This window comes from Aristolochia californica, unplaced genomic scaffold (assembly GCF_029961685.1).
Source record: "Aristolochia californica isolate CCGP_79_NKW_82.1479 unplaced genomic scaffold, dmAriCali1.0.hap1 SCAF_5, whole genome shotgun sequence".
NCBI lineage: Eukaryota > Viridiplantae > Streptophyta > Magnoliopsida > Piperales > Aristolochiaceae > Aristolochia > Aristolochia californica.
Genome location: NW_027182214.1, coordinates 1114643 through 1178541, shown reverse-complemented (window position 1 = coordinate 1178541; position 63899 = coordinate 1114643). Strand labels below are relative to the sequence as shown.

General features: G+C 38.0%; 7 protein-coding genes across 7 annotated transcripts; 2 read left to right on the top strand and 5 right to left on the bottom strand.

Moving 5' to 3' along the window:
- The first annotated feature begins 27977 nt into the window (after positions 1 to 27977).
- On the top strand, positions 27978 to 35839 carry LOC137966179 (uncharacterized). The gene is made up of 6 exons (XM_068812724.1): positions 27978 to 28290; positions 28674 to 28856; positions 30674 to 30799; positions 33782 to 33976; positions 34873 to 35037; positions 35222 to 35839. The coding sequence occupies exons 1-6, from the start codon at positions 28072 to 28074 to the stop codon at positions 35648 to 35650; spliced, it is 1317 nt and encodes a 438-aa protein (XP_068668825.1). The 5' UTR covers positions 27978 to 28071; the 3' UTR covers positions 35651 to 35839.
- A 581-nt stretch (positions 35840 to 36420) lies between these two features.
- LOC137966289 (UPF0481 protein At3g47200-like) lies at positions 36421 to 37833 on the bottom strand. Its single transcript, XM_068812871.1, has 2 exons — positions 37219 to 37833; positions 36421 to 37137 (listed from the first exon to the last, which is right to left on the bottom strand). The coding sequence occupies exons 1-2, from the start codon at positions 37831 to 37833 to the stop codon at positions 36421 to 36423; spliced, it is 1332 nt and encodes a 443-aa protein (XP_068668972.1).
- Positions 37834 to 39602: 1769 nt separating this feature from the next.
- LOC137966288 (UPF0481 protein At3g47200-like) lies at positions 39603 to 41019 on the bottom strand. The gene is made up of 2 exons (XM_068812870.1): positions 40405 to 41019; positions 39603 to 40319 (listed from the first exon to the last, which is right to left on the bottom strand). The coding sequence occupies exons 1-2, from the start codon at positions 41017 to 41019 to the stop codon at positions 39603 to 39605; spliced, it is 1332 nt and encodes a 443-aa protein (XP_068668971.1).
- A 7660-nt stretch (positions 41020 to 48679) lies between these two features.
- On the bottom strand, positions 48680 to 50096 carry LOC137966284 (UPF0481 protein At3g47200-like). The gene is made up of 2 exons (XM_068812864.1): positions 49482 to 50096; positions 48680 to 49396 (listed from the first exon to the last, which is right to left on the bottom strand). The coding sequence occupies exons 1-2, from the start codon at positions 50094 to 50096 to the stop codon at positions 48680 to 48682; spliced, it is 1332 nt and encodes a 443-aa protein (XP_068668965.1).
- An 850-nt stretch (positions 50097 to 50946) lies between these two features.
- On the bottom strand, positions 50947 to 51900 carry LOC137966283 (beta-cubebene synthase-like). Its single transcript, XM_068812863.1, has 3 exons — positions 51788 to 51900; positions 51578 to 51719; positions 50947 to 51471 (listed from the first exon to the last, which is right to left on the bottom strand). Exons 1-3 carry the CDS (start codon positions 51898 to 51900, stop codon positions 50947 to 50949), a joined length of 780 nt encoding a protein of 259 aa, XP_068668964.1.
- A 1002-nt stretch (positions 51901 to 52902) lies between these two features.
- Positions 52903 to 59649, bottom strand: LOC137966282 (UPF0481 protein At3g47200-like). The gene is made up of 3 exons (XM_068812862.1): positions 59565 to 59649; positions 53711 to 54399; positions 52903 to 53625 (listed from the first exon to the last, which is right to left on the bottom strand). The coding sequence occupies exons 1-3, from the start codon at positions 59647 to 59649 to the stop codon at positions 52903 to 52905; spliced, it is 1497 nt and encodes a 498-aa protein (XP_068668963.1).
- A 1211-nt stretch (positions 59650 to 60860) lies between these two features.
- On the top strand, positions 60861 to 63149 carry LOC137966281 (probable LRR receptor-like serine/threonine-protein kinase At1g06840). The gene is made up of 5 exons (XM_068812860.1): positions 60861 to 60876; positions 61435 to 61682; positions 62016 to 62087; positions 62768 to 62839; positions 63018 to 63149. Exons 1-5 carry the CDS (start codon positions 60861 to 60863, stop codon positions 63147 to 63149), a joined length of 540 nt encoding a protein of 179 aa, XP_068668961.1.
- Positions 63150 to 63899: the final 750 nt, after the last annotated feature.

The window sequence follows — 63899 nt, the reverse complement described above, 5'->3', positions numbered from 1 at the left end:
TAGATAACATCGATCACACTGAATGGGGCAAACTATTGAAATTGGTCAAAGTCCATTGTTATGTTTTTGAAGGCTAGAAGGATGGATAGATACATCAGAGATGATCGCCCTATAATAGTTACTGAGGACTTGAAAACTCAAGATAATCAAGTTATGACTTGGTTGGTAAACAATATGAAACCACAATTTAGTAACCAGATTTGGAGTTGTGGGATAGCCAAAGAGATGTGGACAACACTGGTTTCCATTTTGTCTTAAGAGAGTTATTTGTCTTAGATTTATGAGCTATATGTCCAATATTTTAATATAAAGTGAGGGTACAAATTGATTCATTTAAATGAGAGGGCTACTACAGGAAATTCACACCTTTCATCATTTTATTACAAACATCGAGGACTTCCGTAAGAAAAAGAATCAAATTTAGGTTGCTGATTTTTTAGATGGTTTGGGATCTGAATATGATGCCATTCAGGTTTAGTTGTTGGCCAATAAAGATGTAATTACTCTCAAGCAAACCTTTAATAGAGTCATTCAGGCATAAGGTACGGTAGGGAGTAAACTTGAAAAAGATGGTACATTATTAGATGTTGCAGTAAACTATCAAACCGTGCAACACACGGAGATTTCTTCAAAGTGTGATGTGGGATAGCGGTTTCATCTACGGATGATTACCTACGGGTACGGCTGATACGAGTAAACCTTCATCGAGGGAGACTATGTATCATTCCTGGGGGCCTTTATTGACTTTTTGGTATTATTGTTGATGACCAAACACATATGGTCCCACCTATGGATTTAGGAGCCCTGAGGGAGCTTAACCCTCACCCTGTTGGAGTATAACTAGCTAAGCTGTTATTTATTTTATTTTATTTTTTTATTTTTATTTTTGTAGTCATTATAATGTTTTAACTTTTCCCCATTGAGGACAATGTCAGGTTTAGGTTTGGGGGGGGGGGGGGGGGGGGAAACGACTCTTTTATGTCTTAGCAATAATTTTCTTTTGATTTCTGTTACCGGTTTTCAAATTACTCCTCTTAGTATGTGGTTAACATTAGTAGAGTTAAAATACGTTGTTCAAATGTGTTTCAAAATTTTTGGTAAATTTGTGTAGAATATGCCTATTAGAAATCTGATATCATTTGTTGTGATTCATGAGAATTCAGTGGGATAACTTACTATTGCATTAGACTTGGAACTTAGTTGCAAAAGAGAACATGTAAATCTAGTGTTGATCTATATTAGTCTGAATAGTCTTGTATGCCTGTTTGAACTCAATCTTTTTTATACCTCAGTGAAATTCCTTGTTGTAACATATGAATGCAAATGGAAATGCTCTTGCTTGCAAAAGACAAATAACTTCAGAAACAGCCTGGGCAAACCCAGGGACATGCACCGGAATAGTCGGTTACTTAAAAATAAGTGTATGTGCAGTGAAGACGAATACAAAATGGTGGTAATACCAAAAGTATTCAGTGAAACAAAAATTACGCTGGTAATAGCAAAAGTGCGCTGGTAATAGCGTAAAATGGTTTTAAATCTGGAAGCAATGAGTTTCCTTAACTTTGATGATGAATTGTAATTTGAAAGAAGTTGCAAGTCAAGATTGAAATTGGTATATTTCTTTTGTGAGATTGTTAGACAACATGCTTACTCTGCTATTTTCTCTTAATTGTGATGTGACCAGGATTTTATTGTTATTTGTTGCCTCTTTGTTCTATTGAAGTAATAGCTTATGGGTCACATTGGTCAGGTGGAGTAACAATGAGTGTATTTGGATTGATAATAGGCTATATTTTACACAGGTTTTCAAATTTCGTAAGATCTCATATGATTTTCAGATATTTTACTATACTAAGTGTTAGTCATATGCTAATGAGGAGTAAATTTTGTTCAATTTTCCTTTTTATATTATTGATTTATATGAATTTTGTGGGTAAATTCCATGCAAACCCTCACGAGACATAACTCGTCCACTACTGTAGAGTAGGGGTTTAACGGCTTGTTGCATGCGCTAAATGCAATCGTGCTCCCTACGAAAGTGGCATTTTGTTTTCCTAGGCTTAATTTTGGTTCGATTGTTGTTTTGCTAGGGACTAGCAAAGATTTAGGTTTGGGGGTGTGATAGATGCTATATTCTGACATGAGAACTAAGTTAATTATAATAGAATAACCTTTATAATTGTGTTATAGGTGGTTATTTATCGGTTTTCAAATGAAATGAGCATTTATTGAATTTGGCATTAATCACAATCGATATTGCATATTTTTCTCTCCTGAATTATATTTCATTGTTTTTAAGGTTTATTTCTTCCTGAAATGCTTTTTATAGATTTAATTATGGAATTTCAGGAGAATTATGGTGGAGAAGGAGATATTTACCAAAATGCCCTTAGTGAAATGGAGATGATTTTTAGGTCAAATCGTTTTAAAATAAATAAGATGGTATTTAAAGGAAGAAGGGGGCGTCGAAAGAGGAGGTCGAAAGGGGACCCGAGAGGGGGGACCCGGGAGGGAAAACCTGAGAGGGGAGACCCGAGAGGGGGAAGCGTGAAGAGAAAACAGAGGACTTCGACCGGAAACAGGGGAGGACCCGAGAGGAGTTCCCCACCGTCGTTCGCCGGGCCAATACCTTCCGCCGCGCCACCGTCGTCCACCGCCGTCCACTGCCGTCTAGCAACCGAGAACAAACCCGATGAGAGCTCGAGAGAGTCTCCATCGAGGTGAGTTCGACAGTCGTCGCTCGCCAGGCCGAGAAGTGATCCGAGAGGGCTTCTCCGGTGCCAATCCCGCTTTTCGACCATCCTCCGGCGTCTATCACATATTCCGACCAGTCCCGGAGCCATTCCGACTCCAACCGAGACTCGAGAGAGCTGGTTAGAGAACGTCAGCTCTGTTTCGCTCTTCGCCGGACGTTACCTCCGTCCGTCGGCTTCTAACCATCGTCGCCGGCGTCGTCTCTACCTCCGACCACTCACTCTTGCCAACCCGAAGCCATTGATTTCGGGAAATTGCAGCACCCGTGAGAACGAGTTGCTGCCCGAGCGAGAGGAGGAAGAAGGGGAGTAATTCATCATTATTGAATTTAGTTTTTATATGGTTTGAACTTAGGTTTTGAATGTTTATTAAATGGGATTTGATAATTAATATTTATTAAATATTTATTTTCCGGATATTTGATTAAATTGGCTAGGTAGGGTAGGATTATAATTTAGGTTGGATTTTGGTATTTTAATCCGATTTCTATCTTTCACTCTATGCGCCCGAGAGGGGCTAGACGCAAGGATTGAGAAATCGGATTCGTGATTATGTGGCGCTCAAGAGAGGCACGAATCACGGTAAAATCCAGAGTTGATAATTTTAGCATAATCACAATAGGAAATTGATTCTCTGCATTCTATTGTAATCCGATCTTTGTCATTAACTCTAGGCGCCCGAGAGGGGCTAGACGCAAGGATTGAGAAATCGGATTCGTGATTATGTGGCGCTCGAGAGAGGCACAAATCAAGGTAAAATCCAGAGTTGACGTTTCTTGTTGTGCAAGTAGTTAATTAGATTATTGCTTGATAATTTAGGATAGCATCATCACAATAGGAAATTGATTCTCTGTATTCTATTGTAATCCGATCTTTGTCATTAACTCTAGGCGCCCGAGAGGGGCTAGACGCAAGGATTGAGAAATCGGATTCGTGATTATGTGGCGCTCGAGAGAGGCACAAATCACGGTAAAATCCAGAGTTGACGTTTCTTGTTGTGCAAGTAGTTAATTAGATTATTGCTTGATAATTTAGGATAGCATCATCACAATAGGAAATTGATTCTCTGCATTCTATTGTAATCCAATCTTTGTCATTAACTCTAGGCGCCCGAGAGGGGCTAGACGCAAGGATTGAGAAATCGGATTTATGATTATGTGGCGCTCGAGAGAGGCACAAATCACGGTAAAATCCAGAGTTGACGTTTCCTGTTGTGCAAGTAGTTAATTAGATTATTGTTTGATAATTTAGGATATAATTAGTGTTTAGTTCAGATTAATTCATCATATTTGGTTAGGCTAGTTGACTGAAGAATACACAAAAATCAATCCTCCCTGTGGATATGATCCTCGCTTACTGCTAAATTACATGAACGATTCGTACGTTTGCGAGGTATTAAAACCGATGTAACTAAATTTTACATCAAGTTTTTGGCGCCGTTGCCGGGGATCGAACCCGGGTCACCCGCGTGACAGGCGGGAATACTTACCACTATACTAAACCGTGCAGTAAACTGGTGCAATGTATGCTCTTCACAGAACTATCAAATGTCTATGCCAGCCATGTTGCATCGAAGGAAACATAGTTCAATGAGGAAAAGTTAATGCCAAGCTACAAAGACATAGGCAAACCGATACCCAGCAGCCTTGACAACAAGGAGAACTCTCCTAAAAGTACCACACGATCACATGAATACCAAAGTCCTTGTGACAAATTGCACCATTGTGAGGGGACCCCAAGTAGTACACAACAATGACATGTTGGAAGAGTGACTTCCTAGAAAGGAAGTTGACAAATGTTTGAGGCTTGTCAATTCTTTGGGAATTTTTATATTTTTATCATAGTAAACTGTATTTATTTACTCTATTGGTCATCCAGGTGTTATACTTAAATTTAATAACCTTTTAAAGGAAACAAGGAAAATGTTCTCAAGGTGAATGTTTCATGATTCACTTTCCCCAAATCCAGAATCACCCATGAAAAAAAGTTACTCTTGACTTTTGCATGGGTGCATTAGTGTGCCACTATTTTGATATTATTTCTTTTTACATAATTAAATGTTACATTGGTCTATAGATTGTGTCTCTCAACATGCAAGAGGATATCCCAATGTTGAGTTTCTAAACATTGATTAAGAATACACACACACACACACACACAAATGTGTTTGTGCTTAAAGAAAACTGTGAAATAAATAGTTCACTAGAATTTTTTTTGGTTTAACTAAACATTTTTTTATGTTTTTTATTTTTTTAGACTCTTAGTGGAGGGGAAATGTCACCTCAAATCCTTTGTATGATCTACAGCTCATGTATCAAGCACATGGGTGTCAGATTAAAAGTCCAACTACCACATATATTCAACATAGACTTAAGATAAACTAGTAGACTTTCACAAATCTTTAGCTTACAAATCAAGATCAAAATCTCCTCAAGACAACTATGCATCATTATCTCCAAGAAGTCAACTTCTCTCCTCATCCAAAAGTCAGTTCATAACAAACAAATAAAAAAGAGGATCCTCCAAGCAATGTTCATTATCAAAGGATCCTCTAAATCAGCCCACACAAAAGGGTGAAAAGACCAATAAATTCATAAGCTTATCGTAGGTCGCAACCTCCAAACAAGCAAAAAAACTAAGGTTTAGAAATTGTAACATTGGCAAATTTTGTATTTATGTAACAATTGTAGATAACTAATCAATCAAGTACGACACCTTCATTCTCCTCTTGCCATATTTTATAACAACTGAATTCTTCTCATGGCATCAAAACACATGATTTAAGGATATTACACTAATAGAAATCATTGAGTTCGTAGTCCATTTTGATTATCATAACTCTCCTTGTTTAAACTCTTATGTTATTCACTCCCTATAAAATTCTCTCATACATGTTTTTATCTCCCTTACTGAACTTTGTCCTACAATGTGCCACTTTCTCCTTGTAATCATATCCATCTTCTAACTCCTTAGAATGTGTTCCACAACCCCTATTCCCTCTCTATCAACACTAGCAAAGTCCAACACCTCCATAATTGCCTTGATATAGTGAAACTATAATCCAACACATGTGTAGTGACAAAGCCAATGGCTTCATGTACTCAAATCCCAAAACCGAATAGGATTGATTGAAAACTCCCTTTTACCTTCATCACAGTTTATTTCTTAAGCCATCTAAGATGTTCCACCAATCATCTAAGATCTGAGAGATGAGCTTCTTGTTAGTTGGTTAAGTGATAGAAAAAACAAAGGTTTAGAAATAGTAACATTGGCAAATTTTGTATTTATGTAACAATTGTAGATAACTAATCAATCAAGCAAGACACCTTCATTCTCCTCTTGCCATGTTTTACAACAACTGAATTCTTCTCATGGCATCAAAGCACATGATTTAAAGATATTACATAAAATAGAAATCACTGAGTTCGTAGTCCATTTTGATTATCGTAACTCTCCTTGTTTAAACTCTTATGTTATTCACTCCCTATAAAATTCTCTCATACATGTTTTTATCTCCCTTACTGAACTTTGTCCTACAATGCACCTCTTTTTCCTTGTAATCACATCCATCTTCTAACTCCTTAGAATGTGTTTCACAACCCCTATTCCTATCAACACTAGTGAAACTATAATCCAACACATGTGTTGTGACAAAGCCAATAGCTTCCTGTACTCAAATACCAAAACCTCATTAGATTGACTAACAACTCCCCTTCACCTTTATCACAATTTATTTCTTAAGCCATCTAAGATGCTCCACCAATCATCAACTTGGCGTTCAAAGTAAGAGATCCGAGAGATGAACTTCATGTTAGTTGGCCTAGTGATAGAAGAAACACTTTGTCATGTAGTTGGCCTTAAGACGTCCACAAATATTTTGAAAAGTGTGAGTCCATTTATGCATCGTAGTCCAATGTAGATGGGCAACTTAGGTGCCATTGATTTTTTTTTTAAATATGATGAATTTTCTATTGAATCGTACATTAGAAAATCCAAAGGCGAATGCCATAACATCCATCTAGAAACCATTCAAACACTGAGACAAAGTTCTCTAACTCTTGAAAGTGCTAGGTCCTCAATTTGAATCATTTGATACAATAATACTCACTTATACTCCTCTCCCTAAATATCAAGAACTCAAACGCATACTCCAAATCCATGAGATGCAACTAAAGAAGTTTGTTGCAATCCACTCTTACACAACTATGCATGAAGATGCGAAGGGATCCAAGAAGTTTGACCCAACCATGATCAAGCTTTACTTTAACAATTCCAAGCAATAAGGTGAAAGAAATCAACCCTTTCATCTCCCTCCAACCAAAAGGGCGACATTGGTGAATCAAGGAGGGTCTAGATCTGTCATAGACCCAATCAATCTGCTGACATATAATGGCATTGATTCAACTATAACTATCAATCAGTTTAAGTGTTGGCTGCCCTTACTACTTTTTCTTTTTCTCAAGAGGACATTGGTTTCAGGACATCGAGAAATGACACACATGATGAGTGATCCAATTATTTTATATCCATCTCTTATTATAAAGGCCCAAAGAAGAATCTAGCAGGTTACTTCGTTAAATATAAAAGGATAACTGTTTTTTATGACTCAAAATTTCAAATGTTTTAGTATGTATTTAAGAATCAAGGTCTTCCATGAAATTGGTAGGCATCTTGTTATGAGATGGAATCAAGGCATTCCAACCATGTGGCCCAAAATGAATAATGAATGAGCAACCCTAAGTCATCTAAGAATTATTGATGCCAAGATGACCACAAAAATCCTCAGAACTTTTTGACATTGCAAAGATGCGTAGAAAATTATACATTAATGTGCTACAAGTTTGCACTAATAAAGTCATTGATCTAAGATCAAAATAATTTTACGGTCCATCATTTTTTTGACAAGTGTATGGTACAAGAAATTCGCTTTTGTAAAAAGTTAGTTTTCAAGGTTGGCCTAAAATAGCTTTTGTAAAATGTTAGTTTTTATGGATGTGCCCTAGTTAGTTTTCACCTTTGAATCAATTTCTAACACCATTAAAAACCAGACAAACCATTTTTTTCTTTCTTGAGCACCAACTCAAACAACCAAATTCTATTTTTTTCCATCTTCTAATGTTAGTTCCACTACATGAGTTTCCTATAAATTGTAAGAACCTCCTAAAGCCAAATCACAAGCTTCAACATATTGTTGTATATCCGGCCACAACCAAAGCTTGGTCCATTTTAGCTTCTGAATTTTAATGGCAAGAATTCAATTCAAGTTCTTCCTGGTGTTGGTACTATTGCAATGTGTTCTCCTAATGGAAGTATCAAATGTTAATGCCAGCCATGTTGCGTCGAAGGAAATAGAGTTCAATGAAGAAAAGTTAACGACAAGCTACAAAGCCGAAGGCAAATCGGTACCCTGCAGCCTTGCCAATAACAAGAACTGTCCTAAAAGCTCCATGCCAGCAAACAAATACCAAAGACCTTGTGGCAAATTTCACCGCTGTGAGAGGATTCCAGGTAGAGTCAACAGTGACATGTTGGAGGGGTGACTTCCTAGAGAGGAAGTTGACAAATGTTTGAGGCTTGTCAAATCTCTGGGAATTTTTATTTTTTCATCACAATAAACTTTATTTATTTGCTCTATTGGTCATCTAGGTGTTGTCTTTAAATGTAATAACCTTTTAAATAAAACAAGGAAAATGTTCTAACGGTGAATGTTACATGATTCGCTTTTCACAAATGCATAATCCCCCATGAAAAAAAATTACTCTTGACTTTTACATGGGTGCTTTAGTGTGCCACTACTTTGATATTAAATATTTTTCCTTAATTAAATGTTACTTTGGTTGAGAAGATAACTATAGTTATAGAACGTGTCTCTCAATATGCAAGAGGACAACCAAATGTTGAGATTCAAAACATTGATTAAGAATATATATAAATATACATATGCAGGAATGTGTTTGTGCTTAAAGGAAAAAGAATAAGTCAATTGAAATTTTTTTGGGTTTACTAAATATTTTTATGTTTTTTATGGTTTTAGCCTCTTAGAGGAGGGGAAATGTCACCTCAAATTTTACATACAATAACCGATCTCTATCATCACACAATTAATTTTGATAGATTTGGAGCACTAATATATACACCATTCAATCCATTCGACAGACCCCTATTAGAAGAGATTAGTAAGCTTAGGTGGCATTGATGTAAATACTCGATGATTTTTTGAGCTTTTACCCTCACCTATTAGGGTGAAGGGCATGAATGTAATTATCACTCTTTAACATCTATAAATAATAGTTAAGGGCGAGGATTAGTGAATGGGCTCTACATCGTAATCCTCACTCCATCCTTTCCTCACATGGTCTCTCTCCCTTCTCTGGTCGTCCTCTTGCCTCCTCTCTCTTTCTTTCCTTCTCTCCTTCTCTCTTTCACAACTTCTCTCTTCTCTTCTTCCTTACGTAACCTTGTAAATCATTACTATTACTACCATAAAATCCTAAAAATCAATATGGTATCAGAGTAGTGATTTCAGGACTCCATGATTTGTTCCTTTTTTGCTCGGTTGATCAAAGGATGCATGAACATGAAACTGAAGTGTAATAGGTTTCTCTCAAAGCATATAAGTCCTTTCTCTTTTATTTTTATGGTTCTTTTACTGAATGATTGAAGCCTTGAGAACATGTATGGAGCTAAGAATGTGCGAGTAAGAATACAAGTGTTTTCATGCATACATTAAATTACTACACAAGTTGTTTGCACATCATAGAATGTTGGCTTTCTTGAGTTAAGTCATTTAGTTAGTAAGATTACTGATGTTGAACTAGAGACTGATATACTACCTGGTTCAAGTGCAATCCTTGACAAATTTATTGTTTTGAGTTAATGAAATACTCTCTTATTTTGTTACAATGTGGGACCCACCATGGTGCACAAGCTGATGGGACCCACCATGAGGACATGGGATGCAAAGAAGAGTCCTCACCCAAGGTAGCACGAGTTAAGAGATAAGAAGCATAAACTAGAATAAGTTAGAAGACTTGAAGATCAAGTAGGACCCACAAAGATACCACAAGCTAGTAATCTTATCAATATGAGCTGGAAGATCATGTGAGATCCACAAAGATAAGACCACAAGTCAGCCTCCTCTCTTATGCCCACGTGATTGAAGAAGAGTTAGTGTTTAAGTTATATTAGACCTCTAGTAGATTGTGTTATCTTTTCATGATAGACTTATCGTAAAGAGTTAGAGTTGGAATGTAATTAGGAGACTTAAAGGTTAATTGTATAAGGACTCTATCACTTCCTCTACTACAAATAGAGGTGTTGTAATTTGGAATGAATCAAATTCTACAATTCTTTCTTGAGTAAATCTCTCTCTTTTTTCTTGGTGTACATCTTTTTTCTCTTCTTCTCTTTTCTCTCTCCGAGAGCTTTCTTCCCCTTTTATTCTTCTTCTTTCTCTCTTCTCTTGATCAAAATATTGGAAAAGGGATTCTAAATTCAACATATTTTAAGAACAACAACAACAACAATCAGTTTCGATCTCTTCATGTTTCAATATGCTGCTTACATTAGGACTTGTTTAAGTTGTTTGCCGTAAGAATCCTTCTCAAAACTTGATCTTCTTGGGCTTCTTTTTGCAAGAGGAAGAACAACACAAAGTTCTTGAATTTACAAAGGTTCCAAATTCGTGGAACTCAATCTGGTAAGAATTCTAAATTTGGAAAGTTGCCTAGTGTGAATTTCAGCAAGTTGTTATTTTTGTCTTTTTTGAGGAAATGACCTTTATTTAAGTTGGAGATGGTCTATTTTAGGATCCCAGATCTAGAGGTTTAATTAGGAAAGTAAAGGGACGTCACTCCTTCCCTCCTTGTTTTCAAAAGTACTTTCTTAAGTAAGTTACATATGCACTTACCTCATTATGAACCACCTTATCTCAACACACTTTTCACTTTCCCTCCCAGTTGAGCACCTAAACCTTGGAGTTTATTTTGAGGAGAACTAAATTTGTGGTATTTTAGATTATAAAGAAAAAATGACACATAATCGTATGGCCTACTATTGCTTTTGTATAGAGAGTTACTTCATAGAAAATCTCCACACTAGTGACTCTATTTAGAAAAATAACTTTTACTCGTATGGCCTACAATCGCTGTTGTATAAAGCTAGCTTTCAAGGTTGTGCTCTAGTTAGTTTTCACCTTTGAATTTATTTTTAACACCTTTCAAACCTGGACAAACTGTTTTTTTCTTTCTTGGCCACCAATTCAAATAACCAAATTCTATTTTTTCCATCTTCAAATGTTGGTTCCACTGTAGGAGTTTCCTATAAACTGTAGAAACCTTTTACAACCAAATCACAACCTTCATCATATCGTTGTATATTCGGCCACAACCAAAGCTTGATCCGATTTAGCTTTTGAATTTTAATGGCAAAAATTCAATTCAAGTTCTTCTTGGTGTTGGCACTATTGCAATGTGTGCTCCTAATAGAACTATCAAATGTCAACGCCAACCATGCTGCATCGAAGGAAATAGAGTTCAATGAAGGAAAGTTAACGACAAGCTACAAAGCCGAGGGAAACCGGTACCCTACAGCCTTGCTAACAACGAGAACTGTCCTAAAAACCCCATGCCAATAAACAAATACCAAATACCTTGTGACAAATTGCATCGCTGTGAGAGGATCCCAGGTAAACACAATGGTGGCATGTTGGAGGGGTGACTTCCTAGAGAGGAAGTTCACAAATGTTTGAGGCTTGTCAAATATTTGGGAATTTTTATTTTTTTATCACAATAAACTTTATTTATTTACGCTATTGGTCATCCAGGTGTTATCCTTAAATGTAATAACCTTTTAAAAGAAACAAGAAAATGTTCTCAAGGTGAATGTTGCATGATTCGCTTTTCGCAAGTGTAGAATCCCCCCATGAAAAAAAAAAGTTACTCTTGACTTTGACATGGGTGCATTTGTGTGCCACTATTTTGATATTAATTTTTTTTCATAATTAAATGTTACATTGGTCTATAGATTGTGTCTCTCAACATGCAAGAGGATATCCCAATGTTGAGTTTCTAAACATTGATTAATAATACGCGCACACAAATGTGTTTGTGCTTAAAGAAAACCAAGAAAAAAATAGTTCACTAGAAATTATTTATGGTTTAACTAAACATTTTTATGTTTTTTTATTGTTTTAGACTCTTAGTGGAGGGGAAATGTCACCTCAAATCCTACGTATGACCTGCAACTCATGCATCAAGCACATGGGTGTCAGATCAAAAGTCCAACTACCACATATACTCAACATAGACTTAAGACAAACTAGTATACTTGCACAAATCTTTAGCTTACAAATCAAGATCAAAATCTCCTCTAGACAACTATGCATCATTATCGCCAAGAAGTCAACTTCTCTCCTCATCCAAAAGTCAGTTCATAACAAACAAATAAAAAAGAGGATCCTCCAAGCAATGTTCATTTTCAAATGATCCTCTAAATCAGCCCACACAAAGGGTGACAAGACCAATAAATTCATAAGCTTACCATAGGTCGCAACCTCCAAACAAGCAAAAAACAAAGGTTTAGAAATTGTAACATTGGAAAATTTTGTATTCATGTAACAATTGTAGATAGCTAATCAATCAAGTAAGACACCTTCATTCTCCTCTTGCCATGTTTTATAACAATTGAATTCTTCTCATGACATCAAAGCTCATGATTTAAGGATATTACACTAATAGAAATCAATGAGCTCTTAGTCGATTTTTATTATCGCAACTCTCCTTGTTTAAACTCTTATGTTCTTCGCTCCCTAAAAATTTCTCTCATACAAGTCTTTCTCTTCCTTACTGAACTTTGTGTCCTACAATGTGCCACTTTCTTCTTGTAATCATATCCATCTTCTAACTCCTTATAATGTATTCCACAACCCCTATTCCCTCTATATCAACACTACCAAAGCCCAACACCTCCATAATTTCCTTGATATTAGTGAAACTATAATCCAACAAATGTGTTGTGACAAAGTCAATGGCTTCCTGTACTCAGATCCCAAAATCTCATAGGATTGATTGACAACTCCGTTTTACCTTCATCACAATTTCTTTCTTAAGCCATCTAAGATGCTCCACCAATCATTAAGTTGGTGTTCAAAGAAAGAGATCCCAGAGATGAGCTTCTTGTTAGTTGGCTCAGTGATAGAAGAAACACTTTGTCATGTAGTTGGCCTTAAGACATCCACAAATATTTTGAAAAGTGTGAGGCCATTTATGGGTCATAGTCCAACGTAGGTGCCATTGATTTTTTTTTTAAAATTTGATGATCTTTCTATTGATTCGTACATTAGAAAATCCAAAGGCTAATGCCTTTATTTCCATCTAGAAACCAATCAAAGACTAAGACAAAGTCTTCTAAGTCTTGAAAGTGTTAGGTCCTCAATATGAATCATTTGATACAACAATACTCGTTTATACTCCTCTCCCTAATTATCAAGAACTCAAGCCCATGCTCCAAATCCATGACATGCAGCTGATGGAGTCTGTTGCAATCTACTCTTACACAACTATGCAAGAAGATGTGAAGGGATCCAACAAGTTTGACCCAACCAGAATCAAGCTTTACTCTAACGATTCCAAGCAACAAGGTGAGAGAAACGGTTGCCCTTCTAATTAGACCCCTTCATCTCCCTCCAACCAAAGGATGCCATTGGTTAATCAAGGAGGGTCTAGATCTGTCATAGACCCAATCATTCTGATGACATATAATGGCATTGATTCAACTATAACTATTAGTCAGCTTAAGTGTCGGCTACCCTTACAAATTTTTCTATTTCTCAAGCGAACATCGGTTTCAGGACATCGAGAAATTACACATATGATGAGTGATCCAGTTATTTTATATCCATCTTTTATTATAAAGGCCCAAGGTAGACTCTAGCAGGTGACTTCAATAAAGATAAAAAGATAATTGTTTTTATGACTCAGATTTTTAAATGTTTTAGTATATATTTAAGAATCATGGTCTTCCATACAATTGGTAGGCATCTTGTTATGAGATGGAATCAGGGCATTCCAATGTTGTGGCCCAAAATGAATGATGAATGAACAACCCTAAGTCATCTAAGAAAGATTGATGCTAAGATGACCACAAAAATCCTCAGAGCTTTTTGACATTGCAAAGATGCAGAGAAAATTATACATTAATGTGCTACAAATTAGTACAAATAAAGTCATTGATCTAAGATCAAAATAATGTTACGGTCCATCATTTTGTTGACAAGTGTATGGTACAAGAAATTCACAACAATATTTTTATTTTACTAAAAAATAAAAAATAAAATTCCTCTCCAAAATATTTTTTACACTAATTATTATATTTGGTAAAATGATACATAATCGTATGGCCTACAATTTCTTTTGAATAGAGAGTTATTTCATAAAAAAATCTCGACACTAATGACTATATTTAAAAAAATGTCTTTAAGTCGTATGGCCCACAATCGCTTTTGTAGAAAGTTAGTTTTCAAGGTTGCACCCTAGTTAGTTTTCACTTTTAAATCAATTTCTAATACCTTACAAACCCAGAAAAACAATTTTTTTCTTTCTTGACAACCAACTCAAATAACCAAATTCTAATTTTTTCCATATTCAAATGTTGGTTCCACTAAATGAGTTTCCTATAAATTGTAGAAACCTTCTAAAGCCAAATCGCAAGCTTCAACATATCATTGTATACCCGGCCACAACCAAAGCTTGATCTGATTTAGCTTTTGAATTTTAATGGCCATAATTCAACTCAAGTTCTTCCTGGTGTTGGCACTATTGCAATGTGTACTCCTAATGGAACTATCAAATTCAATGCAAGTCGTGCCGCATCGAAGGAAACAAAGTTCAATGAAGAAAAGTTAACGACCAGCTACAAAGCTGAAGTCAAACTGATACCTTGCAGCCTTGCCAACAATGAGAACGGTCCTAAAATCCCCATGCCATCAAACAAATACCAAAGACCTTGTGATAAATTGCACCACTACGAGAAGATACCAGGTAGTATGCAATAATGACATGTTGGAGGAGTGACTTCCTAGAGAGGAAGTTTACAAATGTTTGAAGCTTGTCAAATCTTTGGAAAATTTTATTTGTTTTATCATAATAAACTTTATTTATTTACCCTATTGGTCATCCAGCTGTTGTCCTTAAATGTAATAACCTTTTAAAAGAAACAAGGAAAATGTTCTAAAGGTGAATGTTGCATGATTTTCTTTCCCCAAATCTAGAATTACCCCATGAAAACAAAAGTTACTCTTTACTTTTACGTGGGCGCTTTAGTGTGCCACTGTTTTGATATTAAATATTTGTTTTAATTAAATGTTACATTGGTCTAGAAGATAACTATAGTTATAGATTGTGTCTCTCAAAATTGTGTCTCTCAACACGCAAGTGGATAGCCAAATGTTGAGTTTCTAAACGTTGATTAACAACACACACACACCCAAAGAAAATCGTGCAAAAAATAGTTAGTAAAAAAAATTTGGTTTATCTATACATTTTTATGTTTTGCACTGTTTTAGGCTCTTAGTGGAGGCTAAATGTCACCTCAAATCCTACGTACGACTGCAGCTCATGCATCAAGCACATGGGTATCAGATCAACAGTCCAACTACCACATATACTCAACATAGGCTTAAGACAAACTACTAGACTTGCATAAATCTTTAGGTTACAAATCAAGATCAAAATATCTTCAACACAACTATGCATAATTATTTCCAAGAAGTCAACTTCTTTCCTGATCCAAAAGTCAACTCATAACAAACAAATCAAAGAGGGCATATAATGGCATTGATTCAACTATAACTATCAATCAGTTTAAGTGTCAGTTGCCCTTACTAATTTTTCTTTTTCTCAAGCGGACATTGGATTCAGGACATCGAGAAACGACACACATGATGAGCGATCCAATTATTTTATATCCATCTCTTATTATAAAGGCCCAAAGAAAAATCTAGCAGGTTACTTCATTAAAGATAAAAGGATAACTGTTTTTCATGACTTAGATTTTCAAATGTTTTAGTATGTATATAAGAATCAAGGTCTTCCATGAAATTGGTAGGCATCTTGTTACAAGACGGAATCAAGGCATTCCAACCATGTGGCCCAAAATGAATGATGAGTGAACAACCCTAAGTCATCTAAGAATTATTGAAGCCAAGATGACCACAAAAATCCTCAGAGCTTTTTGACATTGTAAAGATGCGTAGAAAATTATACATTAATGTGCTACAAGTTTGTACTAATAAAGTCATTGATCTAAGATCAAAATAATGATACGGTCTATCATTTTGTTGACAAGTGTATGGTACAAACAATTTGCTTTCGTAAAAAGTTAGTTTTCAAGGTTGGCCTAAAATTGTTTTTGTAAAAAGTTAGTTTTCAAGGATGTGCCCTGGTTAGTTTTCACCTTTGAATCTAACACCATTCAAAACCGGACAAACTGTTTTTTTCTTTCTTGACCACCAACTCAAACAACTAAATTCTATTTTTTCCATCTTCTAATTTTGGTTCCACCACATGAGTTTCCTATAAATTGTTGGAACCTTCTAAAGCCAAATCACGAGCTTCAACATATTGTTGTATATCCGGCCACAACCAAAGTTTGGTCCGTGTTAGCTTCTGAATTTTAATGGCAAGAATTCAATTCAAGTTCTTCCTAGTGTTGGCACTATTGCAATGTGTGCTCCTAATGGAACTATCAAATGTTAATGCCAGCCATGTTGCGTAGAAGGAAATAGAGTTCAATGAAAAAAAGTTAACGACAAGCTACAAAGCTGAAGGCAAATCAGTACCCTGCAGCCTTGCCAATAACAAGAACTGTCCTAAAAGCCCGACACCAGCAAACAAATACCAAAGGCCTTGTAACAAATTGCACCGCTGTGAGAGGATCCCAAATAGACTCAACGGTGACATGTTGGAAGGGTGACTTCCTAGAGAGGAAGTTGACAAATGTTTGAGGCTTTTAAATCTTTGGGAATTTTTATTTTTTTATCACAATAAACTTTATTTATTTGCTCTATTGGTCATCCAGGTGTTGTAATGTTACATGATTAGCTTTTCGCAAATGCATAATCCCCCATGAAAAAAAGTTACTCTTGACTTTTACATGGGTGCTTTAGTGTGCCACTGTTTTGATATAACATCTCAAGGCTTGAGCTCAACTTAGTTTGTTCCTAAACCCTAAACCCTAACCCCTAACCCCATGCATAAAGCTTCGTGTCCATTTAGTTTAATAAGCGGAAGCCCAATGATGAAGATGACAGCAACGTTTCAACCTTTGTCTCCTAGAAAACGGGATCTAGGTTTCCCAATTCCTGCAAAAGTGGAATTTGAACGTCCACCTACGAAACATCGTCCTGCAAATTTGCCATTCTAGGGTTCTTTCCATAAATCGTTCCCAACGACTACTGGTCACAGGCAAGACTCGGAAGCCTTCACTGTGAATGCCTCAACACTGTTGCTACAGTACACATTGTCGACCTTTAAGCTGGAAGATCATCGACCGAGCCAGGGTTTGGTTAAATATTCAAATGGTTGTCCAACGCGCATGGAAATTCTTTTGCGATCGACACTTTAGCCGGTGTTTGATACAGAGCTCTGCCAACTTTTTCTAAAAGATTAAAAAAGGTACAGGCTTCGATTCTTTTTCTATGCATTCTAGCTGTTTGTTAAAATTCTATTTAGAAAGACCCTTCTTTGTTTAAACAAAGCTCCACTACTGAAGCAAGATTTACCATCTTTTTTTTCTTTCTGAAAACCATGAAAATACAAGCCCACCAGCAGATTGAAACCCTGCGCTTCCCCTCTCAAAACTGGGAAGCTGCAATCAACAATGATCCATGTATTCTTCCAGGAGACAATAGCCTCTATTTTCTTAAACAAAGGTCGAAAAGAGTTGTAAGACCTATGCAACAACGTGACCCAAGTATGTTCTCGGTTCTTCCTCTCCTCCATTTTCTTCTTCTTGAAGACCCTTCTTAGTTTCCATTTATGGCATGTTTAACTCCCCTTGCCTCTCTTGTTTTCTTTGATATTCGTCCCAGATCAGCCACTCAATAAAACAAATTCATATACATTAGGCAAATGGAAGATTTTAAGCAGAGATAAAGGAAAAGCATATGTTCTGAACTCTGATTTGATATCTTCGTATCAGAATGACAATAATGATATACTAATAGGATTGCCATCTTCTTTTTTCTGTTCCAAGAATGCTAATGGATGAAGAACAGAAAAAGATCGAAAGACCCATTTCAGCTTTCATGATCAAAAGGTTGAATAAATTCTTGAAGACAGGAGCTGTGTTAAGATCAAACAAACAATCAAAACCTGTGGGGATGCGGGTCCAGGGGTCTGCAAAAGAGAGAAGAAATGCAACTGCAAATAGCAGGTAACACCCATTCTCCACCATCTCCATCTGATTCAAGTTAAGCTTTTATTAGCCACACTGTCGACTCTCTACTCAAGAAACCATTGTAAAAAGCAGCAGCACTGACGAGATCCTAGCAGAAAAAAAAAAAAAAAAAAAAAAAAGTCGATAAATTTTGAAAACTTGATGAAGTATCTTTTTGACAAGGTAGTCACCCTGAGATCCTCTGAGAGGCTCGTGACGAAGAAGAAAGAGGTACAGCATGCACATCCAGATTTCCAGAAAAGCAGAAAAGTACGAATAAACTAACATGTGGTCTACAAGGAGTAGCAGAAGAACAGATTTCTATAATCTGAAGGCCTAATCCACAGCATCTATAATAAAACAAAAGTCTCCCTCCCCAAGAACATTTAAATCAGATGTAAGTGTACTTTCAATAGCAGCAGCAATAATAAAAATAAAGCTTTCAGTGAAGAGAAACTGAAGTAGATTAAATAATCTTAAGGTTCCAAAAGGAAAGTAGAAAAATATTACCCAAAAGTAGGTTTAATGCCGCTGTGAGCTGACAATATCGTACTCTTCTCCTCGGTTTCCAAGGTGGGTAGTGCTCAATAGTTGGCTGGTTTCGGAACCTCCTTTTTTGTTAAATAAAATATAGAAACAAGTGGAGGATTCCCAAGAAATTCTACAAATTACCTTCCCAGATGTCAACAGCATAAATAAACACAAGTTCCAATCTCTACTGATGAAATATAATAAAACGGTTTCAAGTTTCAATGAAAGCCACTCCAGCTCTACTTCTGCTCTCCAACCAAAAATGGAAGAAAAGATGGAGGCGAGAACTGGAACAGGAGAAGCAGAAAAGGCCATTTTTCTTTTTCTTCTTCAGAGATAGAGAGACAGTTTCAGTCTTTACTGGATATCTGGATTAAAACAATATGTAATCTGAAACAAACCAACTTGGAGAGACGACAATGGAAATGATTTTTCTGTTATCTTTAAGAAGAAAGATGACTAAGCTTAAGAAAAGTGCTTTGGAGGAACTCGATTGATTTCTTTCACTTCCGAGTAGCCTGGCCTCAAAAGGGAAATGGGTCTGCGTCATCCTGAGAATTATTAAATGAGAATGAACCCTAAGCAGAGAAGCTTTATCGGAGTTCATACTAGTTGCACACATCACAGACTGCTCCTTCAGAGGAGCTTTTGCAGGTGAAACTCAGAAACTGCTAACCAGGTTTGTGCTCTTGTCTGATGATCAACTCACCACAGTACACAGAGTAAAATGAAAATATAAGAAAAAGAATTAATGGAGATTAACAAAAAATTATATCGAATTATCAACTTATGAGATGATTTAATTCGTTTTGATGATCAGTACACCTACCCATTTAGGGAAACAGTGAGCAAGATAAAAGAATTGATGAAGACGATAAAAAATATAAAAAAAATGAATTTATGAGATGATTTACTTCTTTTTGAGGGGTCAAGATATCAAGCCATTTGGAGATGAAGCAACCCAGAAAAATTTCTTCAGTGATCTTAATATGAGATGATGAATTAAACAGGAAATATTGAGAAGAAATTCCAACAAGAGAAAACAAATAGGAAAAAAAACTAGCAGCTAAGCTATGGAAATATTCACAGTGAATTATAAGGAACACTGGTCATTAGATGCAAAAACTGTAATCCATGACATTTTGAAATCTCTATCAGAAACAACTTGTCAGTGTCTTTGTGATTGTTTTATACCAGTTTTCTCTATTATTCTTGGAAACCTTATTAACAAGGAACTAGAATATAAATTTACAAACATCAGAACAACAACAAATCATGATTCATGTTAGCTCAAACACTGCAGAGAAGTTTCAGGTTTCAGCAAGAACTCAATATGATAATTGTCAAAAAAGGAAAAAAAAAGTGAAGGAAAGAGGACGAGGGAGCTCCCTTCAGTCCAAGCACAGGTGGAAAAGGGTGAGGTTTATCTCCCGCATCATTCACACATTCACAGAGTAGCCATGGACGCTTCTACCAAGTGCTTGAATGAATGAGTCGGCAGCTAATTCAACCCTATAACCAACCATGAGTGGACTGAAGGAAGCTCTCTCAAAACCATTTCTTGAAATTTTGAACTCACAAAAGAACTGAAAAACAGCATCAAATGTTAAAAATTTACAGAAAATTTCATACATCAACATTTCCTTACCATCAAGAACTCCATAGAGAGAAAAGACAATAAAAATTTCAATATTTAAAAGTTTACATGGAAAACCCTAAACAGAAACTGCATTAAAGATTGACTCCATTAGCTACAAATTACTAGGTTCCTTTTTCTTATTTATTAAATATGCTTCAACAATCAGATTGCCTAGGTAGTAGGGTTCTCAAATTTTCAGAACATTATCAAGAAAATGAAAACCTAACTGAAAAAATAAATTTGTTCACCCTTTTTTCTCCCTGTCGGAGTCTCAAATCCTCACGGAAGATAAATATCATTCCATGCAATCAAAAAGCAAAATAGAAATTTCATGAACCAGTGATCCCAAAAGGCTCAACTGGAAAATCTCCACCTCCATCCAGACTTCGAAAGCTAGCTTCGATTTCCCAACAAATGAAAACTGCCAAACAGAAAGGAGAGAACAAGAAGAAAGAGGAAGTTTTTAAAATAAAAAAAATTTTAAAAACAGTTTTCATTTTGAAAACTTAGAAACCACATCACAGAGTTTCTCCATTCCACGTCCAGATCACTCTACGAAGCAACTGAATCGCTTCAGTTTACAGCAGTATCGCGATCAAGTTCGTCTGATAAGAAAAAGAAGAAATTTAAAAAACTGAAAACCGTTTTTGAAACTGTTATCTAAGTGAAGAAAACTGGAAACAAGGCCGAGCAGTTTACAAGCAGTTCAGACCAGAAAAAAAAGAAAAAGGAAAAGAAAATAAATAGATAAAGAGAGAGAGAAAATGAAGCATCGACAGATCACTTCAGCAACAGTGGATCTGAGCAGCCTAACGGATCCGGTGATCAAACCCATGTCCATCTATTCCAACAGTGAGAGATATTTTCAGTTACTGGTAACCAAAAATGAGTAAAGTTCGTAGCATAATCGAGATCCACAGAAGAAAAACTGGAAAACGAGGTAGAACCACAATGACACGGCATAAAGATCAGGCACCAAATGACGATTGACTATCGACCCATCAAGTTTAAATCCACGTAAAACCCAGAAATTCTACCCGATATGAAACTGAAAACAAACAAAAGTAACCCCTCATAGCAAAACGAACAGAAAGCAGCAAGCAGCTCAGTTTCGAGGGGCCTCGGGAGAGAATACACCCACTTACGGAAAACCCTAATCTTCTCAGAACTGCTCCAAATTCCAACTTACTCCAGAACCCAGATGTCATTTCTCCGCCCACAGCATTTTCAAACAATGAACAGGGAGAGAAGGGGAGAGACGCAGCAGGAGCAAAAGAAGAAGGAAACCCGTGTCGGATATTGGATACAAGGGAAGAAGTTTAAGTAGAGAGTGTTGCAGAAATCACGGGAGAGCAGGTGTCGTTTTCTTCATGAGAATCAGAGACAGGAAAGCGACGGAGTATCTCTACAAATCTAACCCAGCTCAGAAGAAGGGAAAGGGGAAGGAGGTAAAAAAAATCCAAAAAATGGGTTTGTTACTTTCCTTCTTTTCTTTCTCAGGAGAATTTGTACCCCTCTGTAACAGGGAGAAATACTGCTACAAGCATTAAATACACACGTAAACTGAGTACAGGGATGAATGAAAAGGGAAAGAAAAATTAAAAAGAGAAGAGCAGCAGCAGGTGATGGGGAGGAGGTGACTGGTGAAGATGTCATCTGAGAGCAGACTAGACTAGTGTGGAGAATGAAGCAAAGTGCACCCGCACGAGTGATTCTTGCCTCTCCATGCAAGGGGACCACAGCTGATGGCTGAAGGTAATGCTTTCAGTCGGGCAGTGCAGAGAGGAGGCCTTGCTCTACTTTAACCCTAGGCCACATTTTTAAAAGCTCCTTGGCCTACCTGACTTGTGGTTTTGAGCTGGTTAGGTCTCATGTCCATAAGAGAAAACTAAACTGCCCCATCAGAGGGTTTAAGCTCATGTTATATGAGTTATACACTTTCTATAGATGAAGGCTACGAATTTCAAAAATAATGGTTTGTAAAGAAGAATTAAGTATGGCTGTGCCCAATAGAGGATTAAGGTTTCAACTTTTGTAACTAAGAAAAATTTATTAAATCGGTTATAACTTATGATGTAACATGGGCGGTTTATAAGCTTTGAGATGGAGATTCGAACCTTTGATCACGGATCCTAATTCCATCAATTTCGGCCATAAGAGTCGATCAATTTATTTCTAGTATTTAAACATGTTTTTCATACCCTCCATAAGTTTGTTATGAAGGGCCTATTATGGTGGGTTTCCAATTACCTACAATGTCTTATGTGTAAGGCATTAATTAGACTCTACAACTTAACAAAAAGATGTTTCGTAATGGTTTTATAGTTTCCAATTAGATTGTAGAGATTCTGATAGGGAGTAATTCACTCGGGAATTTTGTGCAAGCCTTGGCCCCAAAGAATATGAGAATTTGAATGGTGTTTTAGCAAAAATTGAGACAAAAAAGCCGATTAGAGAATAAATGGAGGAACTTGAGAGACAATGTTATAGGGTGAGAGAGAGGTCTCAAAGGGTAAAAACCTAGAGGGAAGGAGGGTGAATAGGTTTTAATAATATTTAAATTTTATTTTTTATTTTCCTTCAGTTATTTTGCTTTAATGGATTGACGTATTTGCAATTTTATACAAGACCAAGATCTTATACGAAATACACAAAGAAATATGCATCATACAAGGGACATTTTAATTTTTATAGCGGTTCACAATCCAATATTGGATTGTTAATCCACTCACAAGGCGTTTATATGTCAAAGCTAATTTAGTACATTCAATTGTCAAATTACATCTACACCAAATAGCTATAAAATGTTTACTTACAATACTAACGATATAGAGACTTATACCATTCAGTTGACCATAAGAACCAATTTAGACAACTGTTCACAATTATAGGATAATAGGCTCGCTATCTTAGACCCACAATTAGGATTTTCAAAAGCAAACTAGGCACTCTTGCCTAGATGAAGAAAGGGATGTTAGATACAAATTAAACTCACCAACCTAGACCCTTAAGGGGATTTCAGCAACCAACTAGACACTCAAGCCTAGATTTACCAAGGGCTTATCAGCAACAAATCCTTAGTCAGTAACAATTTTTCTTAAAAAATTGAGATAAGGGGAGGTTTTTCCTAAACAAAGCTTGACCAAATGCTTGCAAGGGTTACTTGCTTACACATATGCACACATAATACCTCTCCATTAGGTTGGTTTCACAATTATATGCGTAAGTAATGTATATTAACAATCTTATGTGCCCAATCTATGTGGGAACAACTCAATAAGTTCTTAAATGACTCGATTTCAAATTTCACTAATCAATAAAATTTGATGGGTTTTTAAGGTTAGCGCATCCCCTTGATTCATCTTGATTGTTTTCTTTTTCATTTTGTCTAAGCATACCTCACTTTGTATCACTTTTTCAACAAGATTACCATTTAAAAATGCATTCATCACATCCATATAAGAGATATACTGACTAATAAGACTCTGAACAAAAGTCAATCAAGCTACAAGCACAAAAGTTTCTTCATAATCAATTTTATTCTATTTTTTTTTCTATTGAGTATAACCTTTTACAAAAAAATATTTATTTTATACCTATCAATAGATCCATTTGATTTCGTCTTAATCTTGAACACCTTACAACCAATAATAGTCTTAAGAGGAAGATTAACAAGATGCCATATTTGAGGCGAAAGTACTCGAGACGACTAAATACCTAGCAAGGAAGAAGACTAGTTAGAGAACGAATCTAAGGTTAACTAGGATATCATAAATAGGGTAGAGGAATAGAATGAAAATTTCTCCCAAAAAAGAACATGCCACCAGATTCATGATTTATTTGACAAAGGAGAAAAAAATGTTGAATGCATTATATTTTGATCAGTACAAAGTAAAGAAGTAAAAAATTTAGAAAAGCCATCTGTGTATACACAATGTAGTGAGAAAATACAGAAGGCAACCTGACAAAAGAGACAGCCCCAAACATCAAAATGAACAAGTTCTTAGATTCTGAGCAGTCTCATGCAAATTCTCATTTCTTTCTTTCAGTAATACTAGTTTTCTATTCTGGTAACAAGAAAAGCCAGAGAAGGGACTGCAAGAACATTTTACAGTGTAAGACCATATGCAGCAACCATTCATGGAGGTGTTGCTGAGTTGAAAATCATTCCACTGCAGAATGACAGCCATTGCAGCAGCAGTGGTGGAAGGTGGTGGACCAGCTTGGTAGCTCGGGACCGTTTCTGGAACTCCCCCTTACACTGAAAAAAAAAAAAAAAACTGTAAGCAGCACCCTCGAATGCAATCGATGAGGAAGAAGACCCTAGAGGCCATTTGCTCCACTTGCCCACCTCTTAGTCTTTCTTCTTCTAGGGTGCACTGCAGCAGTAGTAATTGAGCCATTGGCTTTTCAAAAGATCAGTCAAGAATCAATAAATACATTGGGGACGATCTTTCTGCATGTTGTACAACAGGCCAGAATTAATTCAGCTTCTTGCATAAGAAGAAATAAGGAAGGAGAAAGAATTCAGGGCTTGTTTGGAACCCGCAGAAAAGAACAAAAAAAGGGAGAGAAAGTTATTTTCTGTTGTCTGGCAACAAAGAATCATTTAGACAAAAAAATAAATAAATAAGAGAGACAATGACTTTCTTTTTTAGTTGATAAATTTCTCTCACAAAATGATGAAATTTAGGAAAAAAAGAAAAAAAATAAAAACTTGAGAGGAAATCTTAATCATAAAAATTTAAACTATTAGTAATTTTCTTTTCTTTTTTCATTTTTCACATGTATCCAAACAAAACAAACTATATTTCTCTTTTATTTTCTCTCTTATTTTTTTTATGAGCATCCAAACAAGAAAAAATAAACCTCTTTTATTTTCTGTCTCTTTCTTTATTCTTCCTTTTCTTTTCTCTCTATTGTTTTTTGTTCCAAACACGGCCGCATCTTCTGGAAGGTCCCCCTACCCCTAATCTCCACAGGAGGGAAGAGAGAGGTGGTTGAATCTCCCTTATTGTCGACCAATGGCTGGGAAAATGGGCTCCACCACTGCTACCCTTCCTTTGTCAACTAATGGAAGAAATACCTCCCACCTCCTATGTATCCCTTTGGGTGGGGAATAAGTGGAGCTAGCCTTCCCTTGTTGTGGATATTTCACAAGATTTCCCCCACAAGGGGGGAACAAATCTTTGATGAAGCCTATAAAGGTGGCATAACATTAGAAAATATATAAAAAGCTTTACATTGAAGAAAAAGGGGATGAATTGATCTATGATAAATTGGAAGGGCACTTAGTGTGTAAAAATTAAATATGATAAATAATTAACAAGCACACACCACAAGGAGACAATGATTGTTTGTTCTTGATGTTCCTTAATGGTAGTCACCACCCAAGAATCATTGGTCACTTTATGATTTCCTACATGCTTGGGGGCCTATTTATAACTTTCCTAGCCAAACTAATTATTTTTTATTTGTTTCTAAAAAGCTACAAAAGTGTTAATTGATCGCTGGAAATGTACGATTAATCAACCATGTATAACAGTTATACTTTGTAAGTTCCTCCAAGCTTGTTGATGGATTAGGGCATCAATCAACGAGCTTTCAACCTTTTAAGTAATCCATTAATTGATCAACCCATTTTGATTGATAATTCATGTTTTATAGAACTAGTTATGTAGATTCTATATGATCGATCATGAAATAGAGGATGCTCAATCATGCTTTAAAACCCCATCTAATAACATTCTGTATGATTGATCATGGTTTATAATTTTTTCTAGTTTGCATTTTGGCTGATTAATCAAACCCATGTTGGATGATCGATCATGTTTTATGCTAAAGTACTAATTTGAGTTCTAAACATAAAGAAATCAAGATTAAATTATGTGTACACGTCGTTTAATCTTGGTTTTAGAAAACTTCATGCCCTAAAGCTCCAATGCTCTTATGCACCTTGGGATTGAAGTTTGGTTAATTGTCCTCTTATATGGCTCGAGTTCTTGAGATATTTATGAATGACTTGATTCTAGATCTTCAAATCTTCAAGGTTCAACTTTATGTAAGTTTTTATTTACATCGATAAACTTCAATGAGTTTTTCCTTCGAGTTGACTAGGCAACTTAATTGGTCATTCTTTTGTCTTGAACATAACATTTATGTTAGAAGACGTGTCTAAAATACACTAATAACACTGTTAGTAACATACTTTCAAACTACCATTTTTTAATATCAAAATAATAGAAACTAACTTGATTTTACCATTAGTCTAATAATTAGTCTCTTCCAATCACAAGAAATGGTAAATGATATTCTTTTTTATCATATAAAAGATAATGATAAATGAAATTCATCTGATCATATAAATGGAGTTGATAGCTTTTTTAGATCAAGTGAGCATCCTCAGAGTATACTCTGAACTCCTTTAAATTTTTTATTTCGGTTGTATTTGGCATTGTTTTATTTCATTGCACTTTTGTCAAGTACTGTTAAAAATTCTATGATTTATTAAAACTACCTTTTAAATAAAAACATCTTTTGGTAAATTTAATTAATTAAAAACTATTTTTAACTTAATTTACTAAAGTTTGTTTGGTTAAGCTTATATTTGGGCACCAATGGGCTAGGCTCACCCAAGCCCAAAACTCTTAACCTAAAAAGACTCACAACTTAATATTGACAACCCTGGTGAATGGAAATTATCATAAGAAATGGTTTATTTTTATTTATCATAAAATAATCATAAAATATAAAAATCCTTCTTCTTTGAAAAAAAAGTCCCAAAATTTGCTTTTGACCAAGTCTTCCCAATAATGCTAGATGGGACCTGATTTAGGTTAAACTTTAGTTGATGGATGTGAAAGTTGTGGGACCAAATTGATTATTCATTATTATAAAAAAAATTAATTGGCAAAAAAAAAAAATTGAAGCCTTGTGGAATTTGGATTAATTTTTATTGTTGCATTGAAATTATTTTAGAATAAAATTATAATTTTCATGCAAAAAAAAACCCTCTCTACATGCCCTTGAAGTCATAACCATTTAAAAATAAAATAAAAAATAAAAATAAATTAAATTAATTATCAATTTTGCCTGAGATAATTTTTTTACTAAAATATCTATTATTTTAAAAATATTAAAAAGGATAAAAAAACAATTTGAGAATGAAGGGATGCAATAAAATCTATGAAAATTAAATTTTTTATCATTTTATTTTCGTTGGATGATAAAAATGGGCATTTATTTATTGTAAAAAAATATATATAAATATTTATTTTTATATGATGAAAAAATCATGAGGCTAACTCACAAGTTAACAACAAGGGTATGTTAATTACTTCTGATTACATTCTATCTGGCGATTAAGATAGGACCTACTCAATCAACGGTTCAGATTTTCTCAACCAATCGAGCGAGCAGCGAACGGGGAGGGCAGCACAGCACGGCGTCGTCAACGCCATCAAAAGAACAAAAAATGGCGCTCTGGAATCTGCAATCTGCATCGATCCCTACGTGCCCATTTGATCGGAATTTGAGGCGATTTGAATTTGCATTTCAGGGGGGTCCGCCCCTATATATTGGAAAAAAATAGTTGGCCAAAGAAGAAACTCTGCCATTATTTCCATTTCTTCCTCCCTCCTTCCCTTTCTAGGCCTTTTTTTCTTCTTCCTCCTCTGGGTCGTGGGCTCCTCCTCTTTTGGATCGGGTTTGCGGATGGCGTACCGGAGGAAGCAGCCCTTCTCGAGGGCGTCCACGTTCTCGGTCTCGTCCTCGGAGGAGTGCCGCTCGAATCACGACGATTCCGCGCCTTCCTCGCTTGCCGCACAGGCCATTAGGGCTTCCTCCGCGCGACGGGATTCATCGCTCTCGTCGGCTTATGGGGAGTCTGCGTACAGGGACTCCGGTCACCAGAGGTCATTGCCGTCCAGACAGGTTCGTTTCTTATTTTCAATCGTCTGAATGCTACAACAAAGTATCAGTGGATCAATCTGTAATGGTCATGAATGTGAATCAAAAGTTTGGCTTTTATAAACGGTCTGAATTTATTATTAATAATTTTTAAGAGTAGGCTTTATTGTGTTTATAATTGCTTTTTTTGTTAATTACCAGCTACCCAATTCTGTGAAAATGTTATGGGTCGTTTGATGATATGCTTTGGACTTCATGAATAATCCTTGAGAAAGTTTATTCACTTGAAGTTTGACTTGATGTGACATTGTATTATTTCTGAAAATAAAAACTTATCTTTAGAAAAAGATGATGGGTTGAATTGTCCTTTTCCTTACTGATTTGTTGGTATGAAATTTTGGTTGTAGGATAACTCTACAACATATGAGTATACATCAATGAGAAGCCTGAACGAGTCAAAGTATGGATTCTGGGGTGTTTTGGCTAGAAAGGCCAAATCGATTCTTGACGATGATAATGTAGCCAAGCAATTTGAAGCCCATAACAGACCTGCAAGATCTCAGACACCTGAGACACCTACCGCTAGTCAGGTTAGGATTCACAATTTGCCTCAAATTTCTCCAGCTATTCAGATCACATTAAAGTTTTTTACTTATTATTTTTATAAAGTACGAATTACATTCATTTTTGTCCTCTGATTTGCACATTGTCCAACTTGGGACACTTTCTTTGTGTTTGCCAACCTTTTAGTAGTTGGTGTAATGTATATAAGCCATCGAATTGATGGATTGGATGTTATATTTTGGAAATATTATGTAAGAATGGAAAATTTGGTTAGGTGAGCATACTGGTCTTTTGATGCCCCAGAATTTAGCAGTTTATAAGTGAAAGAAAATGTATAGTTGTAGTTTCCATGGGCGTGGAAGCATATTCTGGACCACTTGTGGATTCTGAATACTTGGGTTATTGATAAAGAGTACGTCTTTGAACACATTATTGGGGTACTTTATTTAGTTATCTTGTTTAAATAAAATTTGTAAATATAATATTTTACAAAAACTATAGGAGTATAAGAAGTGTAAAAACATGATATACACAGATCTCTCTGTGTATTGGTTGCACCCCATGAGTTGAAAAAATGGAAATAAATTTTATTAGATTTTGAACATTCAAAGCAAGTCTTGACTGATGCAAAAGTCAAGACCTGATCAATGTATTAATAGAAAAATAGATGTAAAAAAAAAATGAATTCTCATGTTGTATGTATTCAGACATTTATATAACATAAAATTAATGGAAAAGATAAAAAAACGTATCTAAAATTATATGGCAAATCATATGGTCTAAAACATGGTATTCAGGTGGATTATCATAGTTGTTGATTCTGCATCCAACCATATCAAGCTACAGCTTAAGAAGTAGGGACTAATCAGAAGTTAGAGAGGCTGACAAAAGAAATAATGATAGGTGATGAAAGATTCTGTTTTTAGTAGTCTAGCAATGAAAGATAAGAAACCTTTTAAAAAAAAAAAATAAGAAACAAAAATAGGATGCCTTGTGCCCTTAATTTTTGTTTTCTTAAGTTTTAATGCTCATGGGTGCAGAGATTCTATTGGTTTCAACAGAAATGACTGGTAGCTCTGGTTTATCTGATAAACACGTGCTGTTCCTTATTTTCTAAAATCTGGAGTTTTAACTAACTCCATCTGAAAAATATTTCCAGCTTAGTTTGATTAGCAAGTTTAAAGTTTTTTCTACAACATTGCATCATATTTGCTTCTGCTAGAGTGAAAATATTAGAGGTGGCGAAATATCCTTTAGTATCAATGCTTCTTAAATCATTTATTAATATCAAGGAAACTTATTTCTCAAAAAAATAAATAAAGGAAACTTAAAATCATTCATTCAGTGATATAGCCATCCTATAGAAAAAGAACATATCTTAGGACATTACAGGGACTAATTAAACGAGATATAATTTTTATAGTCCTGGAAACCCTAGATGTGGACATAGTCCATGTGTGCATATAGTTTAAAGTATGTGACAAATGTAAAATTTCTGTCATAACTTCTCTTAAGTGTTTTTGTTAGAAAAAAATAAATTAAAATAAAAAGCTTGTGGTTTGGTTCAAAACAACTTGAAGCCCATTTAACTAAAGTGAATGCCACCAATCTTGGTAGCTATTAGGTGGGTTTGTTAGATGGCAGTGAATAATGTGTCCTGTTCAACCATAGTCATGTTACCTAAACTTCAAATCTAGATGCATACTCAGTAGGGAGCCTGGAAGCTAATAACAACAATTCTGGTACTAAACTTTAAATTTTAGCCTGCATTAATTCTGTTACCATCATAAATTACTCGTGAAACAATGAAATAGCATTTTAATGTGTTATTTCCTGTTTATAGTATGATGAGTCATATCGATCACCTGAGGGAAGTCAAAAGTTGGAAAGTCCAAAACTTCAAAAAGGTCTAGAAGCAATCACATCTTCTCTCAATTACATTGGTGGCACCATTGGAAATGCTTTGGAGGTAAACTTCTTTGAACTTCTTACAAAGAGCTGAGAGTTTCTCTTGTTTGCATCTTGAAAAGCTACTGAACTGGAAACAATGTCTTGTTTATCAAACTTACAATCAGTTCTCTATGTGAAAATAGGGAGAAAGGATGTCTTATGGAAATTCATTATGGCCAACTTCTTTTTCCAAACTCAATATTTTATTTGAATACAGTGTGCTCAAGTTTTTCTCTTTATATCCTTTTTTTTTTCAAATATAACAAATAAATAATATTTCTGAATATTGGAAAAGAATTTGTTTGTAAGGTTATTCTACACTTGAGCAACTTCAATGAATATTGAGTTATGGGTTGTATTTTGGTTTGATTTAAAACTAATAATCATTGTTTTTTGTAGGGTAAAATAATTTTTTGATTTTGAAAACTTTGAACTTCTATGAATGTTGTTTTGGTAGTTCGTGATTTTCATTTTTCTTTTGCAATCTGAGTAAATTGTTTCAGAATAATTATGCTGTTTCATAGAATTATATGAGGTTTGAATTTCCAAATCAACAGGGGGATCCATCATTTCAATCCAGTATAGTATCTTTTTCCAGTTTGAAGTAATATTTATTCCTTTAAGGTTATTACAATCTTTTTCACTAACTAGTGCTGTTGAGTGAACTTTCCAAATTTAAGATTCTTCTGCTAAGTTACGTGAAAAGTGATTTTTTTTTTTGAAATGTTTTTTGTTTGTACATTGCAACAAAAAATCTGATTAATGCATTATAGGAAGACTTCAGATATTTTTCTAATGCTACCTTCCAAAAAACTAAGCTCAAATCTTAGGTTAGGAGATCTCTAGATCAAATTGAGATTTCAAAGCTCTTCTGTGGAAGTGATTATTACAGGGCAATGGCTTCAATGTATCAAAAAGTTTTTAAGAGGAATGTAGCAGTTTCTTTGAGATTTTTTAGAAGTACAAGTGTAGTTTGGTAATGAAAATTCATGCTGGGAATGTAAGATAGAAAAGTAATGCTTTTAAAGTGTTTGCAAGAGGGAGATAATTGAAATATTCAAATGAAAAAAAAATTAATTGAAATATTCAAATGAAAAAAAAAAAAAAAAAAGAGGGAGATAATTGAGGATTTTAATACGTTGTCTCTTGTAGGTATCTCATTTTTCTTTATTTTTCTTTGTTTCACACACACACACACACACACACACACTAGAGTGGTCTATGGAACATGGTTCAATCGAACCTTCCCCGTCTGGGCCAGCATTGCATAAGAGTCGATGTTGGTCAAAACTTTGTTGTCTAGGCTGGGTTTTCCAGTTCAAGTGTTGAACAGGTTGACCCGGCCTAGTGAGCCCGCGTTAGCTTTTGTGCGTGAACTTTTTCCCATCCGAGAGTTGATCCTCTCTCCCCTTTGTTTCTTTACTGCTGGGGAGGAGTCCTTGTTAGCACTAGAGGAGGAGAGGGACGTAGAGGTGTTGCCCATGAATTTTTGGATTTCCAGTTATTTTGCCCTCCTTTAATATAGGTGCTCTCATCCATTCAAAAAAGTTTCTTACCTGCTCCACTATGCAGTGACCACCCCCTTTCTCCTATCTATGGTCTGATCCCCCTTACAAAATTTTCTAGCTTTACCAATCGAGGGAGGAGTGATGATATACATTCTCTGTTGTCATCTAATGGTGGGAGAGTGTGGGATCCCTCCCTCGTTAGAGAAAATGTAGATAGGACAAGGCTCCACTGTTGCAGAAAGGGGAAGTGGTGTGGCCTCCCCCCTCCTCGTATCTAGATTGGGGGAAGAAGCTTCCCTCAATCTTAAATCTCTTTCTTATTTTTATTTTACAATTAACGTCATCCGGGTCAACTAGCAATCAAACATTGGTTCGACCGGACGTAGTTACCTCATTGATTTATTCACATATGTATATATATTTATATAGGGAAGGGAGACTGAATTCAAGACCAACTAACCTGAGCTACACCCTTTTTTTTGTTTTAGAAAAGTCACACTATTTACAAGAATGTATTATTTATTTCATTATATTTATTAGAATGCCATTGTCTCTACTTTATCATTCAAAATAATAATAAAAAAAAAAATCTAAAAATTAGCATCAAATTATGAATGCATTTATTAGAAAACTTAAAATAAGAAAAAATAAGTTTTTGGTCAGTCTGCACGTAACTGAGATGGACTTAGGTTAATTCTCAATGTATGTGTGTGTATATATATATATATATATATTATGTATTTATGATGTATGTATGTATGTATGTATTTATACACATGGATGTATAACTATGGACATGCGAATCTATAGACTGAGCCATGTCTCCACTCCCTTGCTGTTGGTCCTCTTCTCTTGGTTGCAAGTTTCATAGGTGTCTAGGATTTCTCATGGGTGTATTATGTCTGTGTTCATTATGCAGAAAAAGAGAAAATCCTGAGTTGTCCGCTGTGAGAGGTGAAAGCTTAAGATAGTAGTATTTTTAATATAAACAAGAGGCTGATGTCCAGAATCATGTTTCTTGAAGAAGTCTGCATATCTGAAGAACAAAAGTCTTTTGCTTGCTCTTCCCAATATAAGCAGTTGTCTGTAGTCATAGCCTCTATAACTCTATATGAACTGCATTTTAGTCATTAATCTGTCTTTTATGATTTATATTCTCTTATTTATGTAAGAGTTTGATGTATTTTGCTCAAGGGTATTTTAGAAAAGCACCTTTCAAAAAACTTTAGAAAAATCTGAAAAATTCTAAAAGTCTAACAAATTCTGATCAGGCTGCAGATCATTAATCAGAAGAGTTTTTGACCTAGAATAGTAGATCCCATGGTCTAGATTGGGATTAGCACTCAATTTTTCCTAAGTTGCTCAGGATCAATGGGGGATCTACCTCTCTATAGTTTTAGTAATGATGCTACAATAGTACTCCTCTTTATCAGTTGTTTGTCAAAGCTCTTTATTGGACCGTTTTTAACTCACAAATTGTTGTCCAATCTCAGGAGGGTCTCACAATTGTGGAAAATAGGACTGCTGACATCATCTCAGAGACACGGAAATTGCAGATGCGCAAAAAAGGAGCAGCTGATTTCCTTGATAACTTGCAACACCGTCAGGCCACTGACTTATCCGGTCAACGTCAGCCACAGATGGTGATGCAAGCAGACCAGGAAACTCAACTCAAGGCATCTCGCGACGTAAGGTGGCAAATGTGTAGCACTGGATTCCATAGTGAATATTAGATCTTTCCTTGCTTGCTTTGCAGTGGCTGTTTTCTTTTTAACAGATTATTGTTTCCTTTGCATGGTTGACACTAGTGCCTAGGGACTTGGCCTATTTGGCTTGGAATTGGACATTAACCTTAGAAATATTGTTTGGTTTGTCACTTTAGTATATGCCTAGAAGAGGCCTATTCACTTTGGTAAGTGCTGAAATTGACAGGGGTATGCTGTCGATTCCTTTAGAACTGTCCTGGATATGAGGAGTCATCTGTATATTCTATTGGCTTACAAAGTGATATTTTAATCTAACGGGCAGTCATTGGGTTATCTTTATACCAACTTCTAACTCTATGATAGGTGGACATATTTGATGAAAAAGAAAACATGACAAGGAAGCAAGAAAGTGTTCATAATGCTGCTTAATAACTTTGAGCTGGTTCCTCTGATGTGAAATTGGTAGTTATTTACAAGAAACTATCATGCCTGGGAAAAAGTGAAAGCTGCGGCTTGTTTTCTTTCTTCAACCCTCTTTTATATACTCTTAGATAAGTGATGTTGCTCGGTTAGAATCATTTCATGTGTGCGTAGGTGCCTTGACAGGCATTAGTTTCTGCTGGTCTAATTCATTCTGAGTGAGAGCGAGTACAGAAGGCAGGCTTTGAAGGGAAGAGATGAAAATGCTCTGCTGAAGCAAGGAAGTTGAGGAGCTTATGGTCATAGGCATTTGAATCCTTTTGTCGAAAAATTGTCCTTTTTATTCTGGACGTTCTGTAGAAGTTTGTTGCATATATGCTGTTTACATACTTTATTCTTTTAGCCTAGTTCGATTTCTCTTAATGAGATTTCTCTACCACTGTCACTTTGTCTTGCAGGTTGCAATGGCTATGGCTGCAAAAGCCAAACTACTTTTGCGCGAGTTGAAAACAATCAAAGCTGACCTGGCTTTTGCAAAAGAGCGATGTGCACAACTGGAGGAGGAGAATAGGATCCTTCGTGAGAGTCATGAGAAGGGAGACACTCCTGAGGATGATGATTTGGTATTATTTGTTTCTTTCTACTTCATGAAATACTTGTTCACATAGTGAAGTTGCTGTTATATGTCTCAAATTGTTTTTTGAAGAATCCTAGCATGAATTTAGCATATTGATGGAAAACAGAGAATCTAAGACTGATAGTGTTGCTATCATCTTTTAAATTTTCTGGCTATATGCTATCTATCAGATACGCCTCCAACTTGAGACACTTTTGGCTGAGAAGTCTCGGCTAGCAAATGAGAACTCCATCTATGCACGCGAGAATCGTTTTCTTCGAGAGATAGTGGAGTATCACCAGCTCACCATGCAAGATGTCGTGTACGTGGATGAAGGCCACGAAGAGGTGTCTGAAGTTTATCCCATCCCAATGTCTCCGGTTGTTGTAGATGTTCGTCCCATTGTACCTACCACTCCACCTGGTGTAGAAATTCCTTCCCCTGCTTCAAATTCTGGTGCCTCTTCAAGTCATTCAGCTCTGGAATCTCAACCTGTTTCTATGTCTTCTTCTCCCCCAGCTACAGACATAGCCCTCCCTCATGAAACTCCATCGTCCTCTATGCCTACCTCTCCCTTTTGCAAAGATCTCAAAAGACAAAACTCAACTTCGTCTGCCTGAATCAAGCCTTGCTCATCTGTAACATTATTTTTTTGATCTCTGTGTTACTCGTTTGTTTCAAGGCCTGGTCTTCTCTTTGCTTTAATTCCTTTTTTTGTTTTTTTTGTGATTTTTCAGTGGGCTATTATTTAATTGTAAGCTGCCTCAGGTTGCCATTTTGTTCTATAATTTATTAAAGCTTATTGTGAATCTGCCTGTACTTTTGTCTGCTTCCAGACAGTAATGCATTGTCATGTACTGTAAGGTAAGGTGAAGGGTTCCAATAGTTTCTTCAAGTTCTTTTCTTTCTTTATTTTGTCCCAAGGAAAAAGGAAAAAAAACAACTGCATGAACTGGTTTTCTGTTTGTTTTTCATCAGTCCCTCAAGGATTCATTGAAATTGGTAGTTTGGTGGAGCAGCAGCAAAGATGCCTTGATGAACATAGAAGATGCCATTAAGTGATTACTTAATGGAGGAAGTGAATCAAATTTATAAAGGTTTATCATTAGACAAAAAAATGATTTTGAATCATCCAACAGAAAAATGGTTTTGTAATGTAAGATCTGTTTGAAGAAAGAAGCACAAGATTTTTTCTTCTAAGAGGCTCAAGTACAAGTTCTTGCTTTTATACTATGTAAATGTTATCCAAAATGATTAACCAAAGTTTTATAAGAGATCTCTTCTCTGGTAACAAACACAAATCTATGTTAGACAAGTTGTTTTGCTAAAGAAACAACAGATAGACACACCAATCTTAAGTACCCACTCAATATAATAACTAAGCATTAAATCACTGGGAAGGATTGTAATAGGAAAGGGCTGAAAGGACAGTTTGGAAGATGGTGAGTGTTAAGAGGAGAAGAGCCCCGAACAATGAGAGGACAGTCCAAGGGCTCTTAAAATACGTTTCCTTCAAGTTCAAACGCCACTCCCTGAATCGTCTCTTCCATTTCTCTGTGCTCTCTTTGTGATACTTATTCAGTTGCTCTACCACGGCCAAAAGATCACTTTCTTCGTCGACGAAGAACCCAATCCCGTCTGGTATAAACTCGAGTAAATTCAGGATCCCAGTACTCCCCTCATCAGTGATGGAATCTATTAATCCTAGTAATCGAGCATCTTCTGCTGATCGGATAAGATCACCCATGAAACGAAAATAGGAATGGATTTCTAGATTCCCCAGACAGTGAAGAGTTTCATAAACCTGAAGATTTGCTCGAATAGTTCTTTGGAGAGAAACTGGCTTAATCGCAAGCTCAACGACGTTATTCTGTAGTTTAATTGCAGAAACGGTGTGGGTTTTGTTTTGTTTGAACACGATCCCTGCTTTCTTGTATATGCTTGCACTTCTAGTATCCAATCTACAAAACTTTGGAAGCTTTCGAATGGACAGTCTTCCAATCATCTTAGTTCTGGCGCAATCCAGTAAATGCATCGGCTTATATCCTTGGTATAGTTCATGCGCCTTCGGAAGATCATCACCAAGGAATATGTCAAATTGCTCAACCTAGTTGTTAGAATGAGAGATATCAGAAGCAAAATTAGATAAAATCATAAGATTTCCAGTTCTGTTTTGAAAGAGACTCACCGCATGAGTTGTGATTAAGTTTTCAATGGTTAGCAGTTTCTCCAGCACCAAAAAGGGTATCTGGTTTTCCAACTTTAGGATGTCTAAATACAAGTTTTTAAAGCGGGAGGATCTGTAGATGCCAAACACAGGATCACTCTCACTGTATCCACTCGAATTACTTGAGGAACCAGACCTGACGAACTCCAGTATGAAGCAGGCATCAAGTATCATCAGCTCCAGGAATTTATCTTTGTCTAACCATTCTGCATCCAAGTCTTCGTATGAATCCATCAGGCTACTCGTATCATCCCTTAAGGCCTGCTTCAAGTCATCCATGGTTTTCCCTGATCTTTCGAGGAACTGGCGGAGAGCTCTAACCTTGTGTTCTTCCATTGGCTTCAAGTGAGGCTGGCCGTGATGATATGGACCTATCGAGACCATCTGTGTCCTATACATCTTCTCGTTCTGTTCCTGAACACGGGGAGGTACCCTGTAAATGGAGCATCTGTCCCATTGTTTTGCTTCCACCGGGGTATCTAAAACCCTCTGGAGTTGACCCACTTCGATCTTCACGTGCTCGGTTCTCCTCGTAGGGTTTTTAGGATTGATCTGATGGGCGTTTTGTGAAGCCATACGGCATCAAGGAGGCTTCTTAGATCTCTGGAGGCAGCAGCAACATGAGTCTCCTCCTTTTAAACAAGCTCCTGATCTTAGGCAGGACCTGTTTCAACTTCCATGCCTGCTGCTTCTTCCCCTTTAATTGTCTACGCACAGTGCCAAATTCTTTGATTTCACCGAGACCGTGTAAAGGAAGGAAGCTTCGTTTCTGTCACTGTGCTCACTGATCAGTTTCAGAAACTCCTTTGCCGGCCATGAGTCGTATAAATTTCCAAATCGTTTTCTTTGGTTTCTACCAATTACTACACATATCAACACTCCTATTATCATTAAACTATTTGCGTCATGCCAGATTTCCGAGTCAAGTTCTTTTTAAGGCTTCGGAAGTCCATCCCTACCCAAGGGGAGAATTCACTACTTCAGCATGGGACTATAAGGAAGAAAGAGCTTCCTCCTGGGAGCAGGATTCGAAGCCTCTTTTTCCCACCTGAGCAAGTCATTTGTTACCAAATCAAATGAACAGGAAGCTACTAATTAAAGAAGATGAAAGAAATTCACAACGAGAAACCTTTCAATCGTATCAGTGAACCGTTGCAGTTCCTCTACTGTCTCATGAACTTTCACCCCATGGCATCCTGGGGCTCAAAAAACACTTCCAGTATCCAATTGTAGCACTCCACTCTTATCTCTAATGAAAGGTAGTTTCGCTGGAACATCCATATTCTTCCACCACCTAAGAAGACTAAACAAAAAGACAAATTACATTTTCACAATGAGAAATTAAGATACCTAGAATTGCTTTGATGGGAGCATATGCCCTTACAGTAAAGTCTAGGTGATGTCGAGGTGAAACTACGTCGTATGTCCAGCAAAAGCAAGAGAGTTGAAAGTTCATCGTGGTTAGCTAAAGGCCATACAAATTGTGGAAAGTTGATGGCGATTTGGCTAAGGGCTCTTTTTTGTCTCTCACTATAAGAAATCACTATCACTATCACTATGAGAAATCACTTAGGAACACTTGGGAACTTAGAAATTCATGTGGGGCAACCATATTTTAAAGTTTGACTCGAGTTTAACATGTATAACCTTCTGAATCTATCTCTAACATTCTAAAAAGTTGAATTTCTGTTGTATGGCTTTGAATCCAATGTCAATGATTCAAATACATTCTTTCTAATGCTTTGATTTGGTAATCGAATCCACCCATGGGTTCGACTCCATCGGATTCTTCTTACAGGGTTCTAATCTACTTTTAATTCCAAAAGTTTTTGTAACTAGGGTTCATATCCTTGTTGTTTTTTTTTTTTCTCCCATGGGTTCAACACCTATTGTGTGCATATTCCATACAAGGCTCATATCAACTTCAATTCCAAAACTTTCTCTAACTCAGGTTTGCATTATTTTTTCTTTCTCTACTTGCTTGTCGGTTCACATCCTATCAATTGGTTTCAAATATTTCCTTTCTTTACAAGTTTCTTTTAGTCATTGGATTCGAATCCACTTTGCTTATGCGATCGGATCTAATGGAGGGTTTGACTCCTTGTTTAATTATGAAACTTTCAGTAAGTGGGATGCATATCCTTTTTTGCTTTTCTTCGTTCAAATGGGTTAAAATCCAAGTATGGATCTGAATCCATTTTTCAAAATATTCTAGAAACACCTTGTTTCCTGTAATATTCTCATTCAAAATGTAGGATTAGTATATTTATGAACTTGAAAAGTACAAAATACAACACGCTTCATTACGATTGTCACTATTGAAGATATTGAAAAGCAAAATGCAATCAGCAGTGAGGACTGTAATAGGAGAGGGCTGAAAAGACAGTTTGACAGAAGGTAAATGCTAAGAAAAGCATAGCCCCAATCAATGAGATGACCGTCCAAGGGTTATTGAAGTAGGTTTTGTTGAGGTTGTCACTCCACTCCTGGAAGCGTCTCTTCCATTTCTTTGTGCTGTCTCTGTGATACTCATTTAGCTGCTGAACAATGGGAACGATATCACTTTCTGCATCTATGGAGATTGGAATATAATCTCGCATATACTTGAGTGAGTTAAGGATTCTCTCAGCTTCAGTCAATGAATCTATTCCAAGTAATCGAACATCTTCTACTGTTTGCAGAAGACCACTCATTAAAGAAAAAAACGAGTGGATTTCTAGACTCCCTAGACTCTGAAGATTTTCGTAAACTAAGAGATTTGCACGCGTAGCCTCATCCATACGAAGTGCAATAACTGGGAGCTCAAGGACTCTATTCTCTAGTTTAATTCCAGCTGCAATGCTTTTGGTTTGGCTTCTTTTGAACACAATCCCGGCTTTCTTGTATGTGCTTGCACTTTTAACTTCCACTATTTCAAAATTTGGAAGTTTTGGAGTAGACAGTACACGTCTTCCAATAATTTTGGTGCAGACCAAGTCCAATAGATGTATAGGATTGTCTCCTCTGTATAGTTCATGTGCCTTGGAAAGAAGATCGCCAAAACATTTATCCAGGAACTCAACCTATTTGGTAGATCGAACAAAATATCAGAAACAAATTTCAATGAAATCATAAGACACCCAGTTTTGTTTGAAAGGAGAGACTCACCGCATTAACTGTGATCAAGTTTTCAACAGCTAGCAATTTCTCCAGCACATAGAAAGGTACCTGATTTTCCAACATTAAGATGTCCATGAAAATAGCGTTAAAGCTGGTAAAGGATCTATAGATGCCAAACACTGGATCACTGTAACCACCGCTCTTACGAAAGGCAAACGTCCTGAAAAACTCTAGTATGAAGCAGCCATCAAGTATCATCAGCTCCAGGAGCTTACGTTCATCCCACCCTTGTGCATCTAAGTCCTTGTATGAATCCATTAGCTTATTCACATCATGCTTCAAAGCCCTCTTCAAGTCATCCAGAGTTTTCCCTGAATTTCCAAGGAACTTGCGTAGAGCTCTAACCTTATACTCTTCCATTGGCTTCAAGTATGCCTGGTTGTGATGATATGGACCAATTGAGACCAGCTTTGGCCTATACAAATTCTCGTTCCGTTCGACAAGATAGGAAGGTACTCTGGGTAAGAAGCACCTATCCCATTGTTTTGCCTCCACAGGAGTATCTAAAATCCTCTGAAGTTGACCCACTTCGATCCTCAGATGCTCAGACCTCCGCGTAAGTTTTTCAGGATCGATCCGATGGGCGTTGTTTTGGGAAGCCATATCGCAGTTAGGAGCACAACCACCTGGTATTCCTTGATTAATTTCTTCCCTCTTTGGATGAGCTTTTACAGAAGAGCCTGACCAAGACACAGATACAATAGCCTTTATATAGGCGATGGATTACTTGGCAATTTGAGCTTCATGTTTCTGGCACCTTCTCTTTTCCTCGGCTGCCTTGTTTGTTGACTTGCCTACTGCACCCAGAAAGCGTCAACGAACGAAGCTTCGTTTGTCCCTCAATCCACGATCAGTGGACTTGCTGTGTTACATTTCATAAGCTTGGTAAGGTCGCTCAGGTAAAAACATCGACGTCACTGTGTATAATGAATTCCACAGAAAGAGCACGAAGAAATGGTCTCCCAGGACGCGTCTTGGTGTTCTTGAGATAACTACTATGAAGCATATGGTCCCATGCAAATGAATGGCCTTGAGGTGGAAGAAAGAAAGGAAAATGGTCTTGAAATTGATTAGCGAAGTGACAGACGGGTAGCTTCCTCCTCTCAACCGGTCTCAGTATTATGAAGGGGAAGTATGTGGTTGTGCTTTTAGATTTGAATGTTGCTCCCATTACAAGGTCTGGTAGTGTGTTTTCTAGTTCAAAAAATTTCTCAAAATTATCATCTTAAATTTATACATCAAATCAATCAATCAATCAATCAATCATCATAATTTCAAGCAAATCATTTTGAGTCATATGATGAGATTTTCAATTCTTGAAAGATTTCGAGATTTGATACCTTATTAGCTCTGGCAGCTTTACCTCTTAAAGAATGTCAATTTCTGCTGCATGGTTAACGACTCTTTCAAGTGGAACCAATGGACTAAGTTGTTGAATTGCAATACCCTAGATTGAGGTCCTTCCATGCGCTGGCCACCATTTCTCTTAACTTGGTGCGTGTTTCTTCCTTTGAGAAGAAGCTAAGGTGATCCTTGAAACAAAGTCGAAATTTCCATGATAATTGAACGATGGGTGAGCTTAAGTTTATTACTTCTTCTTTTATGTAAAAGGTGTCAAAGGAGTTTCCTTCTGGTGCAAGCTCATCATCAGAGTCTGTTTGATGGTGTCTAAAAGCACAAGATAAGGATATTTCGTGTACTCTGGGAGCTGATCTGAAACCTCTTTTTCCCACCTGAGCAAGTCATTTGTTACCAAATCAAATGAACTGAAAGCTATTACTTAAGGAAGATGAACAGAAACCTTTCAATCGCATCGTTGAACAGTTGCAGTTCCTCTAATGTCCCATACACGTCATAGATGTCGTCAATTATAGAAATCAAGGCAATGATCTTGCTCATGAACTTTCTCCCCATGCATTCTGTGGCTCAAAAAACACTTCTAGTATCCATTAGCAGCACTCCATCACTCTTTATCTCTAATGAAAGGTAGTTTCGCTGAAAATCCATTTTCTTCCACCACCTAAGAAGACCAAACAAAAAGACAAATTACATTTTCACAATGAGAACTTAAGATACCTAGAATTGCTTTGATGGGAGCATATGCTCTTACAGGAAAGTCTAGGTGATGTTGAGGTGAAACTACGTCGTATGTCCAGCAATGCAACCGAGTTGAAAGTTCATCGTGGTTAGCTAAAGGCCATACGAATTGTGGAAAGTTGATGGTGATTTGGCTAAGGACTCTTTTTTGTCTCTCACTATAAGAAATCACTATCACTATCACTATCACTATGAGAAATCACTTAGGAAAACTGACGCCGGACACAGGATAGTGATCATCCTGCCGGCAATTCCACCGGTAATCTGTGGGAAAATTTGGCAATAGGTCGCCCTAAACAGAGAGAAAATCCTCCTGTTTCTGTTCAATTTCATACACATCAATTATCCATCCCCTGTACACAAAATTGGTTTTAACATCCAAAAGGCAAAGCCCCCGACAAGCCCGGGCTACAGCTCAAAGCAACAAACCCAAACCGGGTTCAGAAAGACGGATCCGATTACTTACCCGCCTCACGCTTCTCCTGCATCAGTCGCCTCAGGTTCGAAAGAACTCGTCCTCGAGTTCACAATAGCAACATCGGAATCTAGAAAACAAGGACTCAAGTGTTTGACATTAAAGACATCAGAAGTCCGCAAATGACTGGGGAGGCGCAGTCTATAGGCATTATCATTGATCTTTTGCAGGACCTCACATGGGCCAATATTCCGCGCCTTAAGCTTAGTATACTCTCCAATAGGAAAACGATCACGAGTTAAAACTGCCCAAACAAAATCACCAACGTCGAAAAGTACCTGACGACGGCGACAGTCTGTCTAAAACTTGTACTTGGCATTACTCTCGTGAATGGCTTGCTTCACCTGCGCATGGACATCTCGAAGAGACGCTGCCATCTCATCTGCCTGGGGACTCAGACGACCCACACGTGGAATAGGGGCCAAGTCAAGCACCCAGAGGGATTCTGACCATAGACAACCTCAAATGGGCTCATACCGGTGGTTTTGTGTTTCGATCTGTTATATGCAAATTTTGCCCGAGGTAATGCCAAATCCCATTGTTTCGGTTTAGTACCTACCAAACTTCTCAAAAGGTTGCCCAAACTCCGGTTCACCACCTCAGTTTGACCATCCGTCTGAGGGTGGTAGGCGCTGCTAAAGTTCAACTTCGTCCCCAGTTTCTCCCATAAGCTCCTCCAGAAATGACTCAAAAACTTGGTGTCACGATCAGAAGTAATGGAGCGAGGAACGCCATGTAAACGCACAATCTCCCGGAAGTAAAGATGGGCGATCCTGGCGGCATCCATTGTTTTCCGGCAAACAACAAAATGGGCCATTTTGGAAAACCTGTCGACCACAACCAAAATAGAATCCACGGTCAGCTGGGTACGAGGTAAGCCCAACACGAAGTCCATACTGACATCAATCCACGGGGCTTCAGGTACTGGTAACGGGGTGTACAGGCCCGCATTAGTGAGAACTCCCTTGGACCACTAGCACACATAACAACGCTCCACATAATGAACCACGTCACTAGGCAGTTTGGGCCAGTAATAGCGAGAAGATATCAAAGTCAATGTCTTATCTCGCCCAAAGTGACCCTCGTTATGAAGTTCACTAATAATCAACTGCCATAGTGAACACTCCGGAATGCACAACTATAATCCACGAAACAAATAACCATGATGCAAAAGAAAATCATGGCGGTGACCCTCAGTTACCTCGCGAAGTATCCTCCCGAATGAAGGATCTGCAACATACATAGCAGAGAAAGCCTGCAACTCTGGCGCTCATGGTGGTGAGGAGTAATGTATGACGGCTCAAGGCATCTGCGACTTGATTCAGATTCCCTGCTTGGTGTCTCAGTGCAAATGTGAACTCCTGTAAGTATGCCGCCCACTTGGCATGTCGGTGGCTCAGTTTGTGTTGGTCATTGATGTACTTCAAGGCTTCATGATCAGTGAATAGAATGAACTCCTTCTGGACGAGCTAGTGACGCCAATGCTTCAGGGATTGAACTATGGTATAAAACTCCAGATCATATGTGGAATAATTCTTCTTGGAACCGGATAGCTTCTCACTGAAAAAAATGATGGGCCGCCCCTCCTGACTCAAAACACTACTAATGCCAACCCCAGATGCATCACAGTTAACCTCAAACACCTTCTCAAAATCAGGAAGTGCCAAAACTGGGGCCTCTGTCATTTGTTGTTTGACCAGTTGAAAACTAGCCTCCGCCTTCTCGGACTACCGGAACTCACGTTCCTTGAGGCACTCTGTGAGAGGAGCAATCAGAGTGCTGAAGTGTCGAATGAACCGACGGTAGAAGGACGCCAAGCCGTGAAAACTGCGGACATCGTGCAAGGTCTTTGGCGTGGGCCACTCCAGGACCGCATCTATCTTCGACTGATCTGCATGAACACCATCAGTAGACACAACAAACCCAAGAAAAGTTACAGGGGTAGTGAAGAAAGAACACTTCAGTCGAGCCACAAACAGGCGCTCCGTCCACAACATCTCAAAAACAGCACGGAGGTGATCAAAATGGGATGCCCACGTCGGACTATAAATGAGGATATCATCAAAGTACATGACCACGAATCTCCCCATAAATGGTCGTAGAATCTGATGCATAAACCTCATAAAGGTGTTGGGTGCATTGGACAGCCCAAATGGCATGACCATCCACTCATACAACCCATGTTGCGTCTTAAACGCTGTCTTCCACTCACCTCCAGGCCTTATTCTGATCTGGTGGTATCCGCTCTTAAAGTCAATTTTGGAGAAAACCTTAGAACCGGACAACTGGTCTAACATATCATCCAGGCGAGGAATGGGAAATTTGTACTTCACTGTAATCCTGCTGATTGCTCGGGTATAACACACATACGCCACGAGCCATCCTTCTTCGGCACTAGTAGGGCAGGAACTGCACATGGGCTCATACTCTCACGGATGTAACCCCTATCCAACAACTCTATCACCTGTCGCTGCAACTCTTCGGACTCCTTGGGGCTGAGGTGATACGCTGGCCGATTTGGCAAACTGGACCCCGGCACAAGGTCAATCTGATGCTGAATATCCCTCATAGGCGGCAATCCAGAAGAAAGGTCCTCTGACATCAAGTCAGAAAACTCTGCTAGGAGCTAATGCACCTCGGCTGGTAAAGCAAGAGGCATGTCTGTGATACTCTTCCCACAAGGAAGTAGAGCATAGACGACATCTTCCTTCTCTATCTCTACAAGAAACCTGGACATGGAAAGTAGGTTAGAGGGGTCGTCTATCGGGGTAGGAGTGGGGCCCTCCTGGCGAGGGGCTAACACAATCTTCTTCCCTTTGATGCTAAGGGAATAGGTATTCTTCCGCCCGTCATGAATAACGCTGCGATCATACTGTCAAGGGTGGCCTAATAATACATGATAAGCATCCATAGATACCACATCGCACCAAGCATTATCAAAATATTTCATGCCGATGAAAAATAAAACGAGGCATCGTCTATTTACTGCTACCTCACTGTCTTTAGTCAGCCACATCAATTTGTACGGTTTGGGATGAAGATTTGTCTGCAATTGCAATTTTTTGACAACCTCTTCAGAAACGACATTCTCACAACTGCTACTGTCAATGATCATCTTGCAGACTTTATCTGCGACTGTGCTGGTCGTGTGAAACACATTGGTTCGCAACCAATCATCCCCTGAATCCCCCTTGGGAGTCAACAGACTCTTACAAACAACTAGAGTCTCATGGCCATCACCGTACAATACCTCTCCATCCTCAGCATCATCATACACAGGTTCACCAAGTTCCTCAGGCTCATCTACAACATCTTCCTCAATCAGAAGATTTTTGCCCTTCTGACTAGCATGTTTCCTACACTCAGTAGCTTTATGTCCCGACTCACCACAACGAAAACATCGAATATGTGAGTTAGAAGGACCTTGGGGAGGCTGTTGGGCAGGACGAGATTCCTGAGGGCAAACTGGTCGGCTACTGGGATCGCTTCTGACCATTGGCCTTCTGTTCTACTGTTTTTCCATAGTCAATGCATGCTGGTATGCTTCCGAAACGGTCCACAGCGAGTGAAGACTGAGGACATCCTGTAGGGGTTGTCGTAACCCCCCCAAATATCGTGCCACCATCTGCTCTTCTATCTCAGATAAGTCATTCCGGGCGATCAACTGATAGAACTCCTCTGTGTAATCATCCACTGATCTCGAGCCTTGCTGCAACAAATGAAGTCGCTGAAACAAGGTTTGAGTGTAGCCGAAAGGAAGGAATAGACCCTTCATCTTCTTCTTCATTTTCTCCCAATCAGTGATTTTGGCCTTGCCCTGCCGGCCTCGTGATCGCCTCAACTGTTCCCACCATGCAGATGCTCTGCCCTTGAGTTTGATGGCAACCAATTTCACCTTGACATTATAGGGGACTTCCTTATACTCAAAGATACGTTCTATCTCCAGCAATCAGTCGATGAATCCCTCGGCCTGTAACGTACCAAAAAACTCGGGTAACATCACTCTAAAACCGAGGTCTATAGGTCGGTCCCCCTGACCGCAATGCTCCCCAAATCGAGCTTGATTGCGATATGGATTTTCAAAGCTAGTATCGGAATCGTGACTTCCCATCTCACGATCACCAAAATCCTGTGCTGCCAAACGTTGAGTCAACTCCGTAACTTGTTGTTGTAAGTCTACAATCACCACATTCTGAAGATTACGGCCACGGTATGGAGCTTCCTCATTCGGGTGCTGCCCGCGACAACCACGACCACGACCACCAACCATACTTTTTTTTTTAATAATAATAAAAAAATAATATAACTTCCTGAAAAATACCTCAACGCTGACGAAGCTCCCGAAATCGGGATTTCCAACCTGATTTTTTTTTTTTTTTGAAATCGAAACTCCTCCAGCGGCCCTCTCCGACCGTCGTCTCTGGCAGCTCGTCGTTCTCCTGCGACGCTAGCTCGCTCTGGCAATGAGTCTCGGAACTCCCCTGTCTTGGCACCACGAAACCTTGTTTCGGAGCTCTGGTTTCCGTCAATCCCGAACTCTTGTTGTTCGGCCAGCTTCGTCGATGGCGGCTCCGACCACGGCGACGGCGACGGTAACTATTCTGCACCTTTTTCTTTGCCGAAACCCTATTTTCTGTAACTACTCGGTCGAGCCCCGAGCTTTTCTGGCAGCAACGTTGAGCGGTAGCTCAACGGTTACAGCAGCAGTGTTGAGCGGTAGCTCAACGGTGACGGCGACGCGACGACGTCGTCCTCGTCGACCCCTTCAACTTCTCGCTGCAATGTCTTTGGCGAGACCAACCTCTTCCCTAGCCTTAGGCTCTGATACCAACTGACGCCGGACACAGGATAGTGATTATCCTGCCGGCAATTCCACCGGTAATCTGTGGGAAATTTTGGCAATAGGTCGCCCTAAACAGAGAGAAAATCCTCCTGTTTCTGTTCAATTTCATACACATCAATTATCTATCCCCTGTACACAAAACTGGTTTTAACATCCAAAAGGCAAAACCCCTGACAAACCCGGGCTACAACTAAGAGCAACAAACCCAAACCGGGTTCAGAAAGACGGATCCGATTACTTACCCGCCTCACGCTTCTCCTGCATCAAAAACTTGGGAACTTAGAAAATCATGTGGAGCCACTATCACTATCATGTGGAGCATATTTTAAAGTTTGACTCGAGTTTAACATGTATAGCAATATGTTTCTAATGCTTCGATTTGGTAGTCGAATCCACCCATGGGTTCGACTCCATAGGATTCAGCTTCCTACATGGTTCTAATCCACTTTTAATTCCAAAAGTTTTTGTAACTCGGGTTCGCATCCTTCTTGTTTTTTTCTTGTCCTTATGGGTTTTGAACCAACCCATGGGTTGAACTCATATTGTGTGCATCTTCTTGACAAGGCTCAAAACAACTTTAATTCCAAAACTTTTTTTGTAACTCAGGTTTGCATTATTTTTTCTTTCTTTACTTGCAGAAATTTTGTAAAAATATGCTAGAAACACCTTGCTTGCTGTAAATTTCTCATTCAAAATATAGGCTTGAACCTCTTGTTTTACAAATAGTACTTTGTCATTTCACAACATTAGCCTCTAGTATAATTATGAACTTAAAAAATCCCAAAACACAACAAAAGTAGGCTTCATTACGATTGTCACTAATGAAGACATTGAAGAGCAGAAGGCAATCAGCCGTGAGGACTGTAATAGGAGAGGGCTGAAAAGATCGTTTGGCAGAGGGTAAATGCTAAGAAAAGCATAGCTCCAATCAATGAGAGGACCGTCCAAGGGTTATTGAAGTAGGTTTTGTTGAGGTTGTCACTCCACTCCCGGAAGCGTCTCTTCCATTTCTTTGTGCTGTCTCTGTGATACTCATTTAGCTGCTGAACAATGAGCAAGATAACACTTTCTGTATCTATGGTGATTGAAATATAATCTCGCATAAACTTGAGTGAGTTAAGGATCATCTCAGCTTCAGTCAATGAATCTATTCCAAGTAATCGAACATCTTCTACTGTTTGCAGAAGACCAATCATTAAAGAAAAATACGAGTGGATTTCCAGACTCTCTAGACTACGAAGATTTTCGTAAACTAAGAGATTTGCAAGCAGAGTCTCATGGAGACGAAGTGCATTAACTGGGAGCTCAAGGACTCTATTCTCTAGTTTAATTCCAGCTGCAATGGTATTGTTTTGGATTCCTTTGAACACGATCCCGGCTTTCTTGTATGTGCTTGCACTTTTAACTTCCAATACTTCAATATTTGGAAGTTTCGGAATAGACAGTACGCGTCTTCCAGTAATTTTGGTCCAGACCAAGTCCAATAGATGTATAGGATTGTCTCCTCTGTATAGTTCATGTACCTTGGGAAGCAAATGGCCAAAACATTCATCCAAGTGCTCAACCTATTTGGTAGATTGAACAAAATATCAGAAACAAATTTAAGTGAAATCATAAGATACCCAGTTTTGTTTGGATAAAGATACTCACCGCATCAACTGTGATCAAGTTTTCGACAGCTAGCAATTTCTCCAGCACCAAGAAAGGTACCTGGTTTTCCAACATTAATATGTCAAATAAAATATCGCCAAAGCAGGTAAAGGGTTTATAGATGACAAACGCTGGATCTCTGTAACCATCGCTCTCACGAATGACAAACGTCCTGAAAAACTCAAGTATGAAGCAGCCATCAAGTATCATCAGCTCCAGGAACTTACGTTCATCCCACCCTTGTGCATCTAAGTCCTTGTATGAATCCATTAGCTTATTCACATCATGCTTCAAAGCACTCTTCAAGTCATCCAGAGTTTTCCCTGAATTTTCAAGGAACATGCGTAGAGCTCTAACCTTATACTCTTCCATTGGCTTCAAGTATGCCTGGTTGTGATTATATGGACCAATTGAGACCAGCTTTGGCCTATACAAATTCTCGTTCCGTTCGACAAGATAGAAAGGTACTCTGGGTAAGAAGCACCTATCCCATTGTTTTGCCACCACAGGAGTATCTAAAATCCTCTGAAGTTGACCCACTTCGATCCTCAGATGCTCAGACCTCCGCGTAAGGTTTTCAGGATCGATCCGATGGGCGTTGTTTTGGGAAGCCATAGCGCAGTTAGGAGCACAACCACCTGGTATTCCTTGATTAATTTCTTCCCTCTTTGGATGAGCTTTTACAGAAGAGCCTGACAAAGACACAAATACAATAGCCTTTATATAGGCGATGGATTACTTGGCAGATTGAGATTCAAGTTTCAAGCACCTTCTCTTTTCCTTGTCTGCCTTGTTTGTTGACTTGACTACTGCACCCAGAAAGCCTCAACGAACGAAGCTTCGTTTGTCCCTCAATTCACGATCAGTGGACTTGCTGTGTTAGATTTCATAAGCTTGTAAGGTCGCTCAAGTAAAAACATCGACGTCAGTGTGTATCATGAACTCCACAGAAAGAGGACGAAGAAATGGTCTCCCAGGACGCGTCTTGGTGTTCAGATAACTACTATGAAGCATATGGTCCCGTGCAAATGAATGGCCTTGAGGTGGAAGAAAGAAAAGAAAATGGTCTTGAAATTGATTAGCGAAGTGACAGAAGGGTAGCTTCCTCCTCTCAACCGGTCTCAGTATTATGAAAGGGAAGTACGTGGTTGTGCTTCCATTACTAAGTGATGCTTACCTTGTAGTACGTGGTTGTGCTTTTAGATTTGAATGTTGCTCCCATTACAAGGAGTTCCCCATGAGTCTCATGAGAAGTTCTGGTAGTGTGTTTTCTAGTTCAAAAAATTTCTCAAAATTATCACCTCAATCAATCAATCAATCAATCATCATAATTTCAAGCAAATCATTTTGAGTCATATGATGAGATTTTCAATTCTTGAAAGATTTTAGCTCTGGCTGCTTTACCTTTTAAAGAATGTCAATTTCTGCTGCCCGGTTAACGACTCTTTCATGTGGAACGAAAGGACTAAGTTGTTGGATTGAGATACCCTAGATTGAGGTCCTTCCATGCGCTGGCCACCATTTCTCTTAACGTTGGCACATGCTTCTTCCTCTGAGAAGAAGCTAAGGTGATCCTTGAAAGAAAGTCGAAATTTCCATGATAATTGAACGCCGGGAGAGCACTCATTAAAGAAAAATACGAGCGGATTTCTAGACTCCCTAGAAGATTTTCGAAAACTAGGAGATTTGCACGCAGAGTCTCATGGAGACAAAGTGCATTAACTGAGAGATCAAGGACTCTATTCTCTAGTTTAATTCCAGCTGAAATGCTTTTGGTTTGGTTTCCTTTGAACACAATCCCGGCTTTCTTGTATGTGCCTGCGCTTCTAACTTCCAATATTTCAAATTTTGGAAGTTTTGGAATAGACAGTACACGTCTTCCTATAATTTTGGTCCAGACTAAGTCCAATAGATGTATAGGATTGTCTCCTCTGTATAGTTCATGTGCCTTGGGAAGAAGATCGCCAAAACATTCATCCAAGTGCTCAACCTATGTGCATGCATCGAAGACTAAGGTGATCCAAGCTAAGGTGATCCTTGAAAGAAAGTCGAAATTTCCATGATAATTGAACGATGGGAGAGCTTAAGTTTCTTACTGCTTCTTTTATGTAGAAGGTGTCAAAGGAGTTTCCTTCTGGTGCAAGCTCATCGTCAAGAGTTTGTTTGATGGTGTCTAAAATCACAGGATAAGGATATTTCATGTACTCTGGGAGCTGATCTGAAACCACTTTTTCCCACCTGAGCAAGTCATTTGTTACCAAATCAAATGAACTGAAAGCTATTACTTAAGGAAGATGAACAAAAACCTTTCAATCGCATCGTTGAACAGTTGCAGTTCCTCTACCGTCCCATACACGTCATAGATGTCGTCAATTATAGAAATCAAGGCAATGATCTTGCTCATGAACTTTCTCCCCATGGCATCCTGTGGCTCAAAAAACACTTCCAGTATCAATTAGCAGCACTCCATCACTCTTCATCTCTAATGAAAGGTAGTCTCGCTGGAAAATCCATTTTCTTCCACCACCTAAGAAGACCAAACAAAAAGACAAATTACATTGACACAATGAGAAATTAAGATACCTAGAATTGCTTTGATGGGAGCATATGCTCTTACAGGAAAGTCTAGGTGATGTTGAGGTCAAACTGCGTCGTATGTCCAGCAAAGCAACCGAGTTGAAAGTTCATCGTGGTTAGCTAAAGGCCATAAGAATTGTGGAAAGTTGATGGCGATTTGGCTAAGGACTCTTTTTTGTCTCTCACTATAAGAAATCACTATCACTATCACTATCACTATGAGAAATCACTTAGGAACACTTGGGAAGTTAGAAAATCATGTGGAGCCACTATCACTATCATGTGGAGCATAATTTAAAGTTTGACTCGAGTTTAACATGTATAGCACATTTTCCATAAATAAGAAAACTAGCAATATGTTTCTAATGCTTCGATTTGGTGGTCGAATCCACCCTTGGGTTCGACTCCATAGGATTCAGCTTCCTACATGGTTCTAATCCACTTTTAATTCCAAAAGTTTTTGTAACTCGGGTTCGCATCCTTCTTGTTTTTTTCTTGTCCTTATGGGTTTTGAACCAACCCATGGGTTGAACTCCTATTGTGTGCATCTTCTTGACAAGGCTCAAAACAACTTTAATTCCAAATTTTTTTTTGTAACTCAGGTTTGCATTATTTTTTCTTTCTTTACTTGCAGAAATTTTGTAAAAATATGCTAGAAACACCTTGCTTGCTGTAAAATTCTCATTCAAAATATAGGCTTGAACCTCTTCTTTTACAAATAGTATTTTGTCATTTCACAACATTAGCCACTAGTATAATTATGAACTTAACAAAGCACAAAACACAACAAAAGTAGGCTTCGTTACGATTGTCACTAATGAAGACATTGAAGAGCAGAAGGCAATCAGCTGTGTGGACTGTAATAGGAGAGGGCTGAAAAGACAGTTTGGCAGAGGGTAAATGCTAAGAAAAGCATAGCTCCAATCAATGAGAGGACCGTCCAAGGGTTATTGAAGTAGGTTTTGTTGAGGTTGTCACTCCACTCCCTGAAGCGTCTCTTCCATTTCTTTGTGCTGGCTTTGTAGTACTCATTTAGCTGCTGAACCGTGGGCATGATAACACTTTCTGTATCTATGGCCATTGCCATTGGATTATAATCTCGCATATACTTGAGTGACTTAAGGATCCTCTCAGCTTCAGCCAATGAATCTATTCCAAGTAATCGAACATCTTCTACTGATTGCAGAAGACCAATCATTAATGAAAAATACGAGTGGATTTCCAGACTCTCTAGACTCCGAAGATTTTCGTAAACTAAGAGATTTGCAAGCAGAGTCTCATGGAGACGAAGTGCATTAACTGGGAGCTCAAGGACTCTATTCTCTAGTTTAATTCCAGCTGCAATGGTAATGGTTTGGCTTCCTTTGAATACAATCCCAGCTCTCTTGTATGTGCTTGCACTTCTAACTTCCAATATTTCAAAATTTGGAATTTTTGGAATAGACAGCACACGTCTTCCAATAATTTTGGTCCAGAATAAGTCCAATAGATGTATAGGATTGTCTCCTCTGTATAGTTTATGTGCCTTGGGAAGATGATCGCCAGAACATTCATCCAAGTGCTCAACCTATTTGGTAGATTGAACAAAATATCAGAAACAAATTTCAATGAAATCATAAGATACCCAGTTTTGTTTGGAAGGAGAGACTCACCGCATTAACTGTGATCAAGTTTTCAACAGCTAGCAATTTCTCCAGCACCAAGAAAGGTACCTGGTTTTCCAACATAAAGATGTCTTCTAAAATAGTGCTGAAGTAGGTAAATGGTCTATCGATTCCAAACACTGGATCACTGTAACCACCGCTCTTACGAATGGCAAACGTCCTGAAAAACTCTAATATGAAGCAGCTATCAAGTATCATCAGCTCCAGGAACTTACATTCATCCCAGCATTCTGGATCCAAGTCCTTGTATGAATCCATTAGCTTATTCACATCATCCTCCAATGCCCTCTTGAAGTCATCCAGAGTTTTCCCTGAATTTCCAAGGAACTTGCGTAGCGCTCTAACCTTATACTCTTCCATTGGCTTCAAGTATGCCTGCTTGTGATGATATGGACCAATTGAGACCAGCTTTGGCCTATACAAATTCTCGTTTCGTTCGACAATATAGGAAGGTACTCTGGGTAAGAAGCACATATCCCGTTGTTTTGCTTCCACAGGATTATCTAAAACCCTCTGAAGTTGACCCACTTCGATCACCAGATGCTCAGACCTCCGAGTAAGGTTTTCAGGATCGATCCGATGGGCGTTTTGGGAAACCATAACACAGTAAGGAGCACAACCACTTGGTATTCCTTGATTAATTTCTGCCCTCTTTGGATGAGCTTTTACAGAAGAGCCTGACAAAGACACAGATACAATAGCCTTTATATAGGCGATGGATTACTTCGCAGTTTGAGATTCATGTTTCTGGCACCTTCTCTTTTCCTCGTCTGCCTTGTTTGTTGACTTCACCTTCCATGGCACCCAGAAAGCGTCAAGGAACGAAGCTTCGTTTGTCACCGTGCTAGTCTTTTTCTATACCTACTTGAATTCTATACTTATTTTTTCCACTAAGAATTTCCTAACACGCGTCTTAGTGTTCTTGAGACAACTACTATGAATTCTATACTTATTTTTTCCACTAAGAATTTCCTAACACGCGTCTTAGTGTTCTTGAGACAACTACTATGAATTCTATACTTATTTTTTCCACTAAGAATTTCCTAACACGCGTCTTAGTGTTCTTGAGATAACTACTATGAAGCATATGGTCCCATGCAAATGAATGGCCATGAAAACCATGCATCACTGTGATTTTTTAGGGTCTTTTTCCTCAGAAGAAAAGGACCCAGTATGGCCTTGAGGTGGAAGAAAGAAAGGAAAATGGTCTTGGAATTGATTAGCAAAGTGATTAGCTTCGTTCTTATACTCATTGTCACCTCTCAACCGATCTCATTATTATGAAAGGGAGAAATTAATGGGTGATTTGTCTTCATGGGTGATTTGTGATGCAGCCATGACAAACCAATCAAGAGATTGATTTATCTTGATTTCCTAAAATCAAGAGAAGATCTCTTGATGTGTTTTATTAAGGCATATCACATAATAGAACATATACCTAAATTAATTCAATAATTACTTGTGAAAATTAATGAAGTCAAGGCAATGATCTTGCTCATGAACTTTCTCTCCGTGGCATCCTGTGGCTAAAAAACACTTCCAGTATCCATTAGTAGCACTCCATCACTCTTTATCTCTAACGAAAAGTAGTTTCGCTGGAACACCCATTTTCTTCCACCACCTAAGAAATCACTAAAGGCCATACGAATTGTGGAAAGTTGATGGCGATTTGGCTGTGGGCTCTTTTTTGCCTCTCACTATATGAATATGTTTCTCGGGAGGAAAAAGTTATCATTGTTATCTAATTTATGTGTGAAAGGTAACATGGCAAGTGTAAAGACATCATATATTGGTTTAATTTGATTGAAGTGGTTCAACCAGTTCGTTGACTGCTCTGCTTTGTTGACATTGGATGTCCTGCATGATTCAAAGACCTTCTTCCTCTTCATTATGTTAAATGAAAGAAGAAAAAATAGAGCAAAGAAATACGTGAAAAAAGTTCTACTCTGTTAAAATCTGGATGAACTTCTTTTCCAAAACTGAACTAATATCATTTTGATTCTTCCAGTCATATCAATTATCAGGTATCCATGTCCCATTCACTACACGATTTGAAAGACCAGGTGGAGTTTCAGTTTTTTATAGATTTAAGCCTAACAGATGTAGAACATGTTATATAAAAATCAAATTCAAATGGAGTAAACATTTATTTATTGTACAGGTTATCCTCAGATGGTAAGCATAATATCTTATTGAAAATTTATTTTTAGTTTTACTCTATTTTAGTAGATGCATGTAGCATTCAAAGTATGCATCTCTTACAAGTTACTATCAAAGAGTCAACTGACCCTTTTAATAACCTATTGAAGAGGCAACTTACCTCAGCTGTCACATAACCCACACAGACAACAGTAAACACAAATAGATTGACCCTGATTGGCTTTGATATCATGCAAAGTTGAATTTATTCCTCCCAAAATGAAATAAGTATAAGTTCTTTCAAAGTTGAAATTTATGTCAGACTATTTTCCCACAACTTACAATTTCAAACAACTAGCTTGAGACATGGAGCACATGTATAGCCATAGAAGTAGGGTAGCTTAAGACTGGCCTCTTTGCTGGTCTGTAATGAAGATGGTTACGTGATTCCCCTCCAGCTCCTCCTTCCCCACCGTGCTTAAGTTTTGAGCAATTTCTGGATAACAATAGTTTAGCAGTTTTTCTACCCAGTTGGCACCCACGATTATGGCAAAGGAGTTTGACTGCTCACCTGGCTGTTGAAATGACTTACATAGTACATGCATACTCTTTTGCTTTTTCTGTAGGCTGCTGTTAAATATGAATCTCTCTGGAACTTTAGCTCATCTATAACTTACAGATGCATCTATAGTTATTGTCACTGAAAAGGTTCCTGAACAGTCCTTGGAGGATATGAGGAGTCATTAGCAATCAATCTGATTAATCTCATCGAGCAGTTTGTAGGACTGCATCGTAGTTGAATACAAAGACCACCATATCTGCACTCGCATTTGGACCTGCTGAACCTTCCTACCCACAAAGTTGAGGGAAAGTTAGAAAAAGGACAATCCCTGTTGCTAGAAATGAGAAGGAAAAGTCATATGGTATCAATTGCTTTCCTATCATCTGGTCCCTCTAGAAGAAGTTAATGTCACGTTGTAGCTACTACATATCCAAAAGTTATTGGCAGCAGAAATACAAGCCTATTTACTAATTTTAGAGGAGTAGTTGAGGTCTTATTGTTTTCCTGTCTTAAAGTAAGCCTTTGCTAAGTTAAATCTTTTAAGGCTTTGGCCTCTTTGAGTGAAGAATGGTGAACCAGATTATATTGGCTGATGTGATTGGGAAAGTATGGTGTCTAGAGAAAGATGTTTTGATCTGTTATTGTATATTTTGATATCATTAACTGTTGTTAGCTGGATTCTTAAACTTTGATCAGCTTATAGCATTGCTGTTAGAAGAAAACTGATTGTGTGCAACACATGTATGCAGGCTCCTGAGTGGAAATCAGTTAACAGGTCCATTGCCTGAAGAACTTGTTTATCTTCCTAATTTAAATAGAATACAAATAGATCAGAACCATATTTCAGGTTCATTACAAAATCATTTGCAAACTTGAAGAACGTAAGGCATATGTGAGTTTTTTTTGGTCGTGTGCAGCCACTTGAACAACAATTCAATTAGTGGGCAGATACCACCAGAACTATCCAGATTGCCGTGTGTTCTTTACATGTATGATAGTTGGTAGCCAATGTTATATCTGTTAATACTCTAGTGGATACATTTTTCTGTTTGTCCACACTTTGATTTTTCTTGGATTTTTGCTTTTTATTTATGGTGTTTCAGATTGATATCTTCGTGGTTCCGTTGCTGACAAAAAATAATTTCTGCAGCTTGCTGGACAACAACAACCTATCTGGCTATCTTCCCCCAGAGTTTTCTCTATTGCCCAAGTTTGCTTATTCTGTATGTTTTCTAATGCCATGTAATTCTTTCTGAGTTCCTCCATAACAGTCTTTTTTTTTTGTGTTGGAATAAAGGTGCCATTTTATTAAAAGCCCGAAGGCCAAGGAAATTACAAGGCGGAAGAGAGGGGTCCCTAAAAATGAGGGATTGAAGGGTGACCCCCTCTTGAATATGAGAGTCAGCCATAGGCCGATCTCAATGCATGAATCAGATCAATTACATCAGAAGCAAGGTTTAAGGCTTCAAAATAAAGGGGTCTAAGCCTCCAAGGGGGGAGGGTACCGCTGGTGCATCAAATGATGACAGCAAGTTAGTCACCCTCAGCCACGAGGTGGCCCTAGAACTTATCTTTAAAAAGGTTGAGGACTTGCATAAGAGCTGAAAGTTCAGCAACCGAGAAGACAGTCTGCCCAAGCGGGGGCTACAACGGAGAGGGCATTGTCTGAACTTGATTTGAAGACTCCTCTGACCTCCGGCCTGTCCTGGATTCTCTAAGGAGCTGCTGTCAAAGTTGAGCTTTGTAAAAATTAAGGTTTTTGGTGGTGGAAGGAGAGAGAAGTGAGAAAAAGAGAGAAGGAGAAGAGAGAGATTGAGAAAAGAACCAAAAGAAGGCTCATACACGACCCCCAGCTCTGTTTAATGATAGGGTTTGATCAAAATTACAATAATGCATATTCTCCTTATATCTCCCTAACTATGTATCCTGTGTAGATGAAAATTTTACCACTAACATAATTCAATGCATAGAACAAGATTACATATAGAAATAAAACTATGACAGTAGTAAAATGACCAAAATACCCCTAGACATTTTTTCTAACAAGCTTAATGGAGCCTGGCAGAGAGGGAGCTATTCCTGAATTCTAGTGGGCTTTGTGCATGCAAAGAAACCAATTCGAGACCAGTTTTCCTTTACATATCCAGCTTCAAATTGGTGGAATTCCCTCAAGGTGGAGAGCCAAGAGATGATGTTTCTCTGGGCAAGCCAGAAAATCGACCTTAGGAAGGAGTGCTTTTGCCTCTGAGGCAACAAGTAAGGCCGTGTCGGGGGTGGTTGGGGAGGTTGGGTACCTCTCTTGGTAAGATTGTTCAGTGTAAGGATCTTGACTTCAACAGCACTCCACAAGGAGAATTTCACATTGTTCGGGGAAGAGAGGGCCCAGGCTTTACTCGGGCAATCATTTAGGAGAAGTTTGAAGCAGCTAGATATAGAGAGTTCACCATCAGATTCTGGTTCCCAAATGGGAATGTCTTCGTTGTTCCTCTGCAAGTTAGAGGTTGGTAAGTTGGGAGAGGAGGGACAAGGTAGAGATTGCTTCCTAATTGGTTAAGGCTCTATGGAAATCAAGATTGCTGCTTCCATCAGTGGTGATTTCAAATATGACACATTCAGGATGTCTCTCAAGGAGAAAGAGGCTAGGGAAATGATCCTTTAAAGGCTGTTGCCCCATCCAAGTGTTGTGCCAAAACCGGACTGTGCTGCCATTCCCCACTTGGAACCAGATAGTAGGGTTGATTTTATGAAAAAAACTTCACTATGATGTGCCAAAGGGGGGAGATGTTAGAGAAGTTTCCATCTCCAAACCACCAATGCTGGTTGCCCAGCTGGATTTTGTGCCCAACAAAGTGTCTCGAGATGACCTCTTCGGACCTGTTGAATTTCCAACACTGTTTTGCTACAAGAACTTCATTCATTGTTCTGATGGGGAGGCCCTGATTTTTGTGCTTGAAGACATCAAACCCTTTGACCAAATGATGCTTGAAATCAGCTTTGGTACAAATAAAACAGAATCTTAGGATATTTGTGGAGTAGTACGAACTATACCCTCCCTCTGAATAGGAGAGGTGGATCCATCAGCTAAAGTAACTTGACGATATGAATGAGATGGACTAATGGACTGAAATAGAGAGGGCATACCTGACATGTATATAAAAGCTCCTGAATCAATGATCCAAGAGGGGGAATGAGACACATTTAGTGCATTCATATCTGTACTCGTCATTGTGGCACTCACTGAGGAAGAAGGAGGAGTCTCGGTAGTTTGAGAAGTAGTCAGTTGACCCAGTCGTTGTAATAACTACTGAATTTTCTCATAGGATCCAATGTGTGATGAGGCCCAGGTAGGTTACCAAATTTGCCCTAGCATTTCTCAGATATATGATTAGTCCTACCACAATAAACACATTTATGTTCTCCTCGATCATTTCGGCCACGACCACGGGTTGTGTAAGAGCGACCTCTATCTCTATTATTACCACCATGAAATTGACCATCGGGCTTACCAGTAGAAGATGGAAGGTTAAGAGCAGCTGCTTCTAAGAGGCTCCACCTGACTCATTCTTATTTACAACTGCACCTTCAGCTTGAAGAACTCTGTTAAAAGCTTGGTCATGAGTAGTCACATCCTCACTGACTAATAACTAGGCTCTAATAGCATCATGCTCATGCCCCAAACGATCCAAAAACCTGGCTACTTGAATCTGATTTTTTTTCTTACGGATGTCTTCAACATTTGTAGTAAAAGGATGGAATGTACTAATCTCCTGTAGTACTCCCCTCATCTCAGTGAAATAATTTGTCACTAATCTACCTCCACGCTTCATAATAAAAAACTTCACATATAACTCATAGATCCTTGATAAATTTGAGACAAAATAGAAACTAATGTAGTCCACATTGCCTTAGCAGTACTGCAACTCAAAATTTGAGCACTAAATCTGGATTTCATACTATTGACCAACCAGGTCATTACTAAATTATCTTCTGCCACCCAATCTTCAGTAACAGGTACCGGGGGATCATTATTTATATATTTTGTCATTTTTCTTGCCCTCAAATACATCAAAACTGATCTAGACCAGTTTATATAATTCGATCCATTCAATCGGATCGTAGTTATCTGAATAGACTCAGAGAATTTCACATATGAGCTCTCAACAGTCCTTTGGATAGCAACCCGTGTGCTGGAATCGGCCATTAAATATCATCAAACTCCACAATTCAGTATACTAGTGCGTCAATTAACCAAAAGGAAGCACTTTCCCCAAATATCAACATTTGTGTAGTCAAGTGGGCCCCACACCGAATTCAATTAGGGCAATGCAACACCCAATTCATTCAATTTAGAACCACTAGTGATCAATTCCAGCAATTGAGACCATAAATCAATGAAAGAATGGACTAATTGTAAGAAATCAAGATGGCCTAAGCTATATGGATGATGACACAAGTACTAGGTTGATGACGTAGGCAGATTTGAGAAATTTCCTCAAATTGGGATCATCAAACACTTCTAAATCTCAACATTCAGTCAAATAGAAGCAATAATCATTAGCAGTCCAGTCCAGATCCGGGAAAAACCTTCAGGGAGATTGCTGAAAATGGAGAAAAGATCCACAAAATCCAAAGAAACTTGCCCATGACTTGAGTTACTGCTCTGATATCATGAAAAATAGGTGATTTGGAGAGAAAATAGAAGAGAAAAAGGATTTATGGAAGAGGGGCAACTTCGCTGCCTTGGAATTCGAGCCAGAAATGCCCTTCCTGCTTCTTTATATTTAGGGTTTAAGTAAAAATTTACAAAATGATAAAAATGCCCTTCAACTAGAGATAAAATAAGACATTCTCTATCTAATAGCCATACTATAAGAGAAAAATGTAATATTGAAAATATAGGAAATGACCAAAATACCTCTGAACTTGTATTTTAACACCTTATATTACCTTTTACCTTTTTCCTGGAGTTTGAATGTCTCGTATGTGATGTTCTTTTTTCTTTGTCTGGCAGCTAAAGTAAAAGAACCTAGTTTTCAAATGAGGTTGCAAATTGCACTAGGATCAACCAAGGGTATCCTCTATCTCCATACAGAAGCAAATCCTCCTATATTTCATCGGGATATCAAAGCAAGCAACATATTGTTAGACTCCAAGTTTACTGCTAAAGTCGCAAATTTTGGGCTCTCACGTCTTGTTCTAGTTACAGATGTTGAGGGTGCAGTGCCTGGCCATGTATCCACTATTGTGAAAGGCACACCTGTAAGTGAAGCTATCAGAATTTGTATGCAGCTGGTAGAAATTTATTGCTTGACTATATAGTTTCTCAAAACTTGATGCTCTTAATTGATGTTTGGATTCCTTTTGTGTTTCTAAAGACGTTTGGAGTCTTAAAGCTTGGTATACATTTATTATTGTATAAATGGTAATTGAGGTTTCTCAACTAATTTTCTTATTCTATGTTAATAAAATCTTGTTATCTTCATATACACCTGCATTAGTAATTAGTTTTAGTTAAATATAGCGAACTAGTATTATGTCTTGTCCTGTTATACTAATGGCCATCCACTAATCATTGTTGCCTCTCTTTTACAGGGCTATCTTGATCCAGAATATTTCTTGACCCATAAGCTGACAGACAAGAGTGATGTTTACAACCTTGGAATTGTACTCTTAGAGCTACTGACTGGGATGCAGCCCATCTCGCATGGGAAGAATATGTCAGAGTGGTTCCGTCCACTATTGTAGGAGGTAGCTTTCTACCTACAAGAGTGGACGGATCCACTTTGACACCCACCCCGCCCATTCTTGACCGCCTCTCACGGGATTCGAACGCGGGACGTGGCATGCCCAGCTCTGATAACATGACAACGGCTAGCCAATACACCCAACCGACTTGATTTTTCTTTTCTTTTGTTGAGTACATATTTTTGCTTGATCTTACCATTGATATGGTAATCAGACCTCAAAAACTATGATACCAATCTCGAGACGTAGTTCTTGGGAACAATTGCTGGTGTATTAGCATTACATTGCACATAACATTCAATATGTCTTGGATTTCTGGGAAGGTGGTACAGTCATCATGTAACACATAACATGCAAGGTGTAACACATTTTGGGATCGTTCAAGGCTTTACAGGTATTTTGTAAAGCATAGGGTCTGATACATACCAGGTTTTGAGAGACCAGATATGTATTTGTAAAGCATAGGGTCTGATACATACCAGGTTTTGAGAGACCAGATATGTATTGGGTTCCATAGCTCACATCCCAGATTGACTATGTCTATCTGTGGTGTGAAGCACGTTTCCTGAAACTTTTCTGCATTTTGTCGAAATTTTCAGGAAAACATTTCAACACAGGCAAGATTTCCTGGACTTGTTTTCATAAAATTAAAGCACTTGCAAGGTACACATGTAAGGATCTAAAAAACGGAAGGAAACATTGAGAGAACCAGATTTTTTTTATTTTTTTTTTTGATAAAAGTGATAACCGAGGGAACAAGTTAATAAACATATTGAGTAAACATTAGAGATACATTATGTACTGAAACTGATGCTGCTCATAGTTATGCTCTTACATTCTTAATTTCAGGTGAGCATGGCGTACCGGTCTGGTTTGATGTCCTTGATAATTGACAGTCGACAAGGTTCTTACTCATCAGAATGCATTGAGCCATTTCTGAACTTGGCTCTCAGATGTTGCCAAGATGAAACAGATAGTTGACCTTCCATGGCTGAAGTGGTGTAGGAATTGGAGAGCATATGGTGCATGATGCCTGAATCTGACAGAACCCTGTTCCACTGAATGACTACTGATTCCAACAAGGTTTCAGGCTCGTCTTCTTTGGCCTCTATGAGGATAAATTCCTCATTGTCTGATGTCTCAAGGAATGACCTTCTAAGTAGTGGTAATCCTTTTGTCAGGCCTCGTTGAGATAGGTGATGATAGTAATTGTATTGATTTTTCTTCTCTCCTATCTGTTGAAAGAAAATTGCTTGTCTATTGACATAACGAGTTGGTTATATTCATATTTGCTATGTGGTCTTCTGTGACGTTTGGGATTGTTTGTAAGAATCATTTGTAATGATGAGTTTTCTATTGATGAACTGTGAAGAACAAGTATGGCTCAAGAGCTTTGATAAACACTGCCCAATTGATGCTCTGTTGAGGCTGACAGGTGTACAACACAATGGAAGGCTGTGTTGGGCAATGAATTGGCTGCCATTAACATGAGAGAAGATGACAGTCCTGCTTAGTAATGGGAGTATGATGGGGAGCAACATTGAAATATAAAACTAAGTAATGGTGGTCTTCATATATGTTCTTTGGATATACTTCCTTAGAGATTTGCATAACAGGGCATCGAGACCCTATATGGGGAGCCATATCCTTAGGACTCACATGGAGGTGAAGGTGGAAAGCCTGCACCGATAATAAGTTAGTTTGTGGTATCTCTATATTGAGATAAATATT

Coding starts and splice junctions, on each gene's coding strand:
- LOC137966179 (XM_068812724.1), top strand. CDS start 28,072: ATGGCGTACCGGAGGAAGCAGCCCTTCTCGAGGGCGTCCACGTTCTCG. Junction 28,291..28,673: donor GGTCATTGCCGTCCAGACAG/GTTCGTTTCTTA, acceptor TTTTGGTTGTAG/GATAACTCTACAACATATGA. Junction 30,800..33,781: donor CCATTGGAAATGCTTTGGAG/GTAAACTTCTTT, acceptor GTCCAATCTCAG/GAGGGTCTCACAATTGTGGA.
- LOC137966289 (XM_068812871.1), bottom strand. CDS start 37,833: ATGGCTTCACAAAACGCCCATCAGATCAATCCTAAAAACCCTACGAGG. Junction 37,138..37,218: donor ACTTAATCACAACTCATGCG/GTGAGTCTCTTT, acceptor TCTAACAACTAG/GTTGAGCAATTTGACATATT.
- LOC137966288 (XM_068812870.1), bottom strand. CDS start 41,019: ATGGCTTCCCAAAACAACGCCCATCGGATCGATCCTGAAAAACTTACG. Junction 40,320..40,404: donor ACTTGATCACAGTTAATGCG/GTGAGTCTCTCC, acceptor TCTACCAAATAG/GTTGAGTTCCTGGATAAATG.
- LOC137966284 (XM_068812864.1), bottom strand. CDS start 50,096: ATGGCTTCCCAAAACAACGCCCATCGGATCGATCCTGAAAACCTTACG. Junction 49,397..49,481: donor ACTTGATCACAGTTGATGCG/GTGAGTATCTTT, acceptor TCTACCAAATAG/GTTGAGCACTTGGATGAATG.
- LOC137966283 (XM_068812863.1), bottom strand. CDS start 51,900: ATGGGGAGAAAGTTCATGAGCAAGATCATTGCCTTGATTTCTATAATT. Junction 51,720..51,787: donor TTCAACGATGCGATTGAAAG/GTTTTTGTTCAT, acceptor TGACTTGCTCAG/GTGGGAAAAAGTGGTTTCAG. Junction 51,472..51,577: donor CCTTCTACATAAAAGAAGCA/GTAAGAAACTTA, acceptor GCATGCACATAG/GTTGAGCACTTGGATGAATG.
- LOC137966282 (XM_068812862.1), bottom strand. CDS start 59,649: ATGACGAGTACAGATATGAATGCACTAAATGTGTCTCATTCCCCCTCT. Junction 54,400..59,564: donor AGCTTTTATATACATGTCAG/GTATGCCCTCTC, acceptor TGTCTTTGTCAG/GCTCTTCTGTAAAAGCTCAT. Junction 53,626..53,710: donor ACTTGATCACAGTTAATGCG/GTGAGTCTCTCC, acceptor TCTACCAAATAG/GTTGAGCACTTGGATGAATG.
- LOC137966281 (XM_068812860.1), top strand. Junction 61,683..62,015: donor CTATTGTGAAAGGCACACCT/GTAAGTGAAGCT, acceptor TCTCTTTTACAG/GGCTATCTTGATCCAGAATA. Junction 62,840..63,017: donor AGCACTTGCAAGGTACACAT/GTAAGGATCTAA, acceptor TCTTAATTTCAG/GTGAGCATGGCGTACCGGTC.